Source organism: Astatotilapia calliptera, chromosome 14, assembly GCF_964374335.1.
Source record: "Astatotilapia calliptera chromosome 14, fAstCal68.1, whole genome shotgun sequence".
Classification (NCBI taxonomy): domain Eukaryota; kingdom Metazoa; phylum Chordata; class Actinopteri; order Cichliformes; family Cichlidae; genus Astatotilapia; species Astatotilapia calliptera.
This window is the reverse complement of record NC_137435.1, coordinates 11,381,181-11,450,500: the sequence shown is the minus strand read 5'-3', so window position 1 is coordinate 11,450,500 and position 69,320 is coordinate 11,381,181. Positions and strand designations below refer to the sequence as shown.

The 69,320-nt window shown below is 39.2% G+C and overlaps 9 protein-coding genes across 15 annotated transcripts in view; 4 read left to right on the top strand and 5 right to left on the bottom strand.

Moving 5' to 3' along the window:
- LOC113009239 (uncharacterized) overlaps positions 1-582 on the top strand; it is a 3,082-nt gene extending 2,500 nt beyond the window's left edge. The window contains exon 3 of the mRNA XM_080289308.1: positions 1-582. This exon is cut by the window's left edge and continues 1,204 nt beyond it. Coding sequence (XP_080145434.1) covers positions 1-255 — 255 coding nt within the window. The 3' untranslated portion in view covers positions 256-582.
- Positions 583-4,330: 3,748 nt separating this feature from the next.
- rab34a (RAB34, member RAS oncogene family a) lies at positions 4,331-14,557 on the top strand. Of its 6 annotated transcripts, none has more exons than XM_026192750.2 (11): positions 4,331-4,444; positions 8,393-8,489; positions 8,569-8,660; positions 8,747-8,815; positions 9,751-9,852; positions 9,938-10,002; positions 10,110-10,161; positions 10,253-10,334; positions 10,686-10,776; positions 12,136-12,243; positions 12,314-14,557. In XM_026192750.2, the coding sequence occupies exons 2-11, from the start codon at positions 8,415-8,417 to the stop codon at positions 12,379-12,381; spliced, it is 804 nt and encodes a 267-aa protein (XP_026048535.1). In that variant the 5' UTR covers positions 4,331-4,444; positions 8,393-8,414; the 3' UTR covers positions 12,382-14,557. The 6 variants fall into 6 exon arrangements, with proteins under 6 accessions (XP_026048535.1, XP_080145438.1, XP_026048537.1 ...); XM_080289312.1 differs by having other exon boundaries at positions 4,332-4,444; positions 8,750-8,815; XM_080289309.1 differs by lacking the exon at positions 4,331-4,444 and adding an exon at positions 6,257-6,788.
- Positions 12,929-16,672, bottom strand: LOC113036414 (adenine phosphoribosyltransferase). The gene is made up of 5 exons (XM_026192753.2): positions 16,475-16,672; positions 16,234-16,327; positions 15,845-15,991; positions 14,305-14,400; positions 12,929-13,357 (listed from the first exon to the last, which is right to left on the bottom strand). Exons 1-5 carry the CDS (start codon positions 16,595-16,597, stop codon positions 13,215-13,217), a joined length of 603 nt encoding a protein of 200 aa, XP_026048538.1. The 5' UTR covers positions 16,598-16,672; the 3' UTR covers positions 12,929-13,214.
- Positions 16,673-23,176: 6,504 nt separating this feature from the next.
- proca1 (protein interacting with cyclin A1) lies at positions 23,177-26,735 on the top strand. Its single transcript, XM_080288716.1, has 4 exons — positions 23,177-24,004; positions 24,090-24,222; positions 24,567-24,701; positions 24,806-26,735. The coding sequence occupies exons 1-4, from the start codon at positions 23,503-23,505 to the stop codon at positions 26,493-26,495; spliced, it is 2,460 nt and encodes an 819-aa protein (XP_080144842.1). The 5' UTR covers positions 23,177-23,502; the 3' UTR covers positions 26,496-26,735.
- Positions 26,736-31,345: 4,610 nt separating this feature from the next.
- On the bottom strand, positions 31,346-59,015 carry LOC113036205 (dehydrogenase/reductase SDR family member 11-like). Its single transcript, XM_080288802.1, has 7 exons — positions 58,487-59,015; positions 33,675-33,884; positions 33,259-33,353; positions 31,958-32,087; positions 31,766-31,858; positions 31,614-31,679; positions 31,346-31,533 (listed from the first exon to the last, which is right to left on the bottom strand). The coding sequence occupies exons 1-7, from the start codon at positions 58,616-58,618 to the stop codon at positions 31,495-31,497; spliced, it is 765 nt and encodes a 254-aa protein (XP_080144928.1). The 5' UTR covers positions 58,619-59,015; the 3' UTR covers positions 31,346-31,494.
- LOC113036347 (glutathione S-transferase omega-1) lies at positions 37,513-41,532 on the bottom strand. The gene is given in 8 exon segments (XM_026192645.2): positions 37,513-37,820; positions 38,075-38,181; positions 38,375-38,476; positions 38,560-38,590; positions 38,592-38,777; positions 38,878-38,986; positions 39,760-39,795; positions 41,399-41,532. Coding segments are annotated over 6 exon segments (636 nt in total). The 5' UTR covers positions 38,937-38,986; positions 39,760-39,795; positions 41,399-41,532; the 3' UTR covers positions 37,513-37,669.
- Positions 49,228-53,528, top strand: LOC113036304 (dehydrogenase/reductase SDR family member 11-like). The gene is made up of 7 exons (XM_026192552.2): positions 49,228-49,526; positions 50,657-50,866; positions 51,690-51,784; positions 52,668-52,797; positions 52,911-53,003; positions 53,091-53,156; positions 53,271-53,528. The coding sequence occupies exons 1-7, from the start codon at positions 49,395-49,397 to the stop codon at positions 53,298-53,300; spliced, it is 756 nt and encodes a 251-aa protein (XP_026048337.1). The 5' UTR covers positions 49,228-49,394; the 3' UTR covers positions 53,301-53,528.
- Positions 59,016-63,583: 4,568 nt separating the features above from the next.
- On the bottom strand, positions 63,584-66,806 carry LOC113035702 (dehydrogenase/reductase SDR family member 11-like). 2 transcript variants are annotated; one of them, XM_026191337.2, is made up of 7 exons: positions 66,509-66,798; positions 65,365-65,574; positions 65,118-65,212; positions 64,434-64,563; positions 64,233-64,325; positions 63,890-63,955; positions 63,584-63,775 (listed from the first exon to the last, which is right to left on the bottom strand). In XM_026191337.2, exons 1-7 carry the CDS (start codon positions 66,638-66,640, stop codon positions 63,737-63,739), a joined length of 765 nt encoding a protein of 254 aa, XP_026047122.2. In that variant the 5' UTR covers positions 66,641-66,798; the 3' UTR covers positions 63,584-63,736. The 2 variants fall into 2 exon arrangements, with proteins under 2 accessions (XP_026047122.2, XP_080144927.1); XM_080288801.1 differs by lacking the exon at positions 63,890-63,955 and having other exon boundaries at positions 66,509-66,806.
- Positions 66,807-68,761: 1,955 nt separating this feature from the next.
- Positions 68,762-69,320, bottom strand: part of LOC113035703 (dehydrogenase/reductase SDR family member 11-like) — a 3,957-nt gene continuing 3,398 nt past the window's right edge. The window contains exons 5-7 of the mRNA XM_026191338.2: positions 69,246-69,320; positions 69,096-69,161; positions 68,762-68,981 (exon numbers count right to left, since the gene is read on the bottom strand). The exon at positions 69,246-69,320 is cut by the window's right edge and continues 18 nt beyond it. Of these exons, the coding sequence (XP_026047123.2) occupies positions 68,943-68,981; positions 69,096-69,161; positions 69,246-69,320 (180 nt within the window). The 3' untranslated portion in view covers positions 68,762-68,942. The remainder of the gene's footprint in view (positions 68,982-69,095; positions 69,162-69,245) is intronic.

The following is a 69,320-nucleotide window of genomic DNA, read 5'->3' as shown; positions in this document are numbered from 1 at the left end:
TCCAGGAGCCACCATTACATTGGCCTGGTTGACAGCTTTGCAGACAACGAAGTGAGTGCCAGATTTCTCAGAAGAATCCGAGGGATCACTAGCAGTAAGAAACCCACGTTTGTGTTCAAGGAAAATGATGAGGCATCTTTCCCACGCAAGGATGTGCTGAAGAAGCTACCTCAACCTCAACAGGCTGGAGGAACTGCAAGGAGGGAGCAACAGTTCATATTCCCCTGCAACCTTGATCATTGGAATATTGAATAGTTCTTTTGAATAAATGGTTTTGAACTGGTGGTTTGTTTAGAAACCACCAGTTTCCAGGTTTGTTCTCACAGGTTTACAACTGTTAAAATGGTTTGTTTTCACAATATGATCAGTTTTACATTTTAAAAACTACATGGTCAGTTTGCCCCAAGATGGCTCAGTTTACCCACTGACTAGGTTCAATTTACCCCTAATCTGGGGCAAGTTGAGCCAAAGGAGCATTTTTTTTAAATAGGTCATTATTTTGGGCAGCGTCATCAGACATAGATTCTGATCATTACATTTGAAAGGAGACATCCTGAAATAAAGGAATATGTTATCATTCTATTTCTGTGTCATTTTTTCTCACACCCAGGGCAACAAGAGTAAAAAGTGGCTCATCTTACCTCACTCTCCCCTACAATAAATATGAAGCTACGGCAAGCAGCTGGTTAGCTTAGCCTAGCGTGGAACCAGGAGGGAAACGGTTAGCCTGGCTCTGTCCAACAAACAAACAAAAAAGTACTCATGTAAATTAACAAATAGTTGCTTTTTTGTTCTTGTTTTTTAACAGTTGTTGAATTTGAGCAAAAATATTTAATTTGCCAGTATTTTCTCCTCTTTATGTATGCTACGTATGGTAGCCCAGATAGTTTCCAGATGTTAGTGGGGGTTAAATTAATTTTTCAAAAAGTGTTAAACCATTGCTTAAATGTTAAAGTTAAGCATCATGTCAGGTCTAAGATTTTGAGTACTATATTTTTAATCAAAAACTTTGATAAAAGCTGTCAAGCAGATATGAAACTTCATCTAACAGCAGTTAGCTTTGATTTGCATTAAGATTAGAAATAATGTTTTCACACTTGGAATTTCATACAGGTTAAACCAGGGGTCTCAAACTTAAATGAGGTGTGGGCCCCTGCTGGCACTGTCATCTCATCGGAGGGCCACTTTAGTATTCAAGTTGTACAAAAAAAACAAACAAACCAAACTTCAAGGGCCAAGTTGCATTGTATTTCTTCATGTCAATACACGGGCCGCAAGTAGGGGTGACGTGGGCCGCAAGTGGTCCCCTGGGCCGCAAGTTTGAGACCCCTGGGTTAAACAAACAAATCTACTTGTCAGTAGGTTATAGTTAGTTTAGCCAGTCAGTATTAACTAGATTTATAATTATTAGCTTACAGATATAAGAGTAATTGCAACCTTTTCATGAAACTCAGAGCAATCACTTGCATGATGCAGATCTTTAATATTTCAAGCAAAAGTTTGACTTTTAGGTCATTACAATGTCCTTCTTGTTATCTCACAGCTTTGCAGCCTTGAAATGTTTCCAGGGACTTATTTAAGGACATATTTTTTATGCATTATTTAAATTAACTTTAATTTCAAACATTATGTATGAATTCAACAGTCAAACTGGGTAAAAATATTTAAAAGGTTTACAGACTGCTCCAAAATGAGGTTTTTAAAAATATTATTTATTCCTGTTAGATATACTTAAATCACTGTCTTTGCTGTTATAGAATTCATACATTAATTCATATTTTAACAAACATTTGCTGTCTTAGTAAGACCTGATATTACTAAGACAGTAAATGATGGTATTTGTTTTGGACATGCACAGCTGTAGGGACCATGGACGAGCAGTTTTATCACACCTGCTTGGGGGATGCATAGCAAGGAGATGCCCTTGCCTTTGCAGTGAAGTCCATGTGGTCATAGCCACTTGGAGGGCAGATGGATGTCTATGCCACATCATGTAAACCCTCTGATGACTAAATACACTAAATGTCACTAAATTAAAAACAGATTCTTGTGTGCCCACCCTTGCAGAAAGTAAAACACCAGAAGAGTGTTGTTGATTTTTTTCATAAGAATGTCCATTGACAAATGCGTAGTTTATCAGAAAAATAAAAAAACTGGAAATTGTATTTTACAGTTGCTAACAACCTTGCTCTGTGTTGCTACATGTTTAACATTTGCATGGGTAGCAGGTTTTTTTTACGTCGGGAAAATCATGATCAGCTTTCCTCTTGCTATTAGGAAATTTCTGATCTTGGACTTTGAATTTTAGCATTCATTTTAATTATATGTGTAAATAGAGTGGACCTCTCCCTTTGTCTTTATGAAGCCATTTGTGGCTGAAGAGATGCTGGACTGTCAAAAGACGGGTGCATAATACACAGTGTTGTCAAACTGAAGTGTAATACACAATAATGTGGGATAATTTATGGTACTCTTGTGGTTGTCATATTAAATCTGTTTGTATTTGACTCAAGTGGAGCTGGATCTTCCTGCCATCTAACAGTAGCTCTTTGGAAACTGGGAAAGCCTCCATGGAGAGCAGGCAGCAGCACAATCCCAGTCAGATGTATCTTGTTGCTTGTTTTCAAAATAATACTTTTACAGAAAAGATCTTCTTTTAAAGACCTTGAAACAGAAGATGTGTTCTCTCTTCCTCTTTGTTCCTAAACTGTATATATATATGTATAGCACTTTGTACATAATGTCCTTCGGTGTGCATTCCCTTTTGATATATTATAAAAGAAGTGTCCATAGTTGTTGACCATTAGTGGACTAAAACCATGCCATGAATCATAAGTGCAGTGACATTTGAAAACCTAACAATAAGTACATTTCATTTTCTATTTCAACTGATGCCAAGAAAGTCCAAACAGACCTGGACAGAGTGTCTGAGCTGTGCTACAGTGCCTTTGCCTCCGTGCCTTTGTGAATAAGGAAGTATAGATATGCCGCAGAGTGGTGCGTAATATAGAGACAAGCATACAGAAAATCCATGCGACCCTGAACACAATAATGTAAAATATATCTTGTATTTAAGCAACAACTGTCTTTTTTTTAGGAACTGTGTATTTTGGATTGTTGAGTGATACCATGAAAATAAAGATTGTATTTAAAATCACAGAGGTGATGACGTGTCATTTTGTCTTTTATTGATGAACAGTCAGTGTGAGTTTAAAGGCTTTCTCTGATTTGTGCCTCCTCGTCTCCTCCGTCCCGGCTGTGACCTGGAAAATGATCTTTGTTGACGGATGTCTCACTTCCTAAATCATGTCTGGGTGAGACGCTTGCCAGACGACCTATAAATAACAAAGGATGCACAGGTATATTCTTTGCAGAAGTGTTTTTACCTTCATCAAAAGGGATTTTTGTGAGAAAACTAGATTCTGTTTTTATGCCCTTATTGAGGCTTTGCACACAGCTTTGATACACAAACTGCCCTTGCCCCTTTTTATTTCATGTTTTCATTTATCTTTGTGAAGCTTTCCTCCTTTCCCAATTTTTATCTGTGTGATTGTCCCACTGTGTTATGCAGTGAATTTATTTAAAAATAACACAGGTCTGAGATGATAAAACAAGCAGTAGTTGTGTCACGTGTCATATTTGATTGACATGCTTTATAAATGCCTGTTGCTTGGTCTCCTCTCCTTGACTGCGGTCAAATTCAGGGTCACGGGAACCTGGAACCTAACTCCAGCAGTCATAGGGCAAGAGGCAGGGTCCACCCAGATTGCTAGACTTTTGCAGGGCTAACACACAAAGACTGGATATATACTGACATTCACACCTAAGATCACTTAACTCATATGTGCTCCTTCACCTGGACCTGCTATAACTCCTCTATAAATAAATGATCCTAAAGGGTGCACTGTAGCAGTGAACATAATTAACACAAACTGCATGAATTTACTTGTATCATTTTGTTATGGGTCATAATCTCCGTTCATTTATTCATTAAGATTTTTAATATATGGATTCTTCCTGCGACAACATGATGAGAAGCAAATCTCACATCTGCATTCACCTGTGGGTTTAACAAAGCTTGAAGCGATTGAAAACGCAGTGTTAATCACGCTGTCGGGTGGCATGTTGCTGTGATTATGGGACGTGATCGGGTAATCTCATTTCCTAAAACAACAACAACAACAAAAAACGATCGTCCAGTGCATCCGATGTCAAAGAAGATAATAAAGGAAGCATTGAAGCGCCTTTCCTTAAAATTTAGAGAATTCCACCAGCTGACACACAGATACTTCCGGTTCACGTCTCCCATTTTTAGAAAGCATCTAAAGCACATTTGACTATTGGCTGATGTGTCTCTTCCTCGGTTCCTCCGCTTGCATCTCCCGGTGGGCGGGACTAACACCGGAGGAAAGGAATCGAGGGTGCACTCTGAATGAGGAAGGGGGTGAGGCTCAAATATGATACACATTTAACAAACACATTGTTCGGTATTACAGTGCCAGTCTGGGCTTTTCCAGGTGAAGCTTACGTGTTGTGGGATACTTGGTGGTTTCTAGTGTTGTAGTATGTGTGTACGTGGTTGTCTAGGTGACCTGTCAAGGGGTGTGGCCGGCAGAGTGAGGAACAGAATCACATAGAAATATGTCAAATAATTGTTTTGTGACCTCCAGAAGATTTTTCTTTGTGTAGGATGTGTTCAGCTGACCCGTGCTGTTGCTCATTATGGATGAGGGAAACGGAGTATGACAGGATAGAAGCAGATGTTACATGAGCTCTAGGCTGATTTCTAACTTCCAGAAATAATAAAGCTATAAAAGGTACAATTCGGTGAATGAATCTAATCAGTGTCATCGTTTTAAAAATAAATCAATGTCTGCTTCCCTTTATGCGACCTAGCGTTGACCTAAACACCACAGCCAGTCCACAGGTTTCTCCACATCTAACCTTTAAATAACAAAAAAAAGTTTTGAATACCTTATACAAAGATATAGATATAGATAGATCAAGATATAGATCCAGTCTCTGATTTGAATGAATGAATCAAGATATTACATTCCAGTTTATCAAATTTCACTTGCTGAACAATGCTTACCTCAGAAAAATATTATCTTGTCATGTTTCTCCATTCTGAGAGGGGACCACATTAATGCTTTTAGCACACAGCACATAGTTTGTGTGCCAACCTGCACAGAATCAATTTTTGTGTTTACTGATATGTGTTGAACTGTTTGAAAACCTTACATGAAACCAAAAAGTAAAACAAAATAAAAACATGTTGAGCACTGCAACCGGAGCTTTATTTACATGTGTACTATGAACATCATAGGGATGAGAAGAATAAAGGGATGTGTTGATAGTGTAAGCGAGCAATGGGATGTCTTTTTTATTATTATTACTGAGCAAACATATCATTGCTGTTGCTGGAAATAATGCATGACTCATTAAAATGAACCCATTTGACAGTAACTAACCTGCCTGTAAAAGTCATCTGTTTACTAACTGAAAGTTTGCTGACATTTTAAAAAATGATTTCTGGTATGTAAACTGTTGTAAAACGATTGTTAGCTTAGAGTCTGTCAAACATAAATCTTATGAATGATATGAAACGATTTTGTGCCAGGAAGATAATTTTTTATCACAAGCTGGAATTGCAATTAATGCAATTAATTTTTGGCTAAGGGACTATTACATTATCCTTAATTTATCCAGGTAAAAATTATGATTGAGATTTTAAAAAAATTCAAGAAAGATATAACCAAGAGGAAAGTAGAAAAAAATGACATAAAAGTTATGTAAGTATATTTCTAGAGATCAAAAAAGACTGGATTGAATATAGAAAACAGTGAGTACAATGATGGAGAATCATAAGGATACTACTTATGATATTAGGCGTTTGTTTATTTTCTGTATAACCTTTCCATACAAATGCTGCCTATTTGCCAATATCAACAAGGATATTAGACACACAAAAATACATAAAAACATCAGCAATAACTTTTTCATCCCTGCCTCATATTTTAATAAGACACGTCGCTGCATCGTAAAGACAAATCTAGTATGTGCAAGTTTGTGTATGTATGTAGGCCTGCACTGCTATATGTGACATAATATAATAACGCAAGCAAGTGATTTATGTCTGTTAGAAATTTAACTACTATTTATTGCGCTTACAACTAGACAGATATTCAAAAGAGTGTTATGGCGCCCTCTGTAGCAGAAGAGTCAGTATTGAAGGACAGGAAGTTATAGTTTTTTTCCTCTGTGGGGAAAAAACTAAGACATTAAAAGTAAGCAATACTCGAGTTACGTGGAATTAGGTGAAAGTGGGTGGTATTATAAAATGGAAATAGAAGATATGTACAGTAGTTTTTGTTTTTGGGCTGTTGTTGTGCATGCAGAAGGATTTCCCGCATTGTGACCTTTAAACATGGTTTCTATTATAGTAAAAAAAAAAATCACATAAGTGTAACAAAGAAAAACAAACAAGCAAAGTTAACAATGTAAGTGACAGAGCCCCTTATACCCGATCATTCCTCTTTCCTCCAGCAGGGGGGCGAGCAGGGAAAAATGTGGGAGGAAAAACTAAATCCAGGGACCTGAGTCAGCAGCTGCAGCGGTGCCAGTCTGCCGATCCCCACAACTTCCGCTCATCCGTTTCATCTTCACACACATTCATAGTTAACAATGGAGCTGAATTGATTTACAGTGAAGAGCGTCTTTGTTAGAGGACGAATACAAGCAGAACAGAGGAGGAAAGAGGACCGAGCGGACCATACGGAGACTCTGAGGTATCCCGTAACATCTCCAAACCCGCTGCTGCTTTTCAGGAGTTAACTCTGAGTAACTCCTGCGGTTTTTCTTCTTCGGGGGTAACTTCAGCGCTCCTCCTTCAACTTGATGCCCAGTCTTCAGGTTTCCGCTATATGTTAGACTATATAAAAACAGCGTTCTTCCTCTTTTCGTGAAGCTCTGATGAACAATAGGATTAAATGTGATCCACGCACTGAGGGGATCAGGGCCGATCACAGTTGTCTGGTTTTACAAACTGTTGCTGTTGTCTACATGGTCGCGTCTATTTCTAGGAAAATAACATTTTAAAGAGGCTGGCTAATTGTGGTACTGTCTATGTCCTGGTAGCCTGGGAAACGAAAACAAACAAACCTGAAAGAAGTTAGAGGAAAAACTGCGTGAGCTGATGTATCCCACATTCAGAAAGCTACGGCTAATTAAGCACTTGTTTTTATTACCTTCTTATCCGAACTTCGGTGCAGACGTGGTCAACAGACAATAAATTGGGGATTTCTAATAATAATCAGCATAATAGTTTTAGTTAACTACAGTTTGTGCTAAAGACTCGAGCCACCTTTGATTTTCTTTATATTTTTCTTCCAAGGTGACTTTTGTTCTTTTTAAGTGGTCTTTCTTAAGCTTTTTCACCCAATTTCAGTCCAGTCCTTTAATTTCACGGGAATATATTTGTGTTTAAGTCACTCTACGCTGACCCATGAATCATTCAAGCACAAAAAGGCACCTAAATCGAGGGATGAACGAGTGTACACATAACAGAAACCTTTTTAGCCCTTTGTTATTAGGATTATTTGTTGCCACTTTGTTAGCTGAATCTATGAAAGTTATCAAAAATAACACAGCTTGACAGACAAAAAATAGCAGCCTTGCACCAACCAGGTGATTCTTAAAGAACTATTAGCTGAAAAGTTGCATATCTCAGGATGGTGTGCCGTGTGTGCTTAAGAAAATCTACGTAGAGCACAACAGAAGTAGAAGTAAGACATTTACGGCAGATGAACCGAATCTGAAAGTCACCTCCTTAAAAAATAAAAATATCAATACCTGAGAGAGATCTGTGGTTCACTAAAGAAATAGTCTCAGTGGAAAGGTGGCTGTCAAAAAGAACTGAACTGAAAATCGGTGACAAGCCAGTGGTGTTGGCGATCATATTAAAGCTGATGGAAATACTAACACAGCAACAGAGATTCATCCACAATGTAGTAACATCTTGAAACGCACAATGGAACACTATAGATCATGGCTTCACCTCTCGAGAGCCTGGATCTCAACATTACTGAAGCAGTGTGGGTTCATGTTGACAAAAGAACAGAGTGAAAGGCAGCCAGCACCCAAAGAAAAGCCTTGAATGCTTCAAGAAGCCTAGAGAACTATTCCTAAAGACTACTTAAAGCATTGACAAGAAAACTTCCCTAAGAGAGTTCAGATTGTTGAAAAATAAAGGCGCTTATGCCAAATATTGACTTTAATGCTGGTTAGAATTTGCCTTGTATACTCGGTCAACTAAACCCGTTTCTGTCTCGGTAGATTTTTCGTTTAACTTGGGTGGCTTTAAAGATAAACAGCAGACTGTCTTTCTGTCCAGCTGCTGTTTTCCTTGAGGCCTCATGTCCGTCCGCATTTCAGCCATGAGCGTCCTTCCTCCTGTTCGACGGGACCGAGTCATCGCTCAGCTCCCTCAGGTAAAATCAGTGACCCCAGTTGCCTGCTTATCTTTCTAGAAAAGTTCACATCTTCACGATCCCGCCCTCCTCTCTTCAGTGTTTCCGAAAAGAGGCAGCCATCCACACTAAAAATGATTTCAACAATAAAGTAAAGACTGCGTGTCAGGAGCAGCGGACCGGCACTGTGGGGTGAGTGCCGCAGTGTGAAGCTGCTGTATGCGATCTGCTTTATGTGGCTCTTATTTACTTGCTGCTGCTTCTCTTATTCTTCTCAGCAGATTTAAAATATCCAAGGTCATCGTGGTGGGGGATCTGGCTGTGGGGAAAACCTGCCTGATTAATAGGTAAACTAAGACACACTCGCTTCATATGTGACTGCAAGGCGAGAGGGAATTTGGGGAAATGAATAACTCAGAGGGAGTTCAAGGAAGCACAATACTTAACCTGTGTTACAATTGCTTTAGGTTTCACGGTAATCAAAAAAGTATGAAGCAGTTGTTAAAAGCATGAAAAAAAGGTAGAAAACATAAAAATGGGGCATCTATTTCCAGCCCTGATATGCTTTACTGTACTTATGCTTTGTAATGGCTGTGTTTGTGACCACAACACCAAAAATAATGCTTGTTAGGAAAGATGATAATCTTTGATGGTTTGTGGTCCCGTCACTTCTGCGCATGAGGAAAACACAAGTTTTGGACCACTTAGAGAGCCTCGCTGCATGCAGTACAACATCTACCACATGTATGGAAGTACACAGTTTGAGACTGTAACGTTTTAAATTGCAGTACAACCGTGTCACGTTTTGTCACTTGTAGTTTATTTTTCTGTAATAAGTTCCTTTATGCGTCTGCCATGATCATACATTAGATACTTTGTTTTATTAACAAATGCAGGCAGTGTCGGTTTTATGATCGGGACCTGGGGATCCAGGCCCACCCAGTAAACTCAATGTGCCCCCACAACTTTGGTCAGACTTTATAAAGGACCCCTCATGTCTCTTTGAAACTAAAAACAGGCCATTTATCAGCGTGTGCAGCTAGTTTCGAAGCGTGAACCTACTGAAAATTGCTAAGCTCCTTTGCCTCTGCAATCTAACACAGGTCTTTTTGCACTTTGTGCTAAATTTCTCTGTGCATGTATGGGTGTAAATAAGCATAGCAATTTTCTGTGTTTTTTCTTGAATGCCCCCCTGTCAGAGTTGGTCACCTGTCCAAATGATGTAGTCTGCTGCCGACCATAAGTGCATATATTTGCAATAGATTTTTTTTTTTTTTTTAAGGTTTTGCAAGGATACCTTTGACAAGAACTACAAAGCAACAATCGGTGTTGACTTTGAGATGGAGCGCTTCGAGGTGCTGGGTGTTCCTTTCAGCCTGCAGCTGTAAGTCTGATCCGGAAAATGTAATGCATTAATACAAAAAAAGTCACTCTGATTATGCTCGTCAGCCGCTCTCTGTGTGTTAAAGGTGGGACACCGCAGGCCAAGAGAGGTTCAAGTGCATTGCTTCTACATACTACAGAGGAGCCCAGGGTAAGTTTCCATCAGTCTCTCCGTTTAAAACACTGTTTCCAAGGAATAAAATATCAGTCGCTTTCCCAGCTGCTAACGCAGTAAAATGATCTCTTCTTCTCTTCCAGTTGTTATAATCGTGTTTGATGTAAATGATATTGCCTCTCTGGGCCATGTAAGGTAAATATATAATATAAGAATAACATTTGTGTGCCTTTATCTCATTGTTGTCCCAGCTGGTGGATTTAATGCAGTCTTTTTCCATCTAAAGGCAGTGGCTCGAAGACGCTTTGAAAGAGAATGACCCCACCGCTGTTCAGCTGTTCCTCGTGGGCACCAAGAAGGACCTCAGCGTACGTCTTTTACTGTTTAAAGTGGACGTGCCTGCGGACATTTCTGTTGTATATACTGGAGTCAAATGTGAATGCTTGGATAGGTGCCAGGAGCACAAAGCATATCCAAGCTCGAACCTCAGGAATGTTTCTCCTCCTTTACTACACCCTAAAGTGGTTGTGACCGAGGTGGAAATCACACACAGGAACGTTTCTAAGACATTATGTATTTAAACAGCCGTACTTAAGCTAGCTCGGTTGCTAGGAAGACATTGTTTTTATGAGTTAGTCAGTAAACATGATACAATAAAATAAACAGTTGTGTTTGTTTTCTTATTGCTAATGTGTTGTATGCTCTGGTTTGTCTCACAGTCACCTGCTCAATATTCCCAGATTGAACAAGATGCCCTCAAACTAGCAAACGAGATCCAAGCTGAGTATTGGGCGGTTTCATCGCTGACAGGTGAGCGTTTGGATTTTAATACAAGTAAAGCGGTTGCCTCCAAAAGGTGTTAGAGATGAAAAATATTTCTATAGCTTCAGCCAGAATAGCTTTTGGTTTTTGTTTACACTGTTCCTCAGGGAAAGACGCTGCAGTCGATTGTTTACATGAAAATATTTTGGTAGTAAATGCAAAGTGTTCAGTTCCAGAGTTACCAAATTTGCACCTAAGTCTGTATTACACTGCTTGAATAACAGCTACTGTAATCTAGAAAGATTAAAAAAATGTGTTTGTTGCTGTTTATTACCAGAAAATATTCAGAGAGAACAAAAGCTTTAGCAGTGGCCAAGTCGAATGCACTGGAAAGCTCAGCATCACTAGAAGGCCTGAAAATCCACAGAAGACAACTAAAGTAGATGCTTTCAAACTTTGTCCTTGTTTATGAAAAACAACTTGACAACATCTAACCAGGTCAAGAACACTCGAGGAGTGTGGGTTCATTTCAAGATGGAACCCACTGATTACTCTCAAGAACAAGAAGTCCAGATTAGATTTTTCCAGAAAACATCCAAAACAGCCTGCAGAGCTCTGAAAAATAATCTTCAGACAGCTGAAATCAAGATAAACTTGTACCAGAATGATGATAAGAGACAGGTATGGAGAAACAGAAACAGCTCATGATTTGAAGTGTGCCACTTCATCCATCAGATACAGAGGCAGTGTTACGGCATGTGCACGTATGATGACGTGGCTGCTGATAGAAGTTGCAGGATGAATTCTGAAGTGTACAGGGCTTTACTCTGTGCTCAGATTCACCCAAACACCTCAGTGCAATTGGATAATGAGCCAAAGCATACTGCAGAAGCAAACCATGAGTTTCTGAGTGGTATGTCCTTCAGTACCAGGAGTCCATCGCCTGATCTGAAGGCAGAGACCCTGAAACGAGCACCAACAGAGGGCGGCAGTAAAAGCCTGGAAGAATGAGATCTATGCTTTCAGTCATAGACTGCAAAGGAAAAACAATCCCTGTATTCAAAGTCATGTTGGTTTGTCAGGTAGCTTTTGATTCTCTGAAAACCAGCAGCTTTGTATAGGTTCACTGTCATTCATGGACAGTTGATGCATAGTTTTTAAAACCACCTAAATAAAAGCTAAAGCTCTGCATTTGACTGTCATTTTGATTGTTTGATTTAAATCCTACGATGCACAGAGACAAAACTACAGAAAAAAATAAAAAGATTTACTTGTCCAAAGCCTATTGAGCTAGCTTTAGTTTCTTTATAGACCTCCAGTGCTTCTCCTTAAGTCTGTTTAAATATAAAGTCCCCCAGCAGTAGTTTTCACACAGGCCCTGACAGATGCTCTCTGTATCTGCTGCAGGGGAAAACGTGAGAGAGTTTTTCTTTCGGGTTGCATCATTAGCGTTTGAGACCAACGTTCTTGCTGAGCTGGAGAAAAGCGGATCAAGGCAAATCGGAGATGTTGTCAGTGAGTATCCAGACAATCCCAAATCACAAAAGTAGTTGTCGCACGCTTTAAAACTAAGCTTTGCTTTCAGGGATTAACAGCAATTCTAACAATCTGTACGCTGCATCGAAGAAGAAACAGTCCAACTGCTGTCAGTAAGGATGGGAGCAGGAGGTTAAAATCGATGGTACGGACTGAAAGCGAGGAGTTTTCTGAGTGGAAAATGACCACGGCTGCCGTCCAGCTCAGCGGGAAGGATTTCTGTGGTCGGGGAGGGAGGAGGGATTCAGATGTTTCCCTTCCTGACATGTTTTAATTTCAGTTTTTCCTGGCCTAGAAAGCTTTTTCCTCCACGGGATGTGTGTGCAGATTCTTGTGGAGTGACACAGGAATTACACACAAAATGTTCCCGTCCTGCCAGAAAGAGTCTCGTTTCACTTAGGGCTTCAATTCAATCTTAAATCTTGTTGCTGCTGTAGTTTATTTTAACAGTCATATTCTGCTCGTGTTGAATTTGTTTTTTTGGCTCTTCTTTTTTTTTCATTGCATTAAAGTGACCAGTTATATTTGTTAGAGGCTAAAAAGAAAATTTGTTCTTGTTTTTATATCTTGTTCATCATCTTCTCCGTTTATCCATCGCACGCTGAGGTCCCAGACCAAAGACTGGGAGCCATATTTGTAATGAAGATACTTGAAAGGTATATTCTTTCTGTTTACAATCAAATTTATCACAGACTTTTATGGTCAGTATCAAAACTAATGTGGTTTTCATATTTTTCATTTTCCCATGGTGAGCTTTACATGTTGTTAGGACATTAAACAATAGAATAGAAATTGTTTCGGTTATTTAAAATAGAATAAATCTAAAAAAAAAAAAAGCCAGCTATTCTATGAGCTCACTGTATTTCTTAAAAAATATATCTATACATTTATTATAAAATTTCTGTGCTTTGCCTTCTTTGCTGAACCTTTAAGGAATCACGTTAACTTGTTCAGTTGTTGAAGCTTTTGAAGGAGTCGAGGTATTTTCCATCAATTTGGCTCTGCAGCTCTTCGGGTATGCAGTGAGAGAATTTGTAGTTTTCCTTAATCCACCTTCCTCCTTCGGTGTTCTCGATAGCCACAGCTGCGACGCCTGCAGAGTGAGATGTTTACATTCAAGTGTTGGGAGTCATTCGGTTATTATATAATACATTACTTTGCAAAAGTCTTGAACAACCCCTTGCTTCTTTATGTTTTGCTTCCAAGCGCACTGACCTCTGTTTTTAAACCAGTCAGTAGTTCTCCAGGCCTTTCTGGAAATCTTTCAAAGTTTTTCTTTGGCTGCTTTGCTTTTGCACCAACACGGTGATTGCCAAAGAGCTATTTGCTGAAAAGTTAGCATATCTTGGACAAGTGTGTCTTTGACCAAACTGGAAAAGTAGGGCACAAAAGAAAAAGTGGTTGATTTAAAAACATTTTAAAGTAGATAAGCAGTATCTGAAAGTGTCCTCAAGTCCTATGTCCTTAAGAAACAGACAAATCCAACAAAGATCTGATGCAGGACTTGAGATGCATCTGGCCCTTCAGATACATCTCCTGTTTACTGAAGCCTCATCAGAAATGGTCTCAGTGGAAGAAACTATTCTTGAGGATGGGAAATTGAGTGAAAAGGCTGAAGAATGCCAAATTATACAAGGATTGGACTGAATATCAGTGGCTAATGCCCTGTGGAAGACGGATCTGGCTTCATTTTTCTTCTTTTTTTTTTGTTGACAAAACAGCGCAGTAAAAGCATACCTAGTTAGAAAAACACAGTTATGGTCGATTATTTCCATAATGTGGGGTCGTATTGACAGAGAACAGAGCAAAATGCAGCCAACATCCACAGAAGAACTTAAATGTTCATCAAAAACCCTAGAAAACTATTCCTGAAGACTACTTTAAGGATTTAGAAGAAACTCAGTTTTTGCCTTTTATCCTTGATTTCCACATTCCAATGAATTTTTGCATCTTTTTTTACATTTTCCTAACAAAATATAAAGAAGGGTAATTCAAGACTTTTGCACAGCACTGTAACTGTTAACTTATTGACTGACAAACCTACAACTGTGGCTCCCAGTTTCTCTACCAGCTGAATGGCAGCCTTCATTGTGCCTCCAGTCTCTATCCACTGGTCCACTAACAACACCCTCGAACCTGCGGCGGGGACACACATGTCGACTGTTAATGTCTCCTTCAGTCTTTCTTCTTTAACTCTTTTTGTTTACGAGGACAAGTATTAAAAGAAAATGGTACATCTTGTGTTTTTGAAAGAAACAAAAACAAATGCTGACAATAAACAGTTATATTTTAATGCATAAGTTTCCCATTAATGTCGTTCTAGGGGCTTCTAGTATTTTGTTTTCAAATCTCAGATTAAGAGAATACTCATTTCCCTAACGTTGTGGATCTCCATTCACCTGTTTATACACAGTCACACCAGACTGTGTTTGTGCTGGAGAGGATGTAGAAAGTAGAAATTGTAGGAATTTGTGAGACTTGATTCTTCTTTAAATGTACGTATTGCAAATTGATGTTCAAAAATGAATCCAGGCTGTCAACAGATTCTGAAGAACCAACATCTGTGGTTTCATGTCCTAAACTGGCCTACGCATGTTATGCAATACCAGATTGCACCAGGAGATGGTGCAGTGACCCAGGCAGGACCTTCAGAAGACATTCCTCTACAGGAAATAAAGCATCTTAGTCAGGTGTTGAGCTACTTGAACAGCTTCAGTGTTTCTTGGCAGTTTTAATGAAGCTTTTCCCTCATTCAGTGTTATGATGAATTCTGACACATTATCCAGAATCTTCCGTCTGTAATATGTGAAGGCCATCGCATGTGGCTCACATCGTTTTTAGCTGTTCAATGATCTGTCATTGTGTCATCCTGCCAGACATCATTCCTGTCAGGAAATGTTTAATCATGCGATGATTTAGGGTAGGGGTGGAGAACTCCAAGCCTCCTGCAGGTTTGAGATGTGTCCATGATCCAACACTGCTGATTGAAATGGCAAAATTACCTCTTCAGCATGTCTTGAAGTTCTCCAGAAGCCTGGTAATGAACTAATCATTTCATTCAGGTGTGTTGACCCAGGGTGAGGTCTAAAACCTGCAGGACACCGGCCCTTGAGGCCTGGAGTTGGACACCCCTGATTTAGGGCATATTTTCATTGATTTACAATGAAACAAACATTCAGGCCTGTGCTATTCTCTGCGTGCTCGTTACACACGTTCGCCCTGTCGTTGAGAATATTGTGAAGGATAACTCATCTGATCACTTTTTCTACGTCTCTCTGGACAAAGGCCTTTACACCAGTTTTATAGTTTTCTGCATTCATCTTTGTTATGACAGCTGGTATTTGTTCAATATCAGTTGCTTCAGCTGACAACAGATGGTGCTGTGCTAGAAGAAAGACAGGGGAGTTTGGAGAAAGAAAGACTGGGCTTTGACAAAATAAATAATTAAATGATTTTGTCATATTTTTAGAAATGTAAGAGCTGAAATCAGTCATTTATCAACCTTCTCATCCACAAACTGCCCAAACATCTTTCTCAGTAAATTATATAACAGGGTTTAAGGGTAAAAAGAAATATTAACCTGGTCTTAGCACATCCAGTCTTACTTCCATAGTCTTTTCCCTGCCTGTGTAGTCTGTGTAGCTTTGGCCTTGGGTGGGGACACATAGGTGACCTGCTTTGCGAACAGCCAGGAAACCTTTTCCAAGAGCGGTGGCAACAGAAGCCCCTGAAAAGACAACATCAGTAACATTCATTCACACCCACAGAGCGAGAAAAGAAGCTTCACATTGCCATGCCATGTGTTAGAGGCAGAGTTTTTCTAAATTTAGTATCTTTGCCTGAAGGGTCAGGTTTCCCGACCTACGTAATGTACACACTGACAACGTCTTAAAATAAAAAATTACTCTTTAGTTTCTCTGAACTCGCCCTGTATTTTACCTCTAAACGTGAAGTTCTTTGCTTTCTTACCAAGAATGAATCCCATCGCATCCATGCCAGCAACCAAGTCAATGTTGTCACTTTGGAAAGGACTGAGAAGGTCTTTGGCACAGTCTGCAAGAGCCTGGATCGAGTGCAAAGAGGGAAAAAAAGCATAAAATGACGAATGTGCACATGATAAGAGAGACTGCATGTGTATTTGTGCAGTTAGAGGTGAGGTTTGTCATGCTCAGCGAATAGTTTTAGCAACATTTCTTTTCTCTCGGCATACCTGGGAGTTGCAGTAAAGTCTGGATGGGTCCAGCCAGGCGAACTCTGGACCTTTTGTGTTTGGAGCCATTAAAGAAAGGTACCATCCTTTATGCCTGTCGCCTGGAACTGCAAACACATCCATTTGGAGAACAGCTCTTGACTGCACTGACAAGAGGCACAAACAGGGGTGAACGGACTGAACTGTGAATGAGAGTCTTCTGTATCAGGTTCCAGGGGGGGTGAATAATGGGTGGGAGCTGGCTGTTAATTATACTGAACTAAGTTACAGTTTCTCTCTGCAGTTTGCACCAGATTTCTTGTTCAAAGTTTACCAGTCATTCATTAAACAGTCTTAGCCTCATCAAACAAAGCCTTATATGAGGTATAAGTCACAAAATAAACACTTATTTTTCCTCTTTCTTTGTATTTTCTTTTAGTACTTTGGGACCATTAAAGACTCACACCAGTGTTTAGCCTGCTTGAGTTTACTTTTATTTGATTTTTGTACTGTGGTTAAATGAAGTCAAATCAAACCTAAAAGTAAGAACAACAAAACATTTAAGATGACGTTGTATCAGTGTCTTTGAGGATGTGAACAGAAAGGTGCAGTCCTTTAACAGATCATCTATCTGCCCTTCCAACCATAAATGCATAATTTAAAACAAACTATTTTTTAATCAGTCAGTCTGAACTTCGCATGTGACGAAACAGAGCAATTGTCACCGTTTTGTTTTTTGAATATGTTCAGTCTCTGCACTAAACACTCCAGTCACCTGACCATAACTGAATACACATCCTATAAAAATCCCTGCCTCATGAATGCCTCAGGTTGTTATTGCAAATACCGCTCAGAGCTGATGTCTTTAGAGGAATCAGTGTCTAAATAAGCTCAGGTTGAGATCACGCTCACTGCAGGAGAAACACGACCCTGGAGCTCGCTGTATTCACAGGATAGTTCCAGTTTTCAGACTGGGAAGCTTCTTACTGTTATTAAATAAACGCATATCTGAAATTTCAAGTTCAAGCTGAGCTCAAGAATGAGCGATGAACTGTCTTTCAGCAGTAACTGCACTTTCCCACAGTCTGGTTTGTGTGCATCTTGAAGCACATGGCTGTGTAGTAAATGTTGCTCTGCAATGATTACATGCTTTATTTCTGACACCATGAATGTGTTCAGATATAAAGGTGTTATGAAGGAAGGAAGGCTCAGGGTTTAAGTAGTCATCATCATGGGCTCATCCGATTAGAATGAGAATAAGCAGTCATCAATCATTCACAGGGTTCTCCTTTTATTCTCAAAATCAAAACCCCAACCAGAACCTCACTTCTGCTGCCCCCCGTGTGGGAGTGAAGAAAGAGTGAGCTGAAAGTGAATGCAGTCCTTATATAACGTGTGACAGGTGAGTGCAATTAAGGACAAGCACCACACCCAATCAAAGGTGAGAGAACTAAACAAGGTGCATCTGGTGAAGTGAGTGGGTGTGCTGGGATGTGCTAAAAGGTGGGTCTTTACAACAGCCGCCCCCATATTTCTAGTGAGAAATATGTTGATATGATCAGAACCAGATCTCACACTGAACTCTGTCGTAATGATCATGGATTTATTCATTTAGCTCCATGTTAGTGCTAAATGCTCTGCTTACTGTATTTTCACCAGCTACTATGACTTTCTGTCTGTCTGCCATTTGGTGCTGGACAGGTAGAATACATTGATTTTAGCATCTGAAGGCTGTCTGCTAATGCACCTGAATAAATTTCATTTGCTTTCAAGGTCAATGGTAATTTAATGATGCAATTCAGCCATCTAGTACTTGCTGGCTGTCTTGCCAAGATTTACTGTTAGGCTCCCAAATCCAATCCTGGGCTGTGTAAGGAAAAAACGTTTAAGGGGTAAAAGTTTTAAGTCATGAAATTTTTCTATAATCAGTTCTGTCTGTGTCATAGTTATGACATAAGTGTCACTGTGACTTCTGCATATTTTACAGTTTGAATTCTATTTCCAACCAGAAAAAAGATCTGAATCTCTTTCACAGCTCTTGTTTCTTACTCACAGAGTTCTTTTATTACTGTAGAACAAAACATCCATCAGGACGTTCCTTCAACCCTTGTTTACACTCATGGGCAGAAAACCCAGATTAGACTTTGCTAGAAAACACTTAAAAAGGAGCTGCTGCTTTGAGAAGATAACAGAAAGATTCCCACTGGCTTGGAAAAACATGCAGAAGATGTGAAGTTTCCACAAATATGCCAAGAAAGGTAGAGATAGTGCGGCAGCATGACTCAAATAATAGTACCCAGCAGCTGTTGGTGACATGAGGCCCAACCATAGATATGAAGTGTAGAGATATTAGATATCAGAATTACCAATTTACATGATTCATGTTTAGTTTATAGATTCCAATCTGTAGGGTTTCCTTTTGCACTACTGTTAATTTTAATAATCATTTCACTTTATTTCTACTTGTTTTATTGTTTTGTTTTTTAAATAATTTTTACTAGTCCACTGTCAAATGCAATGTCTATTAATATGCTGTCTAAATAAAGTTTTACTTGTGTGACAACCCACTGCACCCTGCCTTCCTTTTGGCCTACTTGTGTCTTGTTTGCAGGCGCTGGAGAGGCTGAGTTCCTGTTCACAATTAGTGACACTGGCAACATGGGCTCAGTGTGCCAGGACTGCACAAAAAGCCATTAGAACCCAGATATGCATCAGCTCATTTCCCTGAGACACCCTGTTGGACTGTGGTTGCTTTTAGTTGGGTTCTTGCATTTAACAACATTACATACACCATTTTTCCACCTATGGACTCCACACCACTCTACACCACTGATGGTACTGACTACACACACACCCATTTGTGCAAAGTTTCTTTTTTCTGTTTTATTTACTTAAAATAAAATAGTTTGGATGGCATCCCTATGCATCTCTGTTTTTTTTTGTCGTGCGTGCAGCCTGGTTTGTCACACTTGCTAACTTAAATGTTCCATGCTGCCCTTTTTCATTTTTTTATAATTTAATATTTGTTCAATATCAGTACTGCTAATTATGTTATAGAATTTTATTATGATGACAATATTAATCTTTGCTTTATATTTTATCATCCTCTTCATGAATATTGCATATTTCATTTGTTTATTTTTTTTCCATTTTGTTTTTATACATGCCATGGTTTTTAGCTTTTATTTTTCTGTTTTCTCCTTTAAAAAAAAGAAAAAAAAATCTGCACTTTATTCCCACTTTTTAAAAACAGTCCCTACTGGGTTTTTTTTTCTTTTTTGGGGTGGGGGGTGGGGGGGGGTATTGGTTAATTTAAGTTAATGCAAAATTTTTGTCAAAACCTGTAATTTAACAGTAATGGTCTGCATTTTACTCACATCTGCATTGCTTCATTTCAAATCCATATTGGTATTGAGAGTTATGAAAACGAACAAATACCTGTGGGCATGACTGTAGTTATATGTCGCCACCAGTCTATCGGGAAACCTAAAAAATATGAGAAAACACCTACACTTTGTTTATTTATTTATTTTCCCAGCTCTGCAACACACAGAGAGTCTGAATGAGCTGTTCTGGTTTGCAGCCTGCTGCAGCAGCAAAAGCAGAGAAATACCAGCCTCAGCTTGCATCGTCATTGCTGTCCACAGCTACCTTTCATTTTATTATTATTATTAACCTTTATTTAACCAGGAAGATCCCATTGAGATTAAAAACCTATTTTTCAAGGGAGACCTGGCCAAGATAGGCAGCAGCAGATGTCTCACAGTTACAGAAATTACTCAAACACAGGCAGCAACAACACACATGCAACAATAAGTGAAAGAATACAAATAAAATAAAATAAAATTAAAAAAAAAAAAAGTCAGTTAAAATGACAATCAATCCAATTGAAACAGTTGCATGTTATGGACTTGGCCTCAAGGATTCGTAGTTTAGATTTAAAAGCACTTAATGAAATTAATTCAGTCATTTTCCATTCCTTCTGCAGTTTGTTCCAAGCCGAGGGTGCTAAATGGACAAAAGCTCTTTTACCAAGTTCAGTTCGGGCAAATGGAACAGAAAGCAACAAGTAGCCATGCGGACGAAGAGAATACCGACCAGCATGTTTCATTACAAGCAGGGAACATATATAAGAAGGCAGCAACCCAAGTATTGCCTTATATATAAAACTGTATAAATGAGAGTTCCTCTGACTTACCAAAGCAGGCCATCCTACCTGAGAGTATAACTCACAGTGGTGAGTCTGAAATTTACAGTTAGTGATGAACCTCAGAGAAGCATGAAACACAGAATCAACCATTCGAAGACATTGAGCAGAAGCATTCATATATAGAATATCACCATAATCCAGCACAGGCAAGAATGTTGCAGCAACAAGCCGCTTCTTTGTATTAAAAGAGAAACACAACTTATTTTGAAAATAAAATCTCAGTTTTAACTTCAGGTTTTTCACAAGATTCTCTACATGTGGTTTGAAGGTAAGCGAGTCATCAATTAAGATTCCCAGATATTTATAGGTGTGAACCAACTCTATTTTATTACCTTCAAGAGTGGTTACTGATGGGATTGTTTGGGCTCGTCTCCTTGATTTAGAAAACAACATGAGCTTTGTTTTGTCATTTCTATTTCCTGTTTATCACTACTATATATAAATATATATTCTAACATTGGTGTAACTGCACTTATTCTTATCTTCGGGAGACACTGCTGGTCTGCAGATGATCTGTCTGTGGCTGTCAGTAAGTGGAGTGTAACTTATCAATATGTTTCATCCAGACTCACCTTGTTACTTGACTCTACATGAACGCACAGTGAACAGCGGGACTATTAGGCTCTTTATTTTTCCCAAACCCCTCCTGCAGCGACAACATTAATTCATGAGAACACCCCCGCCCCACTCAACACTTGGTCGAATGTTGCCTCTGGTGATTTTACATCACTTCTCTCCACCTTCCAGAAATCCGATTTCAGTGCCTTGAGTGGGCTGGATCTCCGCCTCTAGAGCTCAGAGTAAGACCAGCCATGTGATATAACACTGGGCTGATTAGAAACTTGCCCTGCCAAACATTTTTCCCTCCCCGTGAGGAAAACTCAGTTGTAGAAATATGCTGTGCATCATTCTCTTAGTTTGGGAAAATATTAGGAGGGTTTTTGTTGATATCAGACATGAATAAACAATAATTTCACATATGAAATTTGTTCCCATATTGAGGTGATCACATAATGTGAATAAGCAGTGCAACTACTGATATATTATTAGTCAAATGAAAGTTTTTACTCACCTGTCAAATATACTATATCATATTGTGTGAAGGATTATAAGATATATGACTAAATTCTTGAACCACAAAAAATTGAATACTGTATTAAAGTGGAAATATCAGGGAAAAATACCCATTTCCTCTTTTGTCCCAAATTTAAAAGTAACTCTAATTATGTTATTCATTGCTTTCCTGTCACACATACTTTATCCTGTTATAATGACTGAGGCTCACATTAAATATGGCTAAAGCTTCACGTAATGAGTTAGAACAATCTGGTAGGTGCTGGTAGGAATACAAGGCTGTAAAAGTTCAGTTAAGTCATATGATGTCAGAACACTGAAACTCTTAAAAATAAGTAATACAATTGGACAGAAATGGACTGGAAGCCAGGAGCTGCACAGGTGTGATTTGATCATGATGTATCTTTCCTGCAGCTTCAGCATTTTGCACAGCCTGCAGGGGAAAAAATAACAGCTGATCAGAGTCAACAAAGTGACAGCAGTCTAATTGAGGGGTAATAGAGGCATGAATTACTCTACTAGTCATGTGAAGGGGCTTGTGTTTATCACTTAGAGGACAGCATATGCACAGGTAACCCCAATCAGCCAAAGGCTCAGCTTTCAGACTGCTCTAAACACAGTTTCAAACTATTTGTTTCAGATCTTGGCTCTGTATGATGGAGAAGGAGAAGAGATACCCTTAATGTCAGTAATGGTTTGATATAAGCTAAGATTGTTCTTCTAAGATGGTGTTTGGCTTGAGGGGCAACTCCTTGGATTAAGATAATAAGGATTATTTTGGATGTTCAATCATGCAAAGCTATAGTAAGATCAAGGAACAGAAACATGGAGCTGGGATGGAAAATAGTGGGTTTATTTTTTAAGGAAAACTGGCATCTTACATTATTATAGTGAATCCAGACTGTGCTACAGTACACACGTACTTCTTTGATAATCTGCTCTTGGGGGAATGTAATTTTTAATTTTTGTTTTGTTTTTGTAGTTCTTCATTACTGGAGAAAAAAATACAAAAGCTTCTTGAAGTTCTACATTTGGGTTCATTTGAATGATTGGCAACTCGTGTCAGCTTCTTGGGATAACTGGAAGCCAAGCAGTCATCTGATACCTCCATTATTTCAATGAGTTTTTTTTCTTTTCTGTGTCGGCCGTCAGACTCTGGGGCCCTTCAGTCACCCGGTGCAGAATGCGTGCGACAGAGGCAACCTTTTTCCACATTCCTGCGTAAATGAGTTTTGTCCCTACACTGTAATTTAGGTCATCACCAAATCAGCGCTTGTTTTGTGGTATTTGAATAATGTCCAGTGTGCTTGGTCGGCACAGTCACCCCATGCCTGTTACCATGGGAAGCGGGCGTGAGCTAGAACCGCCTCCATGCATTTTCCCAAAGTCCTATATCTCAGCCTTCTAGGGTGGTGCTGAGCGGGGAGGGGTGGGAGGTTACTTGCAGTCATCTCTTTCTCTGCAGCTAGAGGTGCAGGTTTACGCGCCGCACACCCACTAATTAACCCTCCGTGGGTTAAGTGAGATGATTAAGGTGGTGAGGGGCGCAGGGTGGGGTGATACCTGTTCACTGTGTCTAACAGATAGAGCTACTCTGCCAGGGCTACAGAGGTTAATCCTGCTGACTCCTCCCAGTCATTCATCGTAGCAATAATCGTACCACTTTAGGTTCGCCTTAAAACTGGGTGGGCTGCTCGAGAGCGCCGGGAAATCGCGAGGAGCTGTCTCCGTTACGCGTGGTGCTGAAAGTGCCACTCGCCGCATCATGTGGTCGGTCTTCTTCGTATTTTTGTCTTATCTGGACACAAACGTCGTCAATGGCGACCTCCTGAGTGGCGCTTTGGATGCAGAAAAGGAGGGCAAAGAAATGTTCTCCACGCTCAACGGCACCGTGTGCGCAAAAATGTCCACGGTGGGGGAGAATTTCCTCTACCAGGTGTCAGACGGAGCCGAGGTGGTGGGCTCAGTAGTCAGTCCAGCCGGGAAACTATTGAACTGCTCCGTGATAGTGGAACAGATGCAGGTGAAATCTTTCATGCACGAGTGCAGGTTGGTGCTGAAGAGACGGAGTGGCGGGCGGCAGGTGGAGGCGAGTTTTGCGCGCATGGATGAAGCCAAGCTGATGTGCAGGAAGTTTAAGAAGAGGGTGGAAGAGGAGGATTCGACTGTGCAGGTGCAGGTTCTGAAGAGATCCAAGAGAGGCTTTACTTATCCGGGGACCCTGTGGTGCGGAGCCGGGAACATGGCTGATAGCTATGACCAGCTGGGTAGGTTGAAAAGTTTTTATTCAAGGTGTCTGACTCCCGAGTGCAATACCTGAAATATATAATGACGCCGACCTCTCTTTTACAGGAGAGTTTGCAGGCACTGACAACTGCTGTCGTATTCACGACCACTGCCCTCATGTCATCCACGCCTTCTCCTCAAACTACGGTTACACCAATTTCAAGTGGCACTCCATCTGTCACTGTGACTGCGATAATGCGTGAGTAAAAGCTTTATTTCAGTGATGCTCTTCTTCATTTCAGCAATAAAGAAGAAAAACTGGAGAGTGCAACTTAATAAGGAGCAGTTAACACATTAAATGTTTGGCAGGTCTGTATGTAGAATAGCTGATAAATTATGTTGCCAGATGTTAATATTACTCTATTGACTGTTAGTTTAAGGCATTATGGTCTCTTAAACTAAAACCTTCCTGGCTAATTTTAGATAGTAATGCCAGCCCAGTAGATACATTGCTGTATTAACAATATATAGTACTGGCTGGTCATTTAGTCAGTTGTAGTTCTCTTATAGAGAACTCAAATCATCCCTTTACTCTCTCTGCAGGTTGAAAGACTGTTTGAGGAAAGTCAACGATACATCTTCCCGAGTTGTTGGTCAGGCATTTTTTAATGTCATCGGTGTCCCTTGCTTTGAGTTTGCTTATGAAGAGCAGTGTGTAGAGCGGCACTGGTATGGTCTGTAAGTATTCGTGTAAACCTTTAAGTAGATTTTAAACATACTGAGCCATTTTACTTTCGTAATACGTGACACATTGCCTCCCCTCTCTGTTTTCTCTCTCATAGGTGCAAACGATACAAGAAGCTCCCCATTGCTGTGATGAGAGAGGCGGTGCCGTATGACTTTGGAGGCATTGACATCATTGATGAGCTGACAGTAGCTCCTCCCAAGTCAAAAGGTTCTAAGAAAAGCAATGAAGAAGAGAAACTGGAGAGTGCAACTCAGTCTACGATGTTGGGTCCCGAGGAGCCGTCGCTCAGAAACGTTGTCACCGCCGCCGAGGATTTCCTCAAGGTTCTCGCTACTGTCTCCACGTCGCAAAGCTCCAGTACCAACTCTGATAAGGTAGAGGAGCAAAGTTCAGAGAAGAAGAAGAGGAAGAACACAGGGAAGAAAAAGAAAACCAACAAAAAGAAAAAAGGAAAAGGAAATGGGAGGAAGAGAAAAGTGAAAACAGAGGCAGGTGTGAAAGCAGAGGAAGGGGCTGCTGTTTCACCCTCTGGCAGCAAAGCAGAAGTCAAGCCTATGAGTAACTTCATCAATGAGTCACAAAGATATGATCAGTCGAGCAGGAGCACAAAAAGAGTTGATGAGAGCGAATTTGAGCTCAGAGGAAAAGACGAACCCCCTAATGAAGTCATGAAAGATGAACCAGCCTTGGATAAGGAGACGGTTTCCATTACATCACCTGCAACAGTCCAGAAAAGGCCGGCAGGGTCGATCACTGCTGTGCTGACAGAAGAAGTCACTCCCTCAATAAGCACTACTGTTCCACATAAAGCTAAAACAAGAAGGCAAAGAAAGGAGAAGAGAAAGAAGAGCAAAGAAACAACTCTTCTTTCTTCTCCCAAAGATCTTGTAGCAAACAAAACAGAAAACTTAAGCCTTGTCCCCACCATCATTACCATAACCCCACCAGCGCAGCCTGAGCAACAAAACTTTGGGAGCGACACTGAAAAGCGACCTGTTGTCCGCATTGCCAATGCCCCCATTGTTATCTCCAAAGTCAAAAGGAACAGGTCAAAGGACAAAACAGACACAGAGGGGAGAAAGAAAAGGAGGAAAGGCAGCTCTGCTTCCCCCATTGTTCCTGTTGCCCTGCAAAATTCCTCTCTGGACAATCTGAAAGTGATCCCTCTCACTGGGGTTCACACCACACCGTCGATCCCCACCGCAGACTACCAGCTTTCCCACAGGCTGGATGTTTACACAGGAAGGGTCAAAGTTACAGCTTTGAACACTTCCTTTAGTATTTTGAAAAGGCAACGGTCGAAAGAAAGAGGGCTGAGAAACAACAAGAGGAAAGCCAGTGTGCCTTCTTCATTGGAAATCCCACGTTCTCACAAGTTTGAAAATGTGCTCCCTATTCTCACTCGTGTTCCTCTCAACAGCCATGAAACCACTGCTGCAGAAGAAGAAACACAAACTCAGAGTGAATGGAGGCTTTTTGCCACAGCTGCGCCCACTGTCGACACAAAACAGCAGCGGCAAGCTGCCAGACAGCAGAGAAAACCAAGAAAGAAAGCTGCAGCTCTCAGTGATGCATTTTCTGATGCTAAACAAACTGAACCAGTCACATTTTTAAGCATGCCATTCAAAGCTGCCACTACAGCAGAGCTTAGATCTAAAAACCCCTTTGCTACCACCTTAGCACCACCTGACATGAGTCCACTTCAGTTATCTATTGAGAGAGCTAAAGCACAATTCACCAGGAAGAAGAAAAGGAAAATGAGACTGTCTAACCAACAACAATGAGCCGTGTTTTTCAGGCACAGCAGGATAGATGGAGAAACACACAAACACAGCTTTAATTACTTAGATTAGCTCCTGATGACCAGACATGCTTTACAGTTAGAATATTTACATATCACAGTAAACTGTTTTCTGGCTTTAATTGCTGGAATCGACATAATCATATTTAATTGTAATATGAGAATCAAGTTTTGCAATAATTTACCCTGCATGTCAATAATAAAATTATTGGTTGATTATGAATGTGTGGCAGTGTTTCGCTTTATTTATTCAATAAATAAAATATTAAATAACAGTATTCTATTTTAACATAAAATAATAATTCAAGATGTTTTCTAGCAAAAGCATCTTCCAGCAGCCACTTTCCATCCTGTCAGGGAATACAACAGTACATCTCCCTAGCAATTAGTGGTTGCCAAGCAGTTGCCAACTGGTCTTCAGGACAGTATGAAAAGGCTCTAAAGCAACTTTGTTCTGTCTGGCATCCCCCTGTCCTTTGTGCTTACAGTTAACGCTTTGCCCCTAAAATGAGTATATTTGGGATATACACTCTACACTGTGATATCAAAAAGGGATAAAAGTAGTGTTTAATACAAGCATCTACCAGTGTAAACGTATGTATGTCTGACAGCAAAATTAGTAAAGATGTAACAGAAGCTACCAACTTCAATGAGAAGCTAGCACCAGTGAATGTTAGCTTAAAACCACAACTTAGAATATAATACGCACGGATTAAATTTATTCAAATCTGATGTGCTATTTGGTGAGATTTAGTTTAGCTGCTCAGAGGATATGATTACCACTGACTGTACAAAACTAATGGATTACAGTCGACCTCCGATATTTGTGGGGGTTAGGGACCACAACCGCCTGCAAATAGCTGAGATCTGCAAATACTTGAAATCCCATCTAAAACGTTTATAACTGGTTATTTTAATAGCTCAAACACCAAATATACTATCACCCTAATGAAAATAATTACTTTAGATATGCTTTCTATGCTTTCCAAAAAATCAGTGAATAGGCAAATTTTCCACAAATAATTTTATTCGTTCCACAGAAAAATCTGGGAGTAGGTGATTCTGCAGATACCGAACCACGAAGAGGTGGAGGTCGACCGTACTGCCCTTGGACAACACCAGGCGATACTAAGCTAACAAGCTAACAGGCTGCTAGCCATACCATCTCATTTAACCTTAGGAGAATGGTAGAAAACTGCAGCTCTAACTCCCAAAGAAACAAAGCAATGTGAATGCTCCACATGGCAAAAAAACAATTTTTCAAACTTTGTAAAAATGATATAAATTTTAATAACATACCAAGAGCTATTCTTATCTAGCTAATAAAATAATATAATCTTCATTTTGTAATTTTGCATGCACATCTTATCTCAGCTGGAGACATTTAATCAGAAGGAGAAAGCTGAAAGGCTTAAGGTTGACCTTCTTAACCTGACTCTCCTGAGTTTCTTCTGGGTCAGAAATAGCCTTTAAGGCAGTGGTCCCCAACCGTTTTTGCACCATGGATCGGTTTATGTCGGACAATATTTTCACGGCCTTTAAGGTGTCACGGATAAATACAACAAAATAAAACCAGTATGGGTACAAAAAAAAAGAAGATTTATTCATAACACATGGGAAAAGACCCAGGGAAACCGAGTTAACGATAACTATTTTAAAAAGTAACGCTAAAAACCCGATAAAAACCCTGAAAACCATGAATTTCACACCCGAGCTTGAACTCTCGCGGCCCGGTACCAAACAACTCAAGTATTATACTATCGCCCATCCTGTTCATGGCCCTGGGGTCCTGGACCGCTTCTTTAAGGGGTGGCTGAACCATGTATGGTTAGCATACTGAACTGGGAGTAGGTTTCGACAGAAACGTGCATTTTCCTGTTAGCTGAACATTTGATAGTTGTATGTTGTCAGGGGGATGGGGTGAAAATTCCTCAGTGCAGAAAAATCCCTGCTTTTCTTTCCATACTGCAAAAAAATCTGTCAAGAAGAAGCTTAATATATACATGCATGCTCTTTTCTCCAAGGTGACTGAGGACTTTGGTCAAGCTGCCTCCCCATGTGTGGTTGAAGGCAGGGTCACATTCTCAACACTGATTAGAACCTCATTATTTTCACCTCTTACCATTGAGGGTTGTAGAGGCAAATCCTACAGATCAGCTGACCGTCACATGCTTGCATAAGAGGACTTTATCTGGATGGTTCTGGACATGCAACATATTTCCAAATTAGCCCTCAATCACTCAATCATTTAAAATGTGCTCTTAGAAGAAGAATATTCACGAACAATATGGACATCTACATATCTTGCAAACAGTGGGAGTGATGTAAAAGTGCAGATTTTTATGCTACAGCTCAAGTTCCCAGGACTTTTTGGAAGCCATCCAAATATTCAAAGGAGCTTTCAGATGCAGTCCACAGTTGAAATGGGAAGAGCGACTAACACAGTTGGATGTGTGATAAAGCCATTTCTCACAGCGGGGGAAGAAAAAGTAGCAGGAATTTTCCAGTTCATCAAGTTTATGAGTTTTTTGGGTTTATGTTCGTATTTCAAAATGCATTACAGGTTGTTACTTGCACGTACAGATTAAAAAAATACCACTGAAGGCTAATTTTTTTTGTATAGTAAAATTTTCGCATCATTAAAAAAAAATATTTTAAATATTGGCATTATACATAAAAATGTACCCTCACGAATATTTCTGATTAGTAAATGCAACCGACTCCATAAGCTCTTCTTGATACTAGACACTTTGCAGTTCTTTCAGACTTTCCCAAGGGGTCAAATATATATTTCAAGGGTTGTGGGTAACATGTGCAACAGGGTCTCACAGAAGAAAGCTCACATTTTGTGACAGAAAAGATCTTTGTTTTGTTTTTTTGCAGTCTTGCGAATTCTTGGATAATTTCCTCCATGTAGGCCTCCAAAATTATTAAAAATTTCGAGCATAAACATTGTGTAGAAATAAAGATATTCATGAAAACTTGATGTTTTTTATGATTTTTTTTTCTTTCATATTTTAGTTTTATTTACATGTTTGAAAAAATATATAACGAATAAAACAGTCACACATTAAATACACAAACTGAGAGATAACCTTGTCTTCACTGTTAGTACATCCATCACATCTCCTTTTTCAGTATTTGCTGTTTTTCATATTTTGTCTTTTAACTTTTAACACTACAATCCCATTTAAAATAAACTCACCGATTAAATCTTCTTGCTGTTTGATATCATGCAGCTAGTGCAGCGGTCCCCAACCCCCGGGCCTCGGACCGGTACCGGTCCGTGAGTCGTTTGGTACCGGGCCGCGAGAGTTGAGGCTCAGGTGTGAAATGTATAGTTTTCAGGGTTTTTATCGGTTTTCAGCGTTATTTTGTTATCATTTTTATTGTTTACTCGGTTTTCCTTGGTCTTTTCAAGTGTGTTATGAATAAATGTTCTTTTTTTCGGTACTGGTACTAGTTTTATTTTGTTGTATTTATCCGCAACACCTTAAAGGGTAGTCCATGAAAATATTGTCGGGCATAAACCGGTCCGTGGCGCAAAAAAGGTTGGGGACCACTGAGCTAGTGTACAGTCACAGAGCAGTGAAAGTGAACCAGAACAATACATGCACTGTCCTTGCATGCAAACAAAGAACTGAACCTCACCGTAAAGCTGTAATTGTACAATGAAAAGACCGAAAAAAGAAAGATTTGCTGCCCACAGCGCGGGTCATGTGTTGACCTCTGGTTACTATTGTGGCGATGGCTTTGAATAGCCAGGGAGGCGGTCAAGCAGAAAATCAAACGAACAATGTATGGTTTGGGGGAAGACATGATAATGAAAGAACATCGTGTTCTGTGGATTTGTTTGGCTGAAGAAGCCAATAATCCACTGTGTTCACACATGTGGAGGATTGACAGAAAATGACCTGGCTCACATTGCTGATGGAAGAAGAACTCCGGCCTATTTCTCAAAGAAGCTGGCACTCTGATACAGACATTGTATTCATTTGTGGTTACTCTGCATTGTTCTGTGTATCTTTTTGGTAATACGCCTCTATAGTTGCTTTGTGTCTGCTTATTGTGTTAAGTCTCCATGTGGTTATTTTGGGTCTCTTTGTTTTGTGTTTCTCTGTATTGACTTGCTGACAGTCCGTTCATGCACAGCAGAGTGAAGTGCCAAACAGTGGGACAATTTCCTGACTTACACTTTGTGTTTAGGTGCAAGGACCTGCAGCTGCATTTGTGCATACATACAAATGTATGTCCAGTGTAACTGAATATATATACACTGACATGAGAAAGGTGGTGGACTGAGGCGGGAGTCCTTAGCTAACCTTTGCTTTCCTCTGGACTGAGAGTCCTTCTGGCAGCTCTCCATGGACTGAAGTACAGATTTAGATTAAAGCAGGCTTGCCTTTCATCAGAAAATCTTCCACGCTGTGTTATTCAGTAAAGCTTAATCCTACATCCATGTTGACATTTTAACACACAGGTCAAAAATCTTTTGTCTGGTAGTTTGTCCTTTATTTTTTTATAAACTTACATACTCAGAGACCAAGAGAGCATTCTCAGCATTAATTTAATCTAGTTTATTTTAATCTGACAGATTCTCTGAGCGAATCTTCTAGCAATAAATATTAACCTGCACCTTTTATGACCCCTAGTGGTCAAAACACAAAGGGGTGGAATCAAGTGTTTCTGAATTCGAGTGTCCCATTACCATCGCTATCCACAGCCTGATACTGTCGCACTGTGAGTTTCTATTTTTATACTTTGTATAAAATTGTATGTTTTCCACCATGCACTGCTCTTTAAATGAGATTTCCTTCAGGAAAATAAGCCAGCCAGTTTTCTCTCATTTTATTTTATATATTAGTAGAAAATTTCAGTACAAACATCAACAACAAAACTGTTTTGTGAACAGATCATAAATCATCATTCCCATAAATGTAGTGAAGAAGTGCATAATTTCAGGGAGGTCATGTGGTTCAACTCTAAACCTGCTCCGTACCTTGCATCCGAACATCTCCGATCTGAAGGGAGAACAGTGTTTTAATATAAAATGATATTTATACAGAAAAAGAGTAAGGCATAAAAATAAGAGAAAAATCACCTGAACATGAGGAGGGGCACTGAGCACGTACGTAACAGCATTGGCAACATCTGTTACTTCCAGAGACTGTTAGAGAAGTGAAACGTGATTAATGACTTATTATTTGAGTTACCACATCAACAGTACATCAGGTGTAGGAATAATTATTTTACCTTGTATGCAGAGTATGCACCAGCTGCTTTATTAGGATTGTTTTTGTAGAACCGTGACAAAAATTCTGTCTCCACCAAACCAGGAGAAATACACTGCAAAAAAGAGTGGATACTGTGTGTGAGGGTCTCATCACAGTAATGTTGGTTTTAAAGTGACTTTTGGAGCTGCCTACAGTGTTTTTAAAGCCTTACTGTGGCTCGGATATGGCTGTTTTCTGCACGCAGCGCCTGCCGCAGGCCCTCTGTCAGGGCGGTTACAGCATACTTTGTGGCGGTGTAGAAATGTAGATCAGGATTGGTAATTACACGATGTCCGCACATGCTGCAACAGATTTATGGTAAATGGTAAATGGCCTGCATTTGTATAGTGCTTTTCTAGTCCTTAAGGACCCCAAAGCGCTTTACACTAGTCATTCACACACTAGCGATAGCAAGCTACATTGTAGCCACAGCTGCCCTGGGGCACACTGACAGAGGCGAGGCTGCCGGACACAGGCGCCACCGGGCCCTCTGACCACCACCAGTGGGTTAGTATGTTGCCCAAGGATATTTGGCATGCAGCCAGGAGGCAGCCTGGGATCGAACCACCGACCTTCTGATTAGTGGCTGACCTGCTCTGCCACCTGAGCTATAAACAGTTAACCAAACGAGCATTAAACAGCATGCATTAATGTGCAAGTAAAGTAACTCTTTTGAAGTCATGTCTCAATGATGTAAGAAACACGAGGCCTACAAAGCTGTTTTGTTGATAGTTAACTGGAAATATTCAGGTTCTGGATTGCTGATTGGCCACCATAAAATACTGCATGGGATTTCTGCTTATTAATTATGAAGACTAAAAAAACCAGTTATAGTGTAATACTAATATGCTGATAAAATCCTGAGCTGCAGACCTTTATTACTGCATGAGTGACACTTGTCATTAGACTAAAGAGTCTATAATAAGTGGAATTAGATATCTGCATTGATTCTGTTCCTGGCTCTGCTTTTAAAATCAAGGCTGCACTGGGAGATTCTGGGACAGTTAAGAAGTAAATCCATCCCTTCATCTATTTCCTACTGCTTATCCAGGGCCAGGTTGCAAAGCAGCAATCTGAGCAGAGATGCCCAGACCCCACTCTCCTTCCACTGTCTGGCTCTTTCCTCAGTTGGAGTCAGCAGCACTGCTGCAGAACCTGAGCTGTAGGTTGTGGTGAGCCCGACTAGACTGAGTCAGTATGTTTTAATCTTGTTCACTAGCCCCATCTGAGAATTTTGACAAAAAATTCTCAGTTTTGGCAAACGGGGATCAGACCGCCAGGGTCTCTGCCCCTGACCAGAATTGACTAACTATGGCCTCTGCTGTTGATGTAGCTCTTTTGGGCCCCCATAAGCTAAGGCCCAGCCACCTGGTAGTTTCCCTCTTGTAAAATGTGACTTTGTTGTAAGTGAAAACATAATAATTTTAATAATAATAATGATACAGGTTGATATCACCAATAAAAATATCGAACCCGTTTATGTTTACGATGTGTCCATCATCCACATTTCTCTCTTTCATTGACTGATACGCTTCGCGTGTGCAGATACTGAGAGCAAGAACATTTACCTGCAAGAAAAAAAAACAGAAAACAAAATATCAGGAATCAGCACATTCTGGTTGATGCACTTGCTTGTTGCTTCTTGCACACAGTGGGTGAAAAACGGTTATAAGCAGCTTCAAAAACTATTAATGAGTCAGTTTAAGAGCTGTAGTCACTGAGAGGTTAATGCACACTGATCAGCTACAATATTAAAACCAGTGACAGATGATGACATGTTTCACTTTTTTACAGTTCAAAGTTCTGCTGGGACATTATTCCTGTGAATGTTACTTTTGATAAAACGCTACAACAAATATTATATTTCTACAATAACTCTGAGCTCTTACATCCATCATGTTCTTCCAGCCACTGGTTTTGCCGTTTAGCAACAATTCTGGATGAGCCAAGCCAGCGTTGTTGATGCAGACGTCCACGCCTTTGTGCTGCTCTTTGATTGCTGCAAACATGGCCAGAATCTCCTCTTCTTTGGTCAAGTCACACTTGAAAGGCACCAAAACACCAGGATGGCCGGCACTCTGACACTCTGCTGCCAGTTTCTGAAACCAAAAAGAAAAATTGACACACTTCAGAATCCACTTTGTGTTTTTAAGGTTTATGAATCTACTATTCAAATATACTAAGTTACTGTAAATTCACTGATTTGACTTTCCAGTTTGCATATCATCCACAAACAGTTGCCTGTGTTTGGATGTTCTGCCCATTTTTGAGTTTTGCTTCTTTCATGGATCTACTAATGATTTTGTAACAGCAGGCACATGATGATGCCTGCAAAAGCATTTTGTCTGGTTTTGTCTTGAGGTGTGTTTCAAACAGTTCATGCATTTTATCAAGGAAATTAAAAAAAACCCCACTTTACTAATTCAAGCTCTTAATTTATTCTTGGGAGATGTCACTGTAGCTCAGGGCTGGACTGGGACAAAAAAAGATGGTCCTGGCATTTTTGGTCCAGGCAGCCCGCCATGATCCACTCAGAAAATAAATAAATAAATGAATAAATAAATGTATATATCCTGCCTACACATATTATATATATATTCCCTTTTGTTTGATTGTTGATATTGAAACAATAGAACAGAATAGATTTGTAGATGTCACATCAATGTAGTGGCGGCCAGCCACCCTGTTTAGCCATGTTTAAAGTGGTATGAATCCTGTAAAATGCTACCATTCATATCATTATGCTCTGTTTAGAATGTCCACTGACATTTTCAGTACCTTACTAGAAAGCATCCATCAAATACATGAAAAACTACTTTGTGTGAAAAATAACTTTTGTTTTCCCACTAACTTCACTTTCTGCCCCCTCATTCTTCCTCTTCTTCTGCAACCTCCTTGTTCTCTCTCTCCATCCTCCTCACTCATCTAGAAATTAGAAAATGACAAAAATCTAATCTTTAAATAATTATTATAAGAGCAACAGGGGGATCCACGATAACAGGACAACACACTGAGTAGACGTGTGGGTAAAACAGAAGCTACAGCTTTATAATTTTTGATGAATTTAATCGCTACAGCCATTAAAAGACTGATCCATAAGAATTTATAGCAATATTTAAACTGAATGCAGGCTGTTGCTAGATGCTGACAGGTTACATCATTTTGACCTGCTGTCACCTGGAGCTGGAGCTGTACTGTACACAAACACTGAAGCCCAATTTGACCAGAATAGGAACAGAAATATTTAACAAACAAAAATAATAATAAGTACACCAGCTTCTTAACTTGTGATATCCCAGCAGACTAGTGGATCGGAAGGGTAAAATTAGCTAATAATCTCTAGTGATTTATATACAGTCTGAACTTTTACTCTATTTCAGTTGAAGTGTGTTTTAAATCTGCATCACTGATTTGTGCCATGAAACTATTTCTTTATCGTCTTTCTGGCAGCAACTAAAGTCTGTAACAGAGAGACTGTAACATCATGAGAGAACAACACTGGACATAAAATTTGTTTCCATTTTATCCTGTTCTGTCCTCAATAGAAAAGTTATGATAATATAACATTTGAAGATAATACTACTATTATTATAGTTATTTTTAGGGGTAATCTGATAAAACTTCACACCCCAAAAAGGGTCTTATCTCGCCCCTGTTGTTTTCTCTCAGCTTTTCAGCTCCAACTTTTCGACACTTATTTCACCCTTACCTTTTTCTACAAGCGAGCAAGGAAATTTTATTGGGCAATCCAGTGTCAGTAATTAAAATGAGCCAATGGGTTGCTGTCAGTGCTTGTACGCCGGTGCGCAGCGGCCCTTCTGGCCGGTCCATCTCTCCAAAAGTGTGTCGGCCAACCGGGAAAATGCCAGGTGTGTCAGATTACAAGTCCAGCCCTGCTATAGCTGCACTTTGTTAAGATTGTTGATTGTGGCTAATCTTTGACAACATCATTATGTTTCAAAGTTCAACAACCAACAGTGCATATCATCTACATACAGTATGCTGACGGATTGTGTGCCAACTTAAAGAATCATTAACCACAGAGTTGTAAATTTCAAGAAAACAAAGGGCACAAAAGAGGATTTTCACCGTTATGTTTTAAATTTTAATATTCTGGCTTTTGCTAGCTTCTTATAAAAACTCTGTAGATGTAAATCAAAAGTAGTTTAACTACAAACAAAAAACAACAACGAAGAATAGCGTTTTCCCCTGCATAATAGTAACTTTAACAACCAAAATGTATTTATCTTTACATTAAATGCAGAAATTAAGTTTTCCCTTTATAGCATACCAGAATCTTTTCGACGTCCCTGGCGCAGCCCATCACTTTCATACCGAGTCGGACCAGCTCTATGCTACAGCCGCCCCAATCCCGACCGAGGCTCCGGTCACCAGAGCCACTCTGCCCCGCCAGCGCTCCATCACAGTCCAGACAACGATAACCTGCTACACCCACGAAAGCCCCACAATTATAAAGATAGGGATGCTGAGTCTACAGCAGAGACCCCAGAGCTCTCATGGACCTGTCACAAAAGCGTGAGCTGTGAACCCTGTGAACATGACTATGAACGCCCAGAGCGCTTAAAAACAGTCGTCTCTGTGCTGCGTTCATGACATCAGCAAACTGTAGGAAAACATTTAAATCGGTTTTTTTGTTGCTTCTCTTGAAAATTATACTACAATCTATTTACTCATATCCATCAAATGAAAACTAATTTAATCTCAATTGACCTATCTAGAACTGTAAAAGACCAACAAGACCATAAGAGCCTTCATCAAGAATTTAATGGGGAAGTGGCGAACAATGCTACAGGCCAACCTCAAGCCAAATACACAAATCTCCATCAAGTGCTGCTCGGCATAGGCCTGAACCCCCTTCAGCAAAATCATTAACAAGACTCGCTACAGATAACGTCTGAAGCAAAGGAGCAAATGTCAGCAACTTCCTCTACATGGATGACATCAAGCTTTATGTCAGGAGTGAATGAGACACCGATTCACTGATCCACACTACTAGGATCTACAGCTATGACAACATAGCCGAGATCGAAATACACTAAGTGATAGATGCAGGCCTGGTCTATCAAAATGTTCTTTTCTTTTTTAATCAGGTTCGTACAGCTGTTGTTGGGCTAGAACATCTTAGTTGCAATGTAGAAATGAAGTTACCTTTTAGCTATTAGCTTGTTATTATCAAATTGCTTTAACCATGAGCCATTTATTTTTCCCTGAGTCTCTTCCTCTCTCTACCTTTTTCGTTAACTACAACTTCCTCTGTTTCTTCCTCACTCTCTTGTTGGGACTGCTGGTCCTCTCTCCATGGCTAATGCTGTGCCTCTATTCTGAGCGCACATAAATAATTTTTGCAAATGTTGCATTTTAAGGAGACAATTATTTTGAGCAAACAAAATTCATTTCAGTGTTTGCTATTATACATATACACACACAATAACTGCCATTCTCGCTCAGTTGTTGGCATTTGCTCTTGCTCAGATCTCTGCTCTGTGTGCTCTCAGTATGTCGCTTCTGCTGTCAACATCTCTGCTCCCTGCACACTCAACTTCTGCTCTTCTTCTGTGGTGGTCCATCAGTGTCTAATTGCTAAATAGATTAATTGAATTATGTAAAGCAATAAATCATATTAAATTCCTTTTAACGATCACTCCTTATTTAACTGTTTTTATACATCTTAGAGCACAAATAGGAAACTCAGAATGAGGCCAGTCATTTCATGGACAATTTTTATTTGAAAATCACTCCCATTCACTTTTTAGACTCTTTAACTCTTTACACATGTCACATCAGAATTTTGAAAACAGACCTGATTTGTTTGACACAGTAATATATAAAGACAGCTATATTTTTGTTCAGTCAGCACAAACTTCTACAGGCCATAGTCATAGTCTGGTTTTCCATCAACGAAGGACTTGAAGAAGGCCTTGTGGGCATCTACGCTGTGTATTGTGGCTTTGACAGCTGGATCTTCCAGCATGCGCTCTGTCCACATCTTCATCTCAGGTGTGCCATCCAGACAGCTAGGAGACAAAAGTAAATTACAGCATGTGAACCCACATTTGTTTGCAAAACATCCAGCAGACAGGAAATAAATATAAGATATTCAGTAGATGCTACAAAGGAAGAAAAGCTCAAATTAGATATTAAACTGTTACTTTAGTTGTGTTACAGTTTTGCAGATTGGGCACTGTTATTTCTTCATTTGAAAGGAAGAAAAATAAGTCCACATGGAAGAGGTAAACCTTTATGGAACAACAAGATCTGGAAAACCTACTGTTGCAGCTCAAAGACCTCCAGTCTCTCAAACCACGGCCACATCATGTAGTCAAACATTGTTATGGAATCACCACCAAAAAACTTGATCTTCTTTTTAACGAGGTCCTAGAAATTGAATATTACTTTCATTAGAGTTGCATTTAATACTCTAAAATAACCAAGTATAGATAATCTTAATAATCCTTTGATTAGTGATTATGATTGGCAAACAAAGTTGCAAGCACACTCATTCACACACAGTCTTTCAAATTATATGTTTATGTGTAAAGAAACTAGAAGCATCAATTGTGTCACCTACCTCGTTCAATTTGGAAAGCTTTTCTTTCAGTTCAGCTTCCAGTCCTGAGACATCCTGACCATTCTTTCTCCCTGATGAGATCCTGTAAAAATATCCTATCCTCTAAAACACTGACATTAAACTGATTATTTGGTGATTAAAAAACAAAATATAAAGATTTATGTGCAAGTTTCCATGTGACCTACTTTGGAAAAATACTCCAGCATCATTCTTTGCTTTAGCAAAAGGAGAAGAAGGAAGCAGCTGCTTTTCAGGGTAACCTTCATCCAACTATTCACAGGTGATCGGTGACTCATATATCAACTCACCAGCAGGTGTCTCTAGTGTCAGGACAATCCCAAATGGATTCTTTATAAGGTACCACTCAGGCTTGTCTGCCAGATGGACATTTATGATTTCATGCCTGAAACACAAAAACAGGTTGCACATACGTGTTTAAGTAAAGGTTAGGATTGTCATGACTTTCCATTCGTAAAGTAAAGCAGAATAAAAAGTAGCCTTACTTGATTCCTTTGGCTTTCAGCACTAATCTGGCCCTCTGGGCAAAAAGGCAGAACCTCATGCTGTAAACTTTGATGTACCCTTTAGGGACTGGGCCAGGTGCAGCACTACCTGAGGGAAACAAAAAACCTTCATCCATAAGAAAAAACAGCTTGGAGAAGAAGTTAACTTGTGTTTTCAGGCCAGTAATGCAACATTTTAAAATGCTGAATTGTTTTAATGTATCCATTGTGCTTTCCCATTAGGAAAGCACAAAATTCACACAATGTACAATAAATTAAAGGAATTTTATAGTTGTCAGTTTGGAACATGTTGTGCTTCCACAAGGGCAAAGTGAATTTTATATTTGTTATTAGCAGGTGGGCCCCATGTTTATAGTTAAATGTAAGGATTTTAAATCATTACAATACATTCCTATTTTAATTTTACACAACATCCCAAGATTTTTGGAAACGAACTGTGTATAAAAATGTGAAAAGAGCACCTTCATTAACATTACAAATACCGCCATGGTAATATTTATATACTGTATATATAATGTAGACTTTAAATGGATGTTGTATATTTACATATTTGTACCCTTTCTTTAGCAGGAAGAAGTAATTTTCTGACATCTGTGTGTTTTTAGAGAAGCCACAGTGTGTCACTATTTGTTCTGACTTTTTTTTAAAGTCGTTTTCAGTCGCATGCTTTTAATCGTCACGAATAATATCAATATTGACCTAATTAAAATGCATGGCTTTGTAAAACTGCAACTACACCCTCACCACAAGCTAGGTAAGGGAACACGACAGAACTCAGGGAGCAGAACGGTTCAGGGAACGGAACAGCGCTTACTGCATTTCAGAGGCTTCACTTAACGCAGTAATATCTTAAAGTCTTACCTTTAGCGAGATGCTTTTCAGCAGACGCGTTGGCACCTGAAGTAATGAATGAGACAAAAAGAAGACGGGCTGTGAAGACTGAGCTCAGATTTTCACGAGTGAATAGTGCGGCTGAAGTTCTGAATACACTGCGATGTGCGTGTATGAGAAGTCTGTGTTGTTCTTAGAAAGAGGACTCTTTTTCCCAGAAAGCTAAACAAGCCACACGTATTTTCTCTTTTTCTGATTGTGTAGGCTATTATCATGAACTTTAACATTTGAAATCCTACATTAGACCTGTAGAGAAATGAGGTGTGTCAGTCTGAAAATTGACCTTGATGTGTATTTTCTGGAACATTAATGAAAGATTTTGAGTTCGTGCACATTGTGGCTTCACAATGTGCACGAACTCAAAATCGTGCTTAAAATAGCACTTTAAACTTAAAATAACCACAGAAATTAGAGTTTAGTGTTTTAAAGTCATTATTAAAAACATGAGTCAACATTACTGAAGTGACACTTTAACGATGCTTCATATCACCGTGTTTATGATGATAAAACATGTTCTCTCATTAGTAGTTGTCTGCGCTGTCACTTGTCGTGAAAATGTCCTGAGCCAGGGTTCCTCTTCAATTACCATTGATCATTAATAGGACGCACAAAAGATTTGTTGCATTATCCCCATAAACAACACGCTTTTATAGAAATTATTGTGACACAAATATTTAGATTCTTGCTTCACAATGTGCACGAACTCAAAATCTTTAGTTTCATATTCATAAAGTATCGCAAAGAATACATTTATACCATTGTATGAGCTACACTTCTTGTAAAAAAAAAACAAACTGATTGGTAATGCGTTTGAGAAAAAGCTCCTGCTGTGACATTCCTTCTGTGAGGACACACACACACACACACACACACACACACACACACACACACACACACACACACACACACACACACACACACACACACACACACAGAGAGAGAGAGAGAGAGAGAGGGAGAGAGAGGGGGGAGATCATTAATACCAAGGATTGGAGCCGTTTTTGGATTTTCACTTGTTGTTGGCTTTAATATAAACAGTCACATAAAATTCATTCCAGTTTTTTTGCCTTTGCTTCAATTAAGATGTTTCTTTAAATCTACAACAGCTTCCTTTTCAAAGAAGTTTACTGACATAGTAAGGAAGTAGCTAGGGACCTCAGTAAGTATGAGCAACAATAGCTTAGGGACAGTTTCTACAATAAAGAGGATTTCATCATCTGCTGTTCGTCAAAAGGTGCCGTATTAAAAACAATTCAGCAGACCCTCAGAGTGCGGATACAAACTGTTTTCAGCTGTAGAGGTAGAGGTACGCTTCATGTACTTATCAACATACAGTTTAGCGGAGTGGATTAGAGTGCATTGGTGCTTGGGCCTCTTTTATTTAGCACGGTTATACCATTGTGAATTTAGCTATATGAATATGCTCAAGAGTCTATCATATGTTTGACATGCAACTAAAAATTCGAAAATATATATTTTTTAAATCAGTAACTTTGCAAATTTAGAGGAATTGTTTTCGGACAACATATGTATCACATTTTAAACAGGGTTTGAATAATCAGCACCGACATACAGACATTTATGCCCTGGGTATAACAGACATGCTTACCTTGTGAAAGGCCCTCGGATTTCTTGGAGCAGAGAAACACTCTGTATTGTTGCTTTTCTCTATTGTATAAGCAGCGCCCGACTGTCAGAAACGCTCTGTGCGGGTAGCAAAGTCGGCTCCAACGCACATTCAGGTGAAAAAATAAAAAGTTAAAACGATATACCTTGCGGCAGTTGTGAAGTGCTGAGGAAAATACTGTGTGTCTGATGGGGTGTTTTTATATAGGTGGGGCTACTTTCAGTTGACCTCTGAGATGTAGAGATAAACGAGCACGATGTAAGGAAGAAAGGTGGAAAGCCTTTGGAGACTCTGTTGGACAAGGTTTCTGTTGGCCTCTGACATGATAAGATAAGATAATGGAAGTAACTGTTTGTTTGTAATTAAAAAATGTGGAATGTATGGAACTACAGTTGAGATGGGTGCTGGGATGCTCTTGATAAGGGAGCCTCTTTTGTTGCTTCATACCTTTTTACAGACTGTTGGGAGCCTAACTGCACCCCCTCTGTCTAACTGTTACAGAGTGTGACTAGGTGTGAATATGTGTTTTTTAGAAGTATCACAGTTTATTTCTAAAAGAATACATGTTGTTTGTGGTGCTCTATTTAAAACTATTGGCCTGTGAAACTTTTAGAAAAGTGAAATGCCCCTAAAATAGTTAAATCATCTATGTGTAATCATCGAGTCTAACTGTTGCAGACTAGTAGATAATTATAAGACTAGTTGCATTAAAGCCACATTGGGGTTGATACAGCGCTAGTGTGAATATGTACGTTTAGAAGTATCACAGTTTATTTCTAAAGGGATACATGTTGTTTGTGGTGGTCTATTTAAAAACTATTAGCCTGTGAAACTATTAGAAAAGTGAAATCTTCCTAAACTAGCTAAATTAAATGCTGTGTGGGAATACACGGTTTTTAGAAGTATCACTGTTATTTGCGGCCCTCTGTTTGAAAACTATTTGCTCCTAAATAGCACTGAAGAAAATGCAAAAGTCTCCTAACTAGTTAAAATACCCCTAAAGTAGTTAAATTAAATCATCTATGTCTAAATAACAGAACTCTGAGACCTATACAATCCTTTAAAAAGAGTTTAATTAATACACATAATGGTTTCATTAAATATTACTATTAAACACATGTAAACTCATATGACCCCAGGACCCACATGCACGTGCAAAAAGTCCGTTCTCGCGCACGTGCACACGCACATGGACGCGGAGGGGGATAGGGGAGGGGGGAAATGCCCGCGGGGGTGGGGGGAGAGGGGGGTGTGGGGGGGGGGGGGGGGGCAAAAAAAGTATAGGTATATTACTACTAGTGTACATTCTTTTTTGTGATGCATGTGTGGGAATCACCTGCTGGATGAATTCTCTGAACTTCGGGCTGAAGTGTGTTTGTGTAGGCTAAAATAACAATCTTAGAAATAATTCCTTGACTAATCTATTACAAAACACATATTGCATACATGACCCTGCTTTCTACAAAGTATTTATTACCTTATTTCTTATGAATTTGCAGTAAAGAGAAACCACATTGTCCACTGTGACAGGCTGTGCTCTTCTGATTCAGTCATATAAAGATCATTATTGTAATAGACAATACTCATGTCAACAGTGACTCAGCTGGTCTACATTTACATTTAAACCATCAGGACAGATTATGTAATGCTCATAATGACTTTGCAAATACATCACTCCCTTACTTGACATGCAGACGGGAGGAGCCAGGGATCCGATCAGCAGGTGACCTGCTCCGATCCCTGGCTCCTCCAGTCATCCAAGTATCCTTGGGCAAGATACTAAGTCCCCAAATTGCTCTCCGATGCTTCCATCAGAGTATGAATGTGTCTGAATGTATTTAGGAAGCACTAAGAGTAGAAGAAAGTGCTTGGTTGAATGGGTGTGATTGGGTGAATGTGGCATGTTGTATAGAGCGCTTTGAGTACTCTGGGAGAGTAAAAAAGCACTATATAAGAATCAGTCCACTTACCATTTAACAAAGATGACTGGTGGCGCGGGACACAGCGGCCACTCTGGACCAAATAGTGTCTTGGTGGTTCCATTGCACCGTCTTGTGTCTCTATCGTCTTGTTCTGTATAGTCATGCACTGTCTTGCCTTTTCTATTTTTCAATTTTGCACATTCCACTTTACGCAGTTCTGTGTTTGTCTGTTATGTTTCATCTGTAGCACCGGGGTCTTGGAGGAATGCTGTCTCATTCCACTCTGTACTGTACCACTGTACATGATTCAAATGACAATGAAAGCCACCTGGGCCCTGTTTCAGGAAGCCGGTTTAGTGGAAAAACTGAGTAAGTATAGCCTGAGTTAACGAAAACTCTGGGTTTTCGGTTTCACAAAGCGAGTTCAGCTGCAGCCTGAGTGAGTCACTATGACGACACACGCCGTGAAGCTAACCTGCCCCCTAGCAGGTTTACTACAACTAACCCTGACTGTCTCCGCCCCTTTGTCGGAAACCTGACAGTAGGAAGTGTCGGACATGGCGTACCACTTCCTTGAAGAGCCAGTAGATCGTGAAGCCCAAATTCTAGTGATGGGCAGATGAAGCCCCATGAAGCACTGAAGCTTTTCATCCAATTGGTTCACCCCAACGCGAAGCTTCATGAAGCTTCATTTGCTCTAGCAGGACACCTACTGGACGTAAAAATAATAGCTGGTATGAATTTGAAGAGTGTGGCATTTTGCACACAGCCTGTAAATGTCAACAACAAAAGGAGTGTGTAAAACATCTATATTGTAGTGATGGCAGTATACTGTGTATATTTATAGTGGCAGTATGGGAAATGATTATTTGGAAATGCTTGAAATGGAAATGATCATTTACTGTGAGGTGAGGTGTGGTTGGGGTGTGGACAGTAGTTGTGCTTTTGTAACGTTGAGGTATGGACAGCTACACACTGAGGCTTTGAGCCTCAGTCCTGCCTGTTCACATTTTATTCTGTAAAAACTAAATTTTCACTGCTTTTACGTCCTTTTTAGTGGGGAGAACATAGCTGGGATTTAATGATTTAACAAATCTTTTGAATCCTTTGTCCTCCACAATGCTAAATGGCTGGGAGTCCTCAATCACCATGCTGACCAGGTCTTCATCTATTTGAGATTGTTCTTCTGAGGAAAGACAATAAAGACAAAGCACAAATATAAATATCACACACGTAACTTATAACAGTTGTATAATATTGTTATATCATTTAGTAACATTACTGCATGCTATATTATCATTGCATTTGATGGCTCACCTGGTCTTGCTCCACGATCGGTGTTCCTCTTATTCTCATGCAAAGCTCTGTAGTGCCTAAGCATGGATGAGGTGTTGTTGTTATATCCCAGCTCCCTGGCACATAGCAAACACTTCACCTTGTACAAAAGTCAAGACAGCTCAACATAAATTGTATTGCACCATCAGTATCATGACAATACATCTTCTGTAGAAATTTACACACCTTGTTGGGAGGAATAAAATCAAAATGTTCCCACACAGGGGAGGACATCCTCCTCTTCTTAGCTGGCTCCATTCTCTCCTGACTTTCTCTCCTCACTCTCATAAACCTCCAAACGGTCTCCAAACTCTCACTAACCGCAACTCTCCATCAAACACCCACATTTTGAATGAAGTCTGAGGGGTTTATATCGCTGTCATATCTCGCGGCAAAGTTCGAACCACTTCATGAACCAGTCACGTGGTACAGCCGGGCAGCGAGGCTTCGGACGTCATCATTTTCAGCTCCTCCCATAAATGAAGCAAGCCTCGATACGCGCTTCGCGGAAACGCCCCCTCCATTACTCGACACACGCTCCGAAGCCTCGATACAGAACGTCCCATCACTACCAAATTCTCCGCAGAGCTCTCCGCCGGGAGAGAGTGATCAGAGCGCGTTTGGACATTTTATCATTTCCTGATGATTTTCTGTGCGAACGTTACCGTTTCTCAGCACAATCTATAAGTTATTTGGATAACATCCTCAGGCCATATATTACGCATGTGACACATCGCGGACATGCTCTCAGTTCATTGCATATTATTTGTATTGCACTTCGGTTTCTTGCAAACGGGAGCTTTCTGTATAATATTGGTGACGCTGAGCACGTTTCCAAGGCTACCGTCTGTCGGGCAGTCAGGAATGTTACAGTTGCACTGAAACGTCTCCTGTACTCATTTGTGGTGTTCCCCGGTCATAGACCCACAAGATTTATCAAAGAGGGATGCCACAAAATTGCAGGTATCAGGATGACCAAAACTTAATGTATGATGTGGTGATACTTGGACTACTACTTAAATTGCACATTTATTTTCAGGGTTCCCAGGCGTGATTGGCTGTACAGATGGCACTCACATTCCAATCATTGCTCCTTCAGTAAATGAAGGAGACTATGTGAACAGGAAGTCTTTCCACAGCATTAAAGTACAGGTACATAGTTCCCTGTAGCATGTCAAACTAACAAATTATTTCATCATAGTAATGGATGCTAATGTGTGTTCTCTGCACTGTGAAGATCATATGTGATGCTGCCAACATTATCACAAATGTGGAAGCCAAGTGGCCAGGCTCTGTCCATGACTCACAAATATTCCGTGAATGTACACTGAGCACAAAATTTGGACATGGTGAGTTGAGAATACTTTAAAATATATAAAGACCAATTGCTTCAGGGACATTTGAACTGAAGTGTATCCTTCTGTCTTAGGAGAGTTCACTGGCTACTTGCTTGGTGATAGGGGGTATCCATGTTTACCCTATTTGCTTACCCCTTACCCTGACCCTGAACCGGGCCCACAGCAGCGATATAATCTGGCTAATTGCAGGACAAGAGCCAGAATTGAAATGACTATCGGAATGCTTAAGGCCCGGTTCCAGTGCCTGCAAAGACTCAGGGTCACCCCAGAAAGGGCATGTGACATTATTGTGGCATGTGTGATTCTTCACAACATTGCCACAATTAGAGGAGAACACTGTCCTTCTGAACCAAACATCAGCAGTGATCCAAACCATGAACATCCTGACCCTCCCACGGACATACAAGATGGAAGCGCAGTCAGAGACACCATATGTCACAATCATTTCCTTTGACCCATCACCTCAACATGTTGAAAGAAGAATAAACAGATTTTTTGTTCAACTGGCTTTATTGGTCGCCTGTATTTCCTGTACACAAAGTATTAAAAGATGTAAACCTCATAAAGTGTCTCTGTTGCTTCCTCCTCTGTAACAGCTGTCAATGTTTCTTCATTATTTTCCTGTAGTAAAGAAATAAACAACATTGCTGTTCTACTGTAAACTCATATAATCTGTGGAGTATTACTCACAACTGCATGTTGGTCTGGCTCAACAGGAGGCTGCACCAGATGCAGTACACCACCACCATCAACTGATAGAATATGAGGTTCATACAGGTCACTTATAACTTACAAGGGACCAAATGGCAATTAACAAACATACCAATCACCTTACACTTCATTGTCATTATGCTCTCAAAGACAACCAAGGCTGAGGGAAGGCAAAATCAGTAGGAAAATAACTTCACTACAAAATAATTCATTATGGTAAAGAGTTTATCAAATGAATGAGTAGCACTGCAAAGGTGACTGTGAAGAAAGGATGTATGCACATCATGTATTATTTTGGATTTACCCCCTATGTAGGCACTTGTGTCTTGCGGGGTTATTGACTCAGAGGATGTCCCCGCAGAGATGCCTTCGGCCACAGGGCGCCCACTGTTTTGGCTGAGGGCCAACTGCTCAGCCTCTGTGAGTGGTGGTGGTGGTGGAGGACCCCCACCTGTTTTTCGGGCCTCCGCTTTTTTTCTGTTGGCTATAACGGGCCACATTTGAGCATACAGAGTAAGCAAATATGTACTTGTAATGTGCTCAGATAATTTCAATAAGTGCTTACAGAAAGAAAATTAATGTAGCCTCTAACTGCAATTGATTTACATCGGACAAACAGACCAAGCACTATGGCTCATAATACAATTACACCTTACCTGTTTGGACTATATTTTTATATTTCATTTTTACTTGCTGCCAGGAACGTTTGGGGCCTGTTGGGTTGCACCTGCGCTCACATCACGTCACAAAATAAAATGTATAAAATAACAAATAAAATAACATATGATAAAATAACGTGTTAAATGGGTGGAAATCCCTCGATCAATGTTTATATTAACACTCACGCATTGACTCTGTCGGCTATGTTTTGCCATGCATGCTCACTTTCTTTTGCAGCTGTGGCTGTGTTACTTTTTTCCGCGGAATTTGCATGTTATCGGCATATGCTGCCATCAGAATTTCGGCCTCAAGCGCTGTGAAATACATTGACCGCGCCTTCTTTCCCTCCGTCTCCATGGTGACTCGCTTAATCTGTGCTCCGCTTATCAGGGCTTTATGTATCCTCGTCCGCGCGCTTCACTTGGGGTTAAAGCAACTCCGCGTTGACTGAACTAATTGTTATCAGCCTTTCTGAAACCGAATATTCCGAGTTGGACAGTTCGGGGTTACTCAACCGTGAGTGTCGTTTTTCACTCTGAGTTTTCCAAACCGGCTTCCTGAAACAGGGCCCTGAACTTGAACTTGAACTTGAACTTGAACATCAACATCAACATCAACATGACTAACCATGACATTGCAACAATGCTGCCCCTTTTGTTTCCTTCTGACATTCCTCCCTTTATTTGCTTGAGTCAACACACCTTAATTTGATTCAGGTGTGTTGACCCTGGGTATTATCTAAAACCTGCAGGCCACCGGCCCTCGAGGCCTGGACTTCGACACCACTGAACTAAAAGTGGGATATTACTGCCTGCATCTGCTGTATGACCGAGGCAGCAAACAGTCTTCCTTTGTTTTAGCTTTCACACATGGATCAAAAATGTTAGTGGAAAAGTACACGACACACAATGATTGTGCTTACTATTATTGCATTTTATTGACAGTTTTGAACTCAAGGAACAAGGTCTGTTCCAGTCCGGCTCTCTTCGTCTCCACTCGACTGCTTTCACTATATAGAGAAACGGAAAGAGACACCGTGATCAGTCAATCGCCACCACCTGTAGCTCACCTGCTTCCTGGTACCGCCCCCTTGAGCTCACTGCACCACTCCTCCCCTGCAGCTGAGCTAGGGACCACACCTCCACCACAGCTAGCAAAAGAGATGTGCATAAAGCGCATTCAAATTCCTCCCTGAGTGGTTCATAACCCCACAAACAGCTCTCCACACCATTGCTGGGTTTGCCAGCATAGATGCCCCCTCATTAGGTTTACTGGCTAATGCACAACAGGTGTGTCAGTCACCTCACCTGACACTGCTGCAGCTGAACCCAAAACCACACCCCACTATGACAAGGAGAAAAGTACTGACACGTATACAAGACTGAAGGAGGAAAAATGGAAGCAAGGAAACAGAGACATGGAATCAGTGGGGAATACTGGAGTAACAATACGAATAGGAGCCAGTCTTCTAAGAAATAACAAATCAAAACTAAAAAAAAACCCATCACAACGACCCTGGACCATGACATTTTTTTCAGCATGGTTGGGTTTGTGTTGACGTTATAGAGGCAGCTCTCCCCCTGCATGGACGCATGCAATTAATCTTGTTTTTGTGTTTATGGAAACAGTTTAAGGCAATTTTTATTTAAGATATGGAACACTGCCATTAGATGGTAAATGTGTATTTATTACATTTTAATAAACATAGTACATGTGTAATATTGATTTAACATAGATAGTATTGATGCTAACAATGAATGAACTGGTCTAAACATCAGGAGAGATTATGTAACACATATTCATAATGAATTGGCAAATATGTCGCGCCCTTTCCTTACATTGCCTAATACACAAACATGACTTATCGTCGCAGCAAGCTGACATAGTTCAGATGGATATATAAATGCTTCCCGGCACAGGACAGTTAAAGATCCGTCACTCTCTCTCTCTCTTCGTATTTCTTTCGTGTGTGTTGCAAGTTGCTGGACTGTGATGGAGCGCTGGCAGGGAAGAGTGGCTCTGGTGACCGGCGCCTCGGTTGGGATTGGGGCGGCAATAGCGGTAGAGCTGGTCCGGCTCGGTATGAAAGTGGTGGGCTGCGCCAGGGACGTCGGCAAAATCCAGGTTTGTTTTGAAGTGAAAACTCCTTTTCAGCAAAGAGCAACAGCTGCATTTTTTTAAAAGTGTTTTTGTGTGTGTTTTTTTTATTTGTTTTGTTTGTTGTTGGGGGATATGCATACTCATGATTATGTTGATACAGCAAAAATGATGAGAGGCTGGACAGTAGCAGATTTTATGGCAGTTAAATAAACCTGCAGAACGAGCTTTGCAACACATAATCCACTGTAAGACTGAAATGAACTATAAGTCTTTGTAAAGTTTTTTTTCTTTTACCGCCGTTATACAGTATTATAATATTGCATGCTGACTGTTTGGTAAATCAGATTCAATGTAAAAGTTCACTGCTAATAGATTTTCAGTTAAGTCCAGCACAGAAACAGAAAGCTGGGCAAAAATTAACTGACGACACATGAAGGATTTAGAATTTAACGGCTTGAAGAATATTTGTATATTATGCAAGTCCTGGTTTCAACTGTCTTTCTTTGTTCTCTCGATATAGCCAAACAAAATGAATCTGTATGATAATGAATATAATGCATGTATTTATAGATATAGCACTTTTCAAAACCCTTCTTTGAGGATCAACAAGGTGAGAAACATTGGTAACTAAACTGCAGAATAAACTGTGGGGAAAATTACAGGTTTTTTTTAAATAACAATTTGAAATGAATTGTAAAGTGAAGGACTTAAAAGCAGGACTCAGCCCAGGTTGAATGATAGAAAACACAAACAATATGACAAAGACTACAAGAAGAAGGACTGGACTATTTGTACACATCCAGCAGCTTAACTGTTTACAGTCTACAGTTTTCCACATATGAAATGAGTGATCTTCCTTGTGAGGGTCTCGGTTATAATATACTGTCAGAATGTTTTCATGTTAAAATAGTTTTTGTTTTTTAAGGTACTGCACAGCAGGCTTGGTGAACCAGTGAGGGCAGGATGTGTTCAGACATGGGATTTCCAGTTTTGGACAAATTACTGAAATGAGTTGTGAAATACAAGCTCAAAACTTAAAGCAAATCTTAAACATATTTACAGTAACCTTACATATACATTTGAAGGGCAGTGTTATACGACACTAATGTTATTTTGAAGCTGAACCTCTGTCATCGTTTCCTTTTTGGTTTCAGAAACTGGCAACAGAGTGTCGGAGCGCCAGCCACCCTGGTGTTTTGGTCCCATTCAAGTGTGACTTGAGCAAAGAGGAGGAGATTCTGGCCATGTTTGCAGCGATCAAGGAACAGCACAAAGGCGTGGACGTCTGCATCAACAACGCTGGCTTGGCTCACCCAGAGCCGCTGCTAAACGGCAAAACCAACAGCTGGAAGAACATGATGGATGTAAGAGCTCAGAAATGTTTTAGAAAATCTGCAGCTGTGTGAAAGTTGAGAAATGGCTTCGCCAGCAGAACACTGAAGTGAACTTCAATGATCACTCTAACGTTGACTCATCCGTAAGCTAAGAAAGAACGCTTAGTTTTATCACCGTAGTAGGTAAATTACTACAACAGAAAACAATCGGAAAGCAACCCAGCTCATAATATCACAAAACTAAATAGCTGAGAAAGGTGAAAAAAAAAAAATAAATAAACAAAAAATACACAAAAGTGGGTAAAAAAAAAATATTGAAAAAATACAAGAAATTTGTTCATTCAAAATATTGTCGTTACTATTTTCTGCGGTTTTTGCAGTTATTTAATCTAAACAAACTATTCAAAATTTTGCTTTTTTTATATTTTGAATATTTAAATTTTGATGTTTAATGTCACTGTCATGGAGAAAAATTTCAGCTGCAGCAGACTTATATATGACAGACAGAAAAAAAATATTTCAATGTAAATAAACCAGTGTGACCAGTTTTCCAACAAGTCATCCATTAATCACACTGTAAATCACATTTTGTGTAAAAGTTCACTGTAAATAGGTGGGGTACATTATGCTCAGTTTAATCCATCCCAAAAACAGGAAGTATTCTTCAACCGAACTCATGAATCATCTGAATTACAAAATTATTACACAATTTGACAAAACTCAGAGTTAAAAAGGTACACAAGTGGCCAAAAACTACTTAATGCTTCTTATGCACAAGAAACAAAGAGTAAAGGAGTCATTTGGAAAGTGTTGATTTTCCTGGTTGTTTATTTCACTGCTTGGTTTCTTACAGGTGAATGTTCTTGCACTGAGCATCTGCACACGGGAAGCTTATCAGTCAATGAAAGAGAGAAACGTGGACGATGGGCACATCATAAATCTCAACAGGTGCAGTTTTATTTGTTGATGAATAATGATGGGATTTGTGAAGTCTGTTGACTTAATCATCAGAAAAATATCTTGACCATTACCATCATGATTGTCCAGGACTCTTTAAACCCTTTTCACATCAAATATTTGGTTAACAGGAAAAGCACAGATGGTGGTATTAACAATACTGCTAGCTCTTTGACATGGAGATTATTAACAAGGCAAGACACTGTTAGGCCTTTTACACATATTTTCCATTGTTATTGTTCTTTTTTTATCTTATTCATATCCCCTGGTCTGACCTGATGTAGACTTGTGAGAGTTTCCTAACATAGGCTAGATTTTTTTTTAAACCTTAAAGCAGCACCCAGTGAAAGTACAAGGGGTCTAGTACCACGTCTTACTGTACAAAATGGATTATGCTGAAAGGTAATTTATGGACTTTTTAGTCCAGTTACACCAAATTACATGTTGCCTACAGCATAAGCTTCTTTTACCCAACATGCACAACACCAAATCCTGGATCAGACAATAGAATAAAGCCACCATTGTGTATTTACCTATTTATTTTATTTGTTATACTGTTAAAAAGGTCTGTAGCTCTCTGTTATTAAAACATTTAGGAAGCAAAAAGAGTCAAACCCCATGTCAGGGGTTCACTAGTATAATAATTAGTTTAATTAACTGTTTATTTGAAAAAAGTGCCAGACAGTAGTGAAAAATGTCTATCACAATATCCTAAAACCTAAAGTGTCATTTTCATTTTAATTAATTGACCAACCAGCAATTCAGAACCTAAATATGATTGGGGATTTTTCTCATATGAAGATCTGAGATCAGATCACTGTATCAGTCTTGGTAAATGCTGATTTGGTAACAGCTTGTAAACCTCCTGTTGCAGCGTGTGTGGACATCACGTCTTACCTGTTGCTGATCTGCATTTCTACACCGCCACCAAGTATGCTGTGACCGCTCTGACTGAGGGCCTGAGACAGGAGCTGCGTGCAGATAAGACCCATATCCGAGCCACGGTGAGTATTTAAAAGACACCAATTGACTCCAAATGTGTCTTTAATACCAAGATCGGCTGCTTTGAGACACATACACATTGTTTACTGAAGTTTCCATTTTTGTTTTTTCTCAGTGCATTTCTCCTGGTTTAGTGGACACAGAATTTGCAGCACGGCTCCACAGTGAAAATCCCGAGAAAAAGGATGGGATATATGCTGCGTATAAGGTAAAACCATTAATCCTACAGTTTGTGTACTGTTGATTTGATTACTCAGATAAAAATAATTTAAGCATTTTTTCACTTCTTTGACAGTCTTTGGAAGCAAAAGATATCGTCAGTGCTATCGCATATGTGCTCAGTGCTCCTCCTCATGTTCAGGTTTGTAATTTTCACTTTTACAACTGTTTTTTGACTCATTGGATTTTGCTCTGCAACATTCTTATTATCACAAGTTTACTTATAATAATAAAGCATTATTTAACTTTTTTTCAGATTGGAGACATTCACATTGAAGCTGTGTAGCACAAGTCACTGAAGTTGTTCCCTCGGCAACCGCAATATTTTTGTGGCCTTCCTGTTTTCAAAATGGCCTCTGAGGATGTTACTATCACTGTGTGTTTCTTCAGTCTCTTTGACAAGTTGCATCATGTGCTCTGTCATATAATCTTATGCCTTAACTACATTTATCAGGGTGCTGAAACATTTGTACTGAAAAGTTTGAATGTATGAAATAAAATGATTTTCAGGGGACATTTATTGCGCTCCAGTATTTATTATTAATATATAGATGATATTTCATTTAAAAAACAGTTTATGATGGAACGAATTCAACCAGTATAAATTATAAAACAATAAAAAATTCTGAAATATACATTTAACTACTCAACATAAATCCCTTGGGTTTATTTCAGGACAGGCAGCATAAAAATCTACTACCGGTAAATTAAATATCCCAAATTTTATTCTATTGCCTTTATTCTGAAAACACTAAAATAATAATAATATAGAATATATATATTCTATATTATCCATCCATCCATTTTCTTTCGCTTATCTGAAGAGGGAAGTTACATAAACAATTCATTAAAGAAACATCCAAGTAAAGTTGGCAACACTACTCACAGTAAGCACTCTGAGTAACAGGAAAAGTGCCGACCGAGCTATTAATAATAATAACTGCACTATGACACTGAAATAATTATCTGTTGCATTCAAGCAAAACAAGAAAACAGACAGTGATTATGTTGGCCCCAGGGATTCTTTTAGGTGTCTCCTCCACTGATATTGTTCCTCTTTGTACACTGTTTACTGTGTCTCTCACTTGATCTTGTTTTACCTGATCTAGACGTGTGAATTGCCAAATTATAACTCCGCAGGTTGGATTTTTTAAAACCTAAAAGCAGCACCCAGAGAAGATGCAGGAGTCTCGTACCACCTTGTTACTGTATGAATTTGTGCAGAAAAGACCCACATTCGAGCCACAGTCACAGTTAAAGTACACCCCAAGCTGCTATGAGATACATATACATTGCTTCCTTCAGCTTCCTCACTATCCACCTTTTTTGTGCATCTCTCCTGCTTTACTGGACACAGAATTTGCATCACGGCTCCACAGTGACAATCCTGTGAAAAAAGCTCCTACAGTTCATGTATTGTTTATGTTATTAAACCACATTTCACCTCCTGTATCAAGGTTCAACTCTCTTTTATACCCTGTTACAAAATTTCCCGGGTAGGGGAAATAATAACAAATTCTTTTGAAAAATTTTTTTTATTATATACTTTATTATATACTCGCCTGGGCAAGACAGATTAAATCTGTCTTGCCCAGGCAAGACAGATTTAAACATTGTTGTGTGTTGCATTATTTGGCTTGAATTCAACAGATAGTCATCTCTATGCATAAGAACCATGAGTACCGGTATTGTTAATAGTACCATCTTTGCTTTTCCTGTTAGCCAAATGTGTGCTTTGAAAAAGGTCTGTTGAGTCATGTTGCTACAGGATGGTCTTAATCAGACTAAATGATGATTAGAATCATATTATGACATTTATGTGGCATTTAAATCGACAGATTTCAAAGTTCTGTCACTTTCTATTAGCAAGTAAAACTGCACCTGTTTATGTTTATGATGTGCCCATCGTCCACGTTTCTCTCTTTCATTGACTGATAAGCTTCACGTGTACAGATGCTCAGTGCAAGAACATTCACCTGTAAGAAACCAAGCAGAGAAATAAACAACAAAGAAAATCAAAATTCTCCAGGGGAGTTGTTTGCCTACTTTCATGGAACTTTTCAACTTTCTGAGTTTCGTCCTATTGCACTTATTTTAACAAACTATGTTGTTTTGCAGGATTTTAGGACAACAACTTTGTAATTCAGATGAGAGTCATGACTTTGGTTGTATCAGACTTTCTTTTTTTGTGATGGATTATACTCAGCAGAATGGGATTTAATGGATGACTTGTTTGGAAATGGTTATACTGGTTCATTTACATAAAAATGAACTTTCTTTCTCTCTGTCTAATATAAGCCTAATGCAGCTGAAAATTTTCTGCATGATAGTAAGTTTAGTTCTGTCCAAATTTCTGTTTTTGATATGGACTAAATTGAAAGTTTCATGTTTCATATTCTAAAAACTATGAACAAATCGACTCAAAACTGATCATTTAATTGCTCTTCTGGGAAACCACTCCTGTGAATGCTTCTTTCAAACAGAACTGCAGATAATTTTTTCTAAAATAACTCTGAGCTCTTACATCCATGATGTTCTTCCAGGCACTGGTTTTGCCACTTAGCAGTGGCTCTGGATGAGATAAGCCAGCGTTGTTGATGCACACATCCACGCCTTTGTGCTGCTCTTTGATCGCTGCAAACATGGCCAGAATCTCCTCCTCTTTGGCCAAGTCACACTTGAAAGGAACCAAAACACCAGGGTGACCGGCGCTCTGACAGTCTGCTGCCAGTTTCTGAAACCAAGAAGGGAATGATGACAGAGGTTTAGCTTCAAAATAACTCTGCCCTGTAATTACTGTAAATTTGTGGATTTCAGTTTTCATAACACAGCTGATCAGTAACTTTGTACAACACTGGAAGTCAGATTTTTGTCTCCAACTGCAAAAACATTCTTCTCACTGGGTCTCAACTCATGTCTGAACACATCCTGCCATCAGCTGTTTCATCAGATCTGCTGCACAGTAGCTTATCTTTCTATCTCAAAAGCAACAAGATTATTTTAGTAGGAGGAGGAGTTTTTATCTGACTGGAGCATTTTTACTTAACAAAACATTCTACTGAACCACTGCAGACTGTAAAAAATTCAGCCCCCAAACATGTTTGAATAGTTCTGTCTAGAGCAGGGGTGTCGAAGTCCAGACCTCGAGGGCCGGTGTCCTGCAGGTTTTAGATAATTCCCTGGGTCAACACACCTGAATCAAATGATTAGTTCATTACCAGGCTTCTGGAGAACTTCAAGACACGTTGAGGAGGTAATTTAGCCTTTAAATCAGATGTGTTGGATGAAGGGCACAACTAAAACCTGCAGGACACCGGCCCTCGAGGCTTGGACTTCAACACCTGTGGTCTAGACTCTAGAGTCATCAGCTCATATGTGTCCAGCCTTCTGTTTGTGTGTTGGACTAAATTAAAAATCTATTAACAGTGAACTTTTACACATAATCTGATTCATAGCATTACAATAGATTATTGTAAAGCTGGTTTTTCAGGTTTATTTAGTGTTAGTCAGATAAACTGTTCAACTTTTGCCCAGCCGCTCCCTCTGTTCTTTTTTGCTAGGTAACAGTGAACATATATATAAATATAAATATAGACTAAAAAATATAAAATGCAACAGCCGAGATCGAAATACACTAAGTGATAGATGCAGGCCTGGTCTATCAAAATGTTCTTTTCTTTTTTAATCAGGTTCGTACAGCTGTTGTTGGGCTAGAACATCTTAGTTGCAATGTAGAAATGAAGTTACCTTTTAGCTATTAGCTTGTTATTATCAAATTGCTTTAACCATGAGCCATTTATTTTTCCCTGAGTCTCTTCCTCTCTCTACCTTATTCGTTAACTACACCTTCCTCTGTTTCTTCCTCACTCTCTTGTTGGGACTGCTGCTCCTCTTGCGCTCTCCATGGCTAATGCTGTGCCTCTATTCTGAGCGCACATAAATAATTTTTGCAAATGTTGCATTTTAAGGAGACAATTATTTTGAACAAAGAAAATTCATTTCAGTGTTTGCTATTATACATATACACACACAATAACTGCCATTCTCGCTCAGTTGTTGGCATTTGCTCTTGCTCAGATCTCTGCTCTGTGTGCTCTCAGTATGTCGCTTCTGCTGTCAACATCTCTGCTCCCTGCACACTCAACTTTTTCTGTACATGGTTATAAATATGCCAAAAACCCAACTAATTACAGACTTGAATTCAAAATGAGTGGCTGTTTTGGTCTCCAATCAGCTCGCTAGCCACTGCATTCAGGAAACACAAATGTAGCTAAATCCAGTGAAGTGGTTTGGTTTAAACTAGATTAAAACCAACATAAAAAATATATATTTTACAATCAAATAATTAAAAATACTAACCGAAAATGTTCTTAACTACACTATTATTTTGTGTCTATGTGGATAATAGCAAACACTGAAATACATGAATTCTGTACATGAATTTTGTACATGAAAATAATTCTCTACTCAAAATGCGACATTTGTTCTTGCAAAAATTATTTACGTGCGTTTAGAATAGAGACACAGAAATAAAGCCATGAGCTACAGCAGGCTCTTGTGAATGCCAGGGCTTTATATCAGCTGTTTCTGGTACTACTGCACTGCTAACATGTTGGTTAATTTGACACACTTTGCTGTATCTATTTCTTGTTTCTTTTTCTCTCTTAGTTTTTTTCCCTCTTTTCTTTCTTCGTTTGTATCCCGCTTTATTAACACTAACTCTGTTCTAGGGTGCGTAGGCGCACACGGAAAGTAGGAGGGGCCAGAGGCGTTAAGAGATCTGATTGAAAATTAAAATTGAACTAATGCAAACAAGAAGAAAAAAATCAGCCCCCCACAGGGAAAATACCCGGTATACCAGATTACCAGTCCGGTATTGTGCCAAAAAGTGATTACCTGCCAAAAACTGATTTCCAATGTTTCTGTGTGTTTTTTACGTGTAATATCGTATCGTATGTTGCTAAATAGACTTTGGTGAATAGGTATTACAAAGGGGTTATATATAAAATTTAAAAAATTACCTGTTTCTCAAGTATCTTTGTAACTGGTTATAATGTAACCAGTTACAATCAGCTCCCTTTTGTCACTTAAAATATGTTTACAGAACTATTTTTGCTTTTGTTGCAATTTCAGCTGTCCTCTTGGCCAGATTACTCTTAAAAGAGACATTTTTAAAGTCAACAGAATTTTTTTTAAGTGCATAAATAAAGGATACATAAAAGTCACTGCCAAAAACTAACTGCGGCTACCTTGTTACAGGAATGTTGTTTGTTGCTCAAGATGACTTGATATCATTGATGAGGGATACATTTGAAATATGTTTCACATATTATAGACCAATAAGTTATTTATAGCAGTTTAAATACAAGCAATCAGTTTTTGCCAAATACCGCAGTTTTTGGCAGACAACCACTTTTTGGCACCGGCCCTGGATATAGCTCAAGATACTCTAGTTTTCACTTCAGAACAAACCTGGATTTTTGCGACGTCCCTGGCGCAGCCCACTACTTTCATACCGAGCCGGACCAACTCTACAGCTATAGCCGCCCCAATCCCGACCGAGGCTCCGGTCACCAGAGCCACTCTGCCACGCCAGCGCTCCATCACAGCGGTAACCTGCTACAAGCACGAAAGAAGCACAAATACGAAGAGAGAGAGCGACGGATCTTTCACTGTCCCGTGTGAGCATTTATATATAGAGAGAGAAACATCTGAGTCATGTCAGTCCGCCTTTTTCTCTCAAACAGCTACAGTTCTCCGCCCTGCAGGGAGGCTTTCAGCCAGTCCTGTTGTCAGGTTTATGAAAACAGTTTGAGATAACTTTTACTCTGTGACACGTTACATCATCATTGTTAGAATGACAAACACGTGATGACCAAGTAAAACGCTAATTCTAAATGATGTAAACCGTGCGACGTGAACCTTACACCTTTTTTACTGCCTGTTACTACTGTCAAAGCAATCTATGTTTATGGCTCCGAGCGTGCAGCGACAGTCCCCCAAGGCCTAGTTTATTGTTGAAGCTTAAAGACAACCTGTAAAATATTGTGGGTAATTTAAAATTTTTTTCTGATTTCCATATTTGTTGTGACCTTGACCTTAACCTAACCGTAACCCAATTTTCACCAAAATTAAAGCTGGAACAGCTCGTGGTGTTATTGATATCTACCATCACACAAAAAATGTAATATGAGATTTTTCTGTTGTTAATTCAGTTTAGTTTGACTTAGTTATTTATTAGTTTCATTGTTAGTTTCTTTTTAGTTGTTACTGTATGGAGGGGTGCAGTTCATTTCCAAGCATTGTTTTGTGTGCATTTGGGTCCTCTATTCTCCACTCCACACAGTCTGCACCTGCTGACTGCGACAACAGGAAATATTAGGTCCCCTCAGATTTGTTAAACCTAAAGTCATGAGCCTTTTTTGAAAATGTCAGAAAGAGTTGTGTTAGGATGACAGGAGTAAAAGTAAAAAGTTGCCAGTACAAATAAAAAAAGTCAACTTAAGTGCTTTAAAGAAATATTGGTTCTTTGTCCATTTACTCTACTGCAGATCAAGCAGCAAAACTGCTAAAACTTTGACCTCTTACCTGCATTTCAATCCTGGTTTTTCCACGTAGCAGTGATTGTGTTGCAGCACAAGTGCACACCTTTGTGCTGCTTTTAGGTTGCTGTGAACTTGGATGTCCTTCTTTGATCAGGTCACACTTGTAATGCATGACAATGACATTGTGGGTAGCACTTTGACATTCTGCTGTGAGTTTCTGAAACCAGAAAGAAAAAAGATTATAGACTTCAAGATCCACTTTGTGTTTTTAGCACTGTATGTGTATGAATCTGCAAATCCACTTAGCTGATTGTGAAGGTCTGGGGTGGGAACTTTTCCTAGATTTGACTGATTTATGTGAAGAAATTGCTGTTTCAGTACATGGGAGAAATTGCGCAAAGGTGAACTGTGTGTGCTGAACAAACACAAAGTTTTGTGCACCATTTATTAACAATGAACTCTTGCCAAAAGTCAGATTTCCAGTATGAATAGAGGGTGTGCTTTATAAAGGTTGATTAACATTTAGATAAATTGCCTGTCCAAACCTCTCTGTTTTATATAACCATGACAAAGCTAAAAAAAAAAACAAAGAAAAGAAAAATCATGATATTTAATCACAAATAACACTTAAATAACTTTTGGCAAAAGTTCATTGTATTTTAGTATTTTATGTATTGTGGGGATAGGTTAATTGATTAATCCAAATTGTCACTAGGTGTGAATGTGCGAGTGAATGTGAGTGTGAATGGTTGTCTGTCCCTATGTGTTGGCCCTGCGACAGACTGGCGACCTGTCCAGGGTGTACCCCGCCTTTCGCCCTATGACAGCTGGGATAGGCTCCAGCGCCCCCCGCGACCCTGAAAAGGATAAGCGGAAGCGAATGGATGGATGGATGTATGGAAAACATGTTCTGACCTCAGGGGCTAACAGTAGAGGTCAAGGTCAAATGCTTAGCCCACCTAACTGCTAACTAAAAACTGAAAACTAACTGCTGCTCTGTCTCTCTATACAGCACTGACTCAACAGAAATCTGCTGTGTCACCCCGATGCCTCAGGAACCCCTCCCTCTCTGATCCCCCCAGGAACCATACCCCTCCCTCTCTGTTTTTAATTCTCCTCCCTCCACAGACCCCCTCCCTCTAAGGGAGAAAACATACATTTTCCCCCCACCGGTTGCATTTTGTCACACATATGGAATCCAATACACACTTCCGGAGTACCCTCCCCCTCACCGGATGCAATTCATCGCGCTTATGGATCATACACTTCCGGAGTACTTCCGGTGGGGTCAAAAGGTCAAGGCTAGGGCCATCAATCAAATTGGAGACATAAGCAGGGTACCTAATCTCTCTGTCATGCTTGTGACCTCTAGTGGTCAAAACAGAAAGGGGTGAAAGCTTATCCTCCCTCTACATCGAAACATTACTTCAGACATATAAGTCCATTTTAGTACAAAGGAAAATAGAAAAGTACAAACAACACAAAAAACAGGATCATCAGTGGAAAAAAAACATGTCAGCAATTGTTCCAATGTTTCCAAAAACAAGAAGATTATTTTTTTCAGAGTAGGCTCAGTTAGAGTCATCGTGACCACAATTAGGAAGAATACTAGTCAAAAAAAGACTTTGCTGCATAATCCATCTGGTGGGGTCCAGTGTTGTTATAGTTTGAAGTTGGAATATGCTAAGACATGAAACAAGGTGTGAAAAAAGTATTTTAGTTAACCGAAATCTGAAGCTACTTTTCACTGTTCCCTCGTCACAAAGAGTCACCACAGTTTTTTTTTTTACACACGGTGGGTTAACCAGAGGAGGAGCCAGACATTTGAAACACCCGGGGCTTAGCCCTAAAGGGTAGTATGCATGTGGGATTTTTTTTTTTTTTTTGAGGGGGGGGGGGGGGGTGTAGAAATGACTGAAAGATTAATAGGCTCTGTTTTGAGTTTTGTTCAAAAAAGAATGACTTCATATAGGGAAATATATATATCACACATGCAGGACACCTTAAACTAGTTTTTTAATTGAGCAGCAAGACAGAACGAAGTCGGGGCTGTATCAAGACACAGGGACTAAACCCCAATTCAACCAGACCCAGAACTGATCCAGAATTAAAACAGGACTACAACAGTTCAAAAGCAGGATTACTGAGGACTTAACCAAGACATAACCACAATCAGAACTAGATGATAGTAGCACTAAAAATCATCATAGACCTGCACTACACTTATTTATTTAATTCTACCAAAGTACAATATTTAGATTGAGAAAAGTTTATATAATTATTTAGCCTTGTTGTGCAAACAAGCCTGCAGAACTTAATAAATATAGAATTTGAAAAATAGCAAACCTAAAAAGAAACACTAGGTACGAGATACATGAGGACCTGTGATACAGTGATACTTTTAGTAAGCAACCATTTGACTAACATGTGTGTCTCACCTGCTCTTGTTCATCTCTGTTCTGTCCTTATTCTCCATCTCAATCTCTGTTCCTCTCTCTCCCTCTTTGTGCTGACAATCATCAAATATACAGTTGAAACCAGATATTTACAAACTCTTCAGATCAAAACACAAACACTTTTTTAATTGTAACAACAAATCAGACTAAATGTTTATTTTTTTAGATTGATAAATATAAAAACATATTTGTTATCTTTAAGAGTAAAGAGAGAAACTGTCTGTGTTTTTTAATTGCAAATGGCACCAAATTGTATTCAAACTGAGCCACACTTATGGAGCTCCACAATTCTTTTCCTGGTGTTTTGGTTGACATCTCTTGATTTTCCCATGTCAAAGAAACAGGCTCTGTGTTTTGCCTTATATGCATCCACACGTGTGCCACCACTTTACTCACATGGACTCTACTAACCTATCAGAAGCTTCTTCAGCTCAGAATGGAATCGTCTGGAGTTTTCTTATTAATTAACAAACTTAGTATGTACTCCTAAATTTGATGAAAGTGATAAAAAATAGACAGCTCTGTCTCTCTTTATTCTGACATTTAACTAATTCAAAATATATTTCAATATTTATCTAAAACAAAAGTTTACTCTAAATTGATGTTGTACAGTAAAAATGTTTTATGTTTTCTCCCTAAAGTGTATGTAAATATCTGGTTACAAATGTGAATATCCTGCTGTGTACTGAAATTCCTCTTGTTTTGCATACAAATATACTGAACAACATACAAAGCATAATATATAAAATAACATTTACCTGAGTTTTTTCTTTGAAAGAACCCTCTAATGTCCATTCTTATATTTCAGTACATAACTGAAACCGATTTAGTCGGGGAGGGTAAGAACTGAAAATATGAAATAAACACACGTAAGCTAAGACTCTCTAAAAAATAGCATTTGTTCGGCTTTTCATTTCGCCATTTGTTGATTCACTTGAAGAGCAAGTAAAATAATATTGGTCAAGTGATCAGTTTCATATCAATCTTTCGTGATGCACCGTCATATTTACATTATTTGTACTGTACGAATGATTTGCTTTGGTACCTGCTCAAACTTAAGCTCTCCTTAGTATGGCTGGCTCCGTCTCTCCAACAGCGCACTCACGGGCAGCAGCTCCCCCCGCCCCCTCGCTCAGTCGCTTAGTGCCTGAGCTTGGATCATACCAATATCAGGGGGGGATTCACGCACAGTCGTAAATTCCCACAGTGTGCACTATGTGCTTCGAATATTGTGTGTACTTTTTGTTTTATACAGTTGTCAGCCAGGCATCTAACTATGAAAAAATTACACTCCAAAATACCCCGGGCTTCTGACAAAACAACCCGGGCTTAAGCCCCGTAAGCCACCCCCCCGCTCCGCCCCTGGGGTTAACTTTGTTAACTAATATTCTCAGACTCTACTTTCCCATGAATTAGTGAGGTATTATATAATAACTTTACATTTTATTACTATTGTTGGAGGAATGAAACATATGTTTGAGATATTTTTACACCTACAACTGTATGTTTTCCACCATACACTGCTCTTTAAATCATATTTCCTTCAGTGAAATAAGAACACTCACAAATTTCCCCCACAAAAACATTTTATTTTATAAATCAGTGAAAACTTTAAGGACAAACATCATAAACAAAACTGTTTCATGACCATATCACAACTCATCATTTTCATAAGTGTAGTAAGGAAGTAGGTTAATTCAGGGGGATCATGTAGGTCAACCCTAAGCTTGCTCCGTGCCTTGCATCTGAACATCTCCAATCTGAAAGAAAGATGTTTTTTATATATTATTACAAGCAAAGTGCTGATGTTTAAACAGCAAATCAGGAAAACCAATAATTCACAATAAAAAAGAATTAAAATAAGAGGAAATCACCTGAACGTGAGCAGGCGCACTGAGCACGTATGTAACAGCATTGGCAACATCTATTGCTTCCAGAGGCTGTCAGAGAAGTGGAACATGATTAACAGCTTTAAAAATATTTTTATTTTGGGCCTTTTCTTCTTTATTTTTATAGATCAGTAGAGTAGACAGAAACGCAGGGAATGAATCACATGCAGAAAGTGGCCAGGCCAGATCACACCTGAGCCCCTATAGTGGCCTTTTGGCATATGGGTCGCCTGCTTGACCCAGTGAGCTAGACTGGCATCCAAATGAAATACATTTTATCTGAGTTATCGTATTAGCAGTGCATGAAGAGTAGGAATAATAATTTTACCTTATATGCAGAATATGCACCAGATGCTTTATCAGGACTGTTGCTGTAGAGCCGGAAAGCAAATTCTGTCTCCACTAAACCAGGAGATATACACTGCAAAAAAGAGCTGATATTGAGGGATCTTCACAAACTACTACATGTGTGTATCTGAAAACTGTAATATTGGTGTTTCAGACACTTTTAGATTGGCTGCAGCCTTACTGTGGCTCGGATATGGCTGTTTTCTGCACGCAGCTCCTGCCTCAGGCCCTCCGTCAGGGCGGTTACAGCATACTTTGTGGCGGTGTAGAAATGCAGAACAGCTTTGGGAACTACACGATGTCCGCACATGCTGCAACAGATTTATGAGGCATTAACCAGGCGAGCATTAAGCAACATTTATTTTGTGTTATTTTTTAAGTAATTTCTCACTGATGTAAGACACTCTGCTGCCCACAAAACTGTATATAGGGTTGCAGCAGTTATTTTATCCTGATGTTTTGCAGCTTCTCTTTGACTTTGTTAATTTGTTAAATGGACCCACAACCATTCATGGCTGACTCGTCCTATCAGAAGGTTCTTCCTGTGAAAAGGAAGTTTTTCTTTCCTACTGTCGCCAAAGTATTTACTCACAGGAGGTTGTCTGATTGCCAGGGTTTTTGTGTATTATTGTAGAATCTTTACCTTATAGTATTAAGCGCCTTGAATTGACTGTTGTCGTGATTTGGTGCTATATAAATATAATTAAAATGAATTGAAATATTCAGTTACTAGACTGATGGATGCCAGTGGGCCCCTTAAGCTAAGGCCCAGTCACTAGGCACTCTCCTTCTGTAAAATGAGACTTTGTGGTAAAATACAGATAATGGTAATAACAATATTACAAGTTTGTGAAAAATTGCACACCTGTTTATGTTTATGATGTGGCCATCGTCAACATTTCTCTCTTTCATTGACTGATAAGCTTCACGTGTGCAGATACTCAGAGCAAGAACGTTCACCTGTAAGAAACCAAGAAAATAAATAAAATGTAAAGAAAATATCTGGAATCAACAAATGTGAATTACTTTTTACAATGCAATGATCTGCAATGCGAAAAGTTCTTCCAGATCAAAACAAGTATTTTATTTCTACAATAACTCAGAGCTCTTACATCCATCATGTTCTTCCAGCCGCTGGTTTTGCCATTTAGCAGCAGGTCTGGATGAGCCAAGCCAGCGTTGTTGATGCACACGTCCACACCTTTGTGCTGCTCTTTGATCGCTGCAAACATGGCCAGAATCTCCTCCTCTTTGCTCAAGTCACACTTGAAAGGAACCAAAACACCAGGGTGGCCGGCGCTCTGACACTCTGCTGCCAGTTTCTGAAACCAGAATAGAAAAAGATGACAGACTTCAGAATCCCATTTGTGTTTTTAAAGTGTACGAATCTACTATTCAAACATGTAGATTAAGTTACTGTAAATACATTGATTTGAGTTTTCAGTTTGCATATCAAAGCTCAGTGACCCACAAGCAGTAGTTTGCCTGTGTTTGGATGTTCTGCCCGTTTTTGAGTTTTGCTTATTTCACTGACCTAATAATCATTTTGTAACAGCAGGCACATGATGATGTGATGATGCCTGCAAAAGCCTTTTCTCTGGTTTTGTCTTGAGGTGTGATTCAAACAATTCATGCATTTCATCAAGGAAATAAAAAAAACTTCAGAAAGTCAAGTTCTTCATTTACTATATGCTAAATAGATGGTTGTAGCTAATCTTTGAAAACATCATTTGCTATCAAAGCTAAAACAAAAAACAAAAAACAAAAAAAACCCTCAGTGAGTACCAAATCGAAAATGCTGACTTGTGTGTTAGGATGGTCTGCCAGCTTAGAGCTAGGCAATTCAAGAAAAAGAGGACAAAAAGGCGAATTTCATTGTTGTGTTTAACATTTTGATTTAGGAAAACTACAATTCAGATGAAAGTCACGTGTCCAACTTCCTACTTTCTGTGCCATATTAAACTTAACGTTCCGTGCAGTGGCTGTTAACAAAACACTTGTGCGGTTAAATAATAATGTAATATATTAGTGTGCTGTAACTACATGCTTTCGTCAGTTTATAATAGTTTAATGCTTCCTGCTCGCCCAGCCTGTCTTTTGTAAGTCTGAAAGCTATATTTATTTATTTATTTATTTATTTATTTATTTATTTATTTATTTGCATTACGGCAACTTTAACATCAAAATTTACTCCGTGCTAGCTAGTTTACATTAAATTACTCTCTGCGGGATCTGAGTTTCCACTTCAGAACAAACCTGGATTTTTCCTATGTCCCTGGCGCAGCCCATTACTTTCATACCGAGCCGGACCAGTTCCACGGCTATAGTCGCCCCAATCCCGACCGAGGCTCCGGTCACCAGAGCCACTCTGCCCCGCCAGCGCTCCATCACAGCCCGGTAATCTGCTACACGGACGGAAGCACCTCAAGTATGATGCCAGGGACGCTAAGTCTGAAGAAAACGGACTCCGGAGCTCCAACTGTCTTGTGATCGTGAACACGCGATGCTTTTAAACACATCATATGCTTGTGTGCTGCGTTCAAGTCATCAGCAAACTGTTGGAAAACAGTTGAATCGGTTCTTTTGTTTATTCAAGTAAAAACTATACTATGATAGGTTTACTTGCATTCATGAAAATAAAACCTAATTCTATCGCATTTTATGGAGACATATACATATACATATATATACATACATACATATATATATATATATATATATATATATATATATATATATATATATATATATATATATATATATATATGTCTGAACTCTCTGCACACACAGAATGAGTTAGACCTGTTTATTCTTTAAAGTTATGATTCATACACAAGGAATAGATGGGCAAGGACTTAAATATTAAATTGAATGATTTTGTACGGTGTAGAAGCAAATTCATATTTCATTTGATTTACAGAGATGTGTTTATGATGTTTACAGATGTAATTATGTACACATTTCCATTTATATTTAATATTTACATGTTTTGGTATTTACACGATTACATGCTTATAATGTTTACATATTCACTTTCAAAACAGAGTCTTGAATCTAGCTAGTTGGTTTTCCCATATTTATCCATGATGATGATCAGGTTGGACCCCTCCCCCTCGCCGGCATTCAGCAGGCAATGGCGGCAACTCCAAGTTTAGCTTCTATTTTCAAACTCCATATCCAATCAGACCCACCTCGATTTCCACAGTGTCCGCTCTTGGGCTCTTCTGTCCAGTTCCAAGCTCTGCAGAGCCCCAACTCGTGGCCTCTCATATCTGGAGCCCCCTCCTTTCAGTACTCAGCACATCTCTCCAAATATCTTGGCTCCCCTGGTTCTGTACAGGCCTCCTTAATTAACAAACTCCACACCATAACTGCTAATTGACCCAGGGCAACCCATACCAACAGGACTCAAGTCAATCAGACAATCTGGTTAGGGAAACATGATTAGTCAGAATATTCTCCCAAAAACATGAAATAAATAAAACAGTAAGAATTTACACCACAAAACAAAACTTTAACAAAACTGAAACCAAACCCATGCAACACAATCATTTAAAACACAATAAAAAAATTATTAAAAACATGCAAATCGCAGCATATTAACGATCTGCCTTATAACTGAAAATCAAGGGTGGATGTAGAGAAAGACCCCTGTGGAAGCCAAAATCAGGGAAAGACGTTAATTGGTTAACTGATGTGCAGAAGGACATCATGAGAGACGGAGCTTGGATGAATGAGAGGTCAACAAGGTGTCTCTAACGGAGGTTCAAAAAACAGTCAAATGGACCACTGAAGAGCTGAAGTGATGTTCATGGGGAAGAAATGTTTATTTTTATCTGAATCATCATTATGGTGAAGATTGAAATCTTAATGCTAAATGAATTTTAAAATACATATGAAACCCTTACTGTACCCCAGAGATCTCTGTGAATTCATCAGGTAAGCGTTTACTCATTTTCTAATATTTGAACTGTGCCAAATGTATTTTTAACCAATTATATTTCATATATATTGTTGAACACTCAGTACAGTGATTCATATTGTAGATGTGTAACTGTGTAACTATGAGACACTTCAAAAATGTCATTAATTGAAGTTAGGAGCTTTATTGCATTATAATTGCATTATGACACAAATCATCAGTGCATGGGTCATTTAGCAAGTTACTAAATCTCTAACAGCAATATTCAAAATATGTTACTTTAGTTATTAGGATTTTATTTAGCTTTTTTGTGAAAAGCTTCACTGAGCACATCAGACATTCTGTGTATTCTGAGACATTCAATATGTTTAAGTAACTCTGTTAACTAATATTCTCAGGACTTTACTTTCCCGTGTATTAGTCAGGTATTATATATTAACTTTACATTTTAATACTATTGTTGGCAGAGTGAAATATATTTTTGAGATAATGTTAAAATGACAATTAAATGTTTTCTACCATAAACTGTTGTTTATATCAGGTCTCCTTCAGTAAAATAAGAACACTCAACAAGCCCCCCACCATCATTTTATTTTATACATCAGTGAAAATTTTCAGTACAAACATAATAAACCAAACTGTTTATAAATGTAGTAAATTAAATTAAAGTAAAGTAAAGTAAAGTAAAGTAAAGTAAAGTAAAGTAAAGTAAAGTAAAGTAAAGTAAAGTAAAGTAGGTTCATTCAGGGGGAATCATGTAGGTCAAACCTAAGCTTGCTCAGTGCCTTTCATCAGAACATCTCCAATCTGAAAGAAAGATGTTCTTATATATTATTATACACAAAGTATTGACAATTAAATAGTAGATGAGGAAAAACAATAAGTCAGAATAAAAAAAGCATTAAAATTAGAGAAAGTCACCTGAACATGAGGAGGAGCTCTGAGCACGTAGGTAACAGCATTGGCAACATCTATTGCTTCCAGAGGCTGTCAGAGAAGTGAAAAATGGTTAATAGTTGTATCTGAGTAACCATATCAGCAGTACACGAACAGTACGAATAATAATGTTACCTTATATGCAGAGTATGCACCAGCTGCTTTATCTGGATTGTCTTTGTAGAACCGTGATGCAAATTCAGTCTCCAC

Bases quoted from the DNA above. Each gene is read 5' to 3' on its own strand.
- LOC113036205 (XM_080288802.1), bottom strand. From the start codon at position 58,618: ATGGAGCGCTGGCGTGGCAGAGTGGCTCTGGTGACCGGAGCCTCGGTC. The intron at 33,885-58,486 runs GTTTGTTCTGAA...TTTTGGTTTCAG, and splicing joins GGGACGTCGCAAAAATCCAG to AAACTGGCAGCAGAGTGTCA. The intron at 33,354-33,674 runs GTAAGAGCTCAG...TTTTTCTTGCAG, and splicing joins GCTGGAAGAACATGATGGAT to GTAAATGTTCTTGCTCTCAG.
- proca1 (XM_080288716.1), top strand. From the start codon at position 23,503: ATGTGGTCGGTCTTCTTCGTATTTTTGTCTTATCTGGACACAAACGTC. The intron at 24,005-24,089 runs GTAGGTTGAAAA...TCTCTTTTACAG, and splicing joins TGATAGCTATGACCAGCTGG to GAGAGTTTGCAGGCACTGAC. The intron at 24,223-24,566 runs GTGAGTAAAAGC...CTCTCTCTGCAG, and splicing joins CACTGTGACTGCGATAATGC to GTTGAAAGACTGTTTGAGGA.
- LOC113035702 (XM_026191337.2), bottom strand. From the start codon at position 66,640: ATGGAGCGCTGGCGGGGCAGAGTGGCTCTGGTGACCGGAGCCTCGGTC. The intron at 64,564-65,117 runs GTGTGCAATTTT...AATCTGTTGCAG, and splicing joins CACATCATAAACATAAACAG to CATGTGCGGACATCGTGTAG. The intron at 63,776-63,889 runs GTGATTTCCTCT...TCTTTCTTTCAG, and splicing joins GTGCGCCTGCTCACGTTCAG to ATTGGAGATGTTCAGATGCA.
- LOC113036414 (XM_026192753.2), bottom strand. From the start codon at position 16,597: ATGGATGTGTTTGCAGTTCCAGGCGACAGGCATAAAGGATGGTACCTT. The intron at 16,328-16,474 runs GTATGCCGAGAG...CACTCGATCCAG, and splicing joins GACTTTACTGCAACTCCCAG to GCTCTTGCAGACTGTGCCAA. The intron at 15,992-16,233 runs GTAAGAAAGCAA...TTGTCTTTTCAG, and splicing joins TGCGATGGGATTCATTCTTG to GGGCTTCTGTTGCCACCGCT.
- LOC113036304 (XM_026192552.2), top strand. From the start codon at position 49,395: ATGGAGCGCTGGCAGGGAAGAGTGGCTCTGGTGACCGGCGCCTCGGTT. The intron at 50,867-51,689 runs GTAAGAGCTCAG...GGTTTCTTACAG, and splicing joins GCTGGAAGAACATGATGGAT to GTGAATGTTCTTGCACTGAG. The intron at 53,157-53,270 runs GTTTGTAATTTT...ACTTTTTTTCAG, and splicing joins GTGCTCCTCCTCATGTTCAG to ATTGGAGACATTCACATTGA.
- rab34a (XM_026192750.2), top strand. From the start codon at position 8,415: ATGTCCGTCCGCATTTCAGCCATGAGCGTCCTTCCTCCTGTTCGACGG. The intron at 8,661-8,746 runs GTGAGTGCCGCA...TATTCTTCTCAG, and splicing joins CAGCGGACCGGCACTGTGGG to CAGATTTAAAATATCCAAGG. The intron at 10,003-10,109 runs GTAAGTTTCCAT...CTTCTCTTCCAG, and splicing joins ATACTACAGAGGAGCCCAGG to TTGTTATAATCGTGTTTGAT.